Source organism: Vicia villosa, unplaced genomic scaffold (assembly GCF_029867415.1).
Source record: "Vicia villosa cultivar HV-30 ecotype Madison, WI unplaced genomic scaffold, Vvil1.0 ctg.000794F_1_1, whole genome shotgun sequence".
Classification (NCBI taxonomy): domain Eukaryota; kingdom Viridiplantae; phylum Streptophyta; class Magnoliopsida; order Fabales; family Fabaceae; genus Vicia; species Vicia villosa.
In genome coordinates, this window is record NW_026705351.1 from 312208 (window position 1) to 384296 (window position 72089).

Here is a 72089-nt window from a genome sequence, read left to right on the forward strand (position 1 = left end):
CTCTTCCCTCCCACCAGGGTCATGTCCTTATGAACATGGAATCCATATTGTTCACATCTATCATGTGACAAAAAAATTAATCATAATAGATCAAATTTAGTCACGAAAAGCGTATCCATACGTTCATTATCTCCACCTTGTTATTCGTTTAGTAGTGTTTTTTTATCACCCAAGCCTTATTTAAGACGATTCTTTCTTTACATACAACGTACTCAAACTTAACCATTTATAATCGGTTATCATTGCCGATAATCTCCAATTCTCATTTCAAATTCTAAAGTCTGGAGAGTCGCCCTTTTATAGTATGATATCAAATATTTTTCTCAACAATTTAACTTCGACCCAAAGAATGCACACGTCTTTAAAAACAACTACACACAATCTCCAAATAAACCTATTTTTTTCCGAGCTTAGAACCATTTTCTTCTCCAACCGAGAAAAGGAATTCGACTTTCATAACTCACGACGCAATTTTCTTCTTCGGCCATGTAAATTATTCATAACGACTATTTACAGAAAATTTTACTTTGTACCCCTACAATTATACCTATACCCCTACATGAAAAAAATTTGGACCGAAATACCCTTGTATAAATAATACATATTTTAAAAATTTTCACTTTTTCCTCACATTTCAGAAAAAATTTTGAAAGAACGAAAAATATATAAACCGGAACACTTTTCCAAAGTCTTCCGGTTTAGAAAAAAACACACCGGAACACTTAGAAAAAGAGTTCCGGTAGTTTTCAAGTTGTTTGAAGTTGCATACCGGAACACTTATTTAAAGTGTTCCGGTGGTTTATTTTTTTAAAATAATTCTAGACTTTTTCGCAACGGTTTAAAACCGTTTCCTAAAATGAATGGAAAATAAGTAAAACCGTTGCCTAAAGTATAGTTTTTAAAAAGTGTAACGTCAGGATTTAAAAATCACTTTAGGCAACATTTTTCTCTCTGTTGGTAAATAGCTTTATGCAACACTTTATAAGCGTTGCCTAAAGACCAGAATTTTTTTAAAAAAAATTTAACCACCGGAACACTTTAAATAAGTGTTCCGGAATGTAGCTACAACCATCATTTTAAACAACTACCGGAACTCTTTTTCCAAGTGTTCCGGTATGTTTTTTTTAAACCGGAAGACTTTGAAAAAGTGTTCCGGTTTATATATTTTTGGATGTTTTGAAATTTTTTTTTAATGTGAGAAAAAAGGGAAATTTTTTAAAATATGTATTATTTATAGGAGGATATTTTGGTCCAAATTTTTTCGTGTAGGGGTATTGGTATAATTGTAGGGGTATAAAGTAAAATTTTCCTATTTACACCCTAAGAAGTTTTATATGATCAACAGAGGCCCAATAGAATATAGTTCGATTATCAAACCGGCCCATTTACATACACAAATCCTCGCGCGCATGCAATCTCAAAATCTCAAAATCTCAAAATGCAAAAAAAGGAAAACATAAAGGCGCTGTTATTGGCGCTTAAAACCAAAAATCCCAAATAGAATTTTCCCTCCTTTCATTTCATTTCGCATCATATATATTCTTCAATATTTTTCCATTTCCTTCAATTCGCACAACATTTTGAAAGAAACGAGTAATCGAAAAATTAGGGTTTTATCACTCACAAAAAATCTCACGAAAATGACGAAGGGTACGAAAAGGGTTGACGCTGTTGATTCCGCTACAGTTCTCGTTCGTGCCAAAGATGGCAGTGCCTTCGCCAAATGGTTTGTTTGTTTTTCCCTTTCTCTTCCACTAGGTTTCATTTCTCTGAAGAAATTTCAACTAATTTATATTAATTTTTTTTTTGTTGTTGAAAATTTCAGTGATGAGTGTAAGAAGAATGTTCCTGTTGCACTCATTAGCATGCATGATTGTAGCCTTGAAGCCAAAATCAAAATGAATCTTGGTAATTATCGTTATTCAGAACTCTATTAGTGGTTTGGTTTGAAATTAGGTTTAATTTGAAGTCAAAATCAGTGGTTAATTTTTGATAAGATGTTTTGATTTTGTTTGTTTGTTTGTTTAGATTCTCATGTAGTTGAGCAAGCTGCTGCTGATGCCAAGAAACCTGAGAGGTGGATTTTTAACCTAACTTGGTTGTGTGAAGATTTGAATTTTGTTGAATTGGGTTCTAATTAGGGTTTGTTTTGGTTTTGTTTTCGGAAAATTTGTAGGAAGAAGCCTAGTGCTAAAGAACCAGCTGCAAAAAGGGCTAAGGGTGGGAAAGATAAGAAAGAGAAGAAGGTTAAGGATCCCAACATGCCCAAACGTCCTGCTACTGCTTTCTTTGTCTTTATGTAAGGGTTTGTTATGTTTATTCTATTTTATGGTGTTTTGGTTCCTATTTGTTTAGGGTTTTTATTGATGCTTTTTATTTGATGCAGGGATGATTTTAGAAAAACTTTTAAGGAAGCTAATCCTGATTCAAAGGATGTTAAGAGGGTAATGAAATTATTAGAATTGTGTGTCTGTAGTGTCTGGTTAAGGATTGATTATTGATTGAAGTGGTTTTTCATGGACACAATAGGTTGCTAAGGAAGGGGGTGAGAAGTGGAAGTCTTTGACTGATGAAGTAAGTTAATGTAAAATGTTAAGTTTTGGGTAAAGTGTTGCTGTGCTTTGATTATTCCTTGTTGTGATGTTGATTAAATGCTGTGATGCTTGTTGATGATTTAGGAGAAGAAGCCTTATTTGGATAGAGTTGCTGAGCTCAAGGCAGAATATGAGAAGGCTATGGAAGCCTATAATGCTGGTGAAAAAGAAGTATGTTACCTCTGAGTTTTTCAGTTTGTTTTATAATATGATCTTGTTTGGTTAGTATCTTTTCTTAAGCTGTTGATGTTTTTTCAGGATCAAGAAGGATCTGATAAGTCTGATAAGGAAGCCCCTGCTGCACAAGAGGTTGAAGAGTTAACTGATGAAGAGTAGTAGTAGATTTATGCTAATCATACCTGAATACAATGTTGAAAAAGCCATTTGCTCTAGTCTAGAATTGTATATTTTGGAATGTTTTTGGATTTAAATTTAGATTTTGATTGAATTAGAAGTTCCAGTGCAACATCTTATGTACTGTTATCTTGGAATATTACCAATGCTATGCTAGTTACTTTGTTTCTATGATTGCTGTGTTGCCTTTTATTTTTCAGGTAATTATGTTATTTTTCTATATGTTTTCAAATGATTATCTAAAGAAACACTTAGGTAAACCAAGGCCCACACAAGTTCTAGTGGTTGGTTTGCTGCATTATTTGACTGCCAACAAAATATAAAAACATGAATAAAAACACAAGTTGGACTATCTTTTACTTCAAATCTAAAGTATGATGTAAAAATGAATACATGGTTTATTCAAAACAATATTGAATTGGAAATTGAACTAAACAATAAGCATTGTGCTGCTCAACCTGGAATTGAAAGATTTAAATAAAGTTGGAGCCTATTCTATCTTGTGTAATAATGGTCATAAGGCATGAAAATGTCTATGATAATTTAGTCAGCATCTTGCTGACCTATTGTCCCTTATATCTTTCCCTTGCATGGCTGCAAAGGTTTGCCACATAAGCACAAATTATGGGCATAAGCAGCTTGTGGAAAGATGTTGAAAGGTCTAGTTTGTGGAATTTCTCCACACAACCTGTTTGCTCTGAAACTTGCATGCCTGAGATTAGTGATCTGTGATAAGCTACCTGGGATTTGTCCTGTTATTCCATTAATAGATACATCAAGCCATTGTAGGTTCTGCAACTGACCTATACTTGAAGGGATGTTTCCCATTATGTGATTTCTTGAAATGTCCAATCTCACAAGTTCTATCAAATTTGAAATAGAAACTGGGATTGAACCTGAGAGATTGTTGCTTCCCAAATTTAGCACCTTCAAACTTGACCCTTCTATGAATTCTGGAATGTGACCGGAGATGAAATTGTTTGAGACATCAATTACCTCCAAAGAGCTGCTTGTCATGTTATTTATGAATGTTGACAGCGAACCGATCAAAAGATTTGAATGCAAATCTATTGAAGACAACCCAGATGGCAATTTTATCTTAGAAATGTCAAACCTCAACTGGTTACTTGAGAGTTTGACATCTTGCAAACTGGACATATTTGTGAAGAAGTCTGAGATACCATCAACCAGAAAGTTATCTGACAGGTCTATAGAGCTCAAAGAGTCGGGTCTGACAAAACGCGGAAGATCGCCCTTCAATTTACACCCGGCTAAGTGTACATCTCTAAGTTGCTTGCTTCTGATCCAATCGGGAACACTTCCAAGGCTGAGATTATTATAAGACAGGTCTATGGACAAAAGGGAAGGAATACCCTTGATAGGAATTGCCGGTAAGGGATCCGAGAGTCCATTTCTCGACACATTAAGGTACCAAAGTTTCTGCAATTTCGATATGGATAGTGGAAAATGTCCTGTTAGCAGATTGCCACTAAGTTGAAGACTTGTCAGTGATTTCAGGTTTCCTATTTGATCTGGAATGTTTCCTGTGAGCTTGTTATAGCTCATAGACAAGTCTACCAGATTCACAAGGCTGAACAACGAAACCGGAATTTTCCCTGTTAGTAGGTTATAAGACAGGTCTAGATTAGTCAAGTTTCGAAACTCCCCAACAAAATCAGGGATAGGCCCTGATAACAAATTGTAACTGAGGTCAAGGTAATTCAAATTTCTAAGGCTTTTGAAACCGAGCGGAATAGAACCGGACAGAAAATTTCTCGCTACATTAACTTGAACAAGGTTTTTCAGATTCCCTATTGTTGGAGGGATCTGTCCTTTCAAATGGTTACCACTCAATGAAAGGGTTTCAAGCAAAGACAAAGAACCTAAGCTTGGAGGAATGCACCCTCCAAGCGAATTATCTTCAAGAACAAGATGTTTAAGGTTAGTCAAATTCGAGAAGCTAGAAGGAATTGGTCCTGTAATATGCTTCATTCCACTTATCATCATTACCTCTAAAAATTTCAAATTACCAAGTGCTGGAGAAAGAGTCCCCTTCATAAAACTCCCACTATCTCTAGCATCAGGACTTTGTATCTGCAACATGTTAACTCTACCAGTGGATGCATCACATTGAACTCCTTCCCACCCTCCGTCGCAGCAGTCGCGGCTTATCCACGACGATAAAGTATCTGTTGTGTCCTTCAGAATTCCTGCTTTAAAGGTGAGAAGAGAAGCTCTATCTTGTTCTGAACAAATTGGAGGTTTTGGTGAAGAAGCACTTTCTGAGAAGAAGAAGTTGCTGAGTAATGAAAATATCAGAACAAGGTTTAAAACCCATGTGAAAAACTGCATTTTGAGAAGTGGGTCTTGATCAAAATAAGTTTTTTTTTTCTCCTTCTCTGAAGCTGGGATCTGACAAGAGAAAGTTTGAGTTAGTAAAAGAACATAAAAAAAAGTAAATAATTAATTTAGTATAAGAAAAAGTGTAGAAAAAGTACCAATCCGACATTGATTTATTCTAAGGTAAGATATGATGATGATGAAGTTGTGTGTTGTCTGAAAATTATGATTCTGTTGGAAATTTTCTGCATGCAAGATAGTGATATGTGCAGTCTCTTATTTATAGTTAGAAAGGAAAGAAAGAAAAAAAAAACAAAGGATGTAAGAAAATGGATTAGTTTAAAGAAGTTCACATGGTGAAATTGAGACCGTTTGATGAATCACGAGGATCTTTGGTAATTCGAACGTTGGAGCGCACTAGATTCAAAAAATGTCAAGTGTTTTATAAAATTTAGGTTCTGTCTGTTATTTATACTGTCCACATGTTCCTTGTTTAGGAGTAAGAAAATGAATAGTAGTACTGTTTGGCTTGTAGAATCTTTACATCAAGTGTTTTCCATTCACTCTTTTATTATGCAATATTATATAAGGGCAACATTTTAATTATTAAAAAGAACAAAATGTTAAAATTATCAATTTTTTGACATTTGATATGTTAGTTCAATGGTATCACTATTATAATATACAGATAATGAGATGAAGAGTTAATGAAGTAACTCAAATTGTATTTATTAGTTAAGTTAAATGAGTATAAACAGTTGATTTAAAGTTCAATTTCAAACTATAATATTTATTTATATTTATATATTATTTTAAATAAATTAATGATACTTTTACATCATAATCGTTTTATAATCATAATTGGTCATAAAGTGACCGATAATATCATTTTAATTAATAAAACATATTAATATTTTTACTACCTAGTTAACTTCACATTACTATATACTATAATCTATAATATTTGAATTTATATTTTTCTTAGTTTATTTAATAATTTTTTTTGAAGAAATTAGTAGGATCAATTTTTGTAAGATAAAAGTAAAAAATAAAAGTAATTTAGAAATATCTTCAAAGGCAAGAAGAGAAAAATAAGTAAAAGGTAAAAACCAAGTCAAGTGGGATGCCCATGCTAAACCCATGTTTGGTAGGTTTCCACTTTAACTTTTGTAAATACTACATTTAAGAATGGGAAATAAGTTACTTGACAATTATAAAAGGGTTAAATAAGTTTTCATTTCATTTTCTATTTTCAAAGAAAATTACAAGAAAAATTAAAAGAATAATAAATATTTCCTTTTATTTGACAATTATAAATTTGTCCTTTTATATAAATATTTAAAAGAATAAATAAAGTGATACTTTTTAAACTATTAATAAATTGGAAAATATTTATTTGTAATAAGAAAAGGAAAAATATATACTTTTAAAACAAACTCAAGAATTATTTATATTATTGTCTAGTCATTTTCAACAGTAAATAAAATAGCATAAAAACAATAATCACTGTTTGTTTTTCTTAAAGCATGATGAATATCAACTTTGCCTCCTTAGTAAGTATGCTTAACTTGCTAATTACTTCCTTTACATCAGTACAAATTTTGTTTGCTTATATCATTTAAGAATAATTAAAAATGGGTCCCCTTTATTCTTACTTGTCCATTTAATCTGGAATTTGTCATGTCTTGATTACTCTTATTTTATTTTGGGAAAAAGTTCTATGCTTAATCTTGGTTAACATTTTTCTCCAAAATCTCTAAAATATTTAAAGAATTACATGTTTTATAATTGCAAATAAAAACCATACATATTTCGCATATAAGAAGGCAAAATATCAGGGTCGATCCAATTAATTCAGAGGTCAATTCTAATTTAAAAAATAGGTCTAAAACAATTAGAATTTATACCAAATTAAAGAAACCGATATACAATCATAAATTTTGAAAACAAATTATGATTTTATACCTATTTTTAAAAAAGAGGTGTAAAATAAATTTTGAAAACAAACTATAACTTTACACCTATTTATTTCAAAAGGTGTAATATGTATTGCTTTAGTAATTAAAAAATATAAGTGCCCCCAGAATTTGGGCCTAATGCTATAACACATGTTACACTTGCTAAAGTCCGACCCTGCAAAACATTAAACTATTCCTATATTAAACTTGTTTCTCTTTAGTATTTATCGAGAAAAAGATTAAGATTAACATGAATATCATCCAACATTACAAGAGAGAAATCAACATCACAATCTCTAAGATTTATGACATCACTATAAGAATTTACTTCATAAATTTCCTTCATGATGACTATGCATTTACTTTATGATTATATACATAGCTTCTTAACTCATTAATAAAATACTCAACTCAAAATTTTCATTGCTATCTTTTTCACACATTCTTATCCCTCTGAATATATTCTTTAAAATTCCATTTCACCCCATCAGACTGGTAAATAGAGAAAGATCGACCCAGGGTATTCTAGTGCTTGCAAGTGAATTCAATCATGATGGGTTATGGCAACTTTCTAGCACACCTACCGATTCTCGATGGAAATAATTGGGACAAATGGGTGACTCAAATGAAGGTGATTTTTCATGCACAAGATGTTTGTGATATGGTGGAAAATGGTTTGGAAACTTTTCTTGAGGATGTAAGTGTAGCAAAAAGGAAAGTATACAAAGAAGAGAAGAAAAGAGATTGCAATGATCTCTTCCTCATTCATCAAAGTGTGGATTCAAAGATGTTTGGAAAATATCTGGTGAAACTAGTTCCAAAGATGCATGGGATAAGTTGGAAAGATATTTTTGGTGGTAATGACAAAGTCAAGAAGGTGAGGTTGCAGTCATTAAGAAGGAAACTCGAGTTATTGGAGATAAATAATGATGATAAAATAGATGACTACATCTCAAGATTACTAACCCTTACAAGAGGAGTGCTAGCAACACTCTCTTTTCAACGATCTCTCCAACACTCACTTTCTTATTGGTTAGAACATGTGTGGGTCCCTCACTTTGGAAATGGATCCCACATAAAGTGGTAGGACCCGCCCATGTTTGAACCAATAAGAAGGTGAGTGTTGGAGAGAGTGTTGAAAAGAGAGTGTTGCTAGCATTTCTCACCCTTACAAATCAAATGAAGCAGTATGGTGAATCTCTTAGTGAATTGAAAATCATTGATAAAATCTTGAGAAACTTTCCTCCTTTGTTTGATCTTATAATGGTGACTATCGAAGAGACAAAGAACTTGGATAACATGAAGATTGGAGATTTACAAAACACTCTTGAAGCTCATGAAATGAAGGTAGCTGAAAGATAAACTGAAAAACAAGATGAACAAGCATTCCTAGCCAAATTCAAGAAACTAGAGGCAAGCAAGGAAAAATGTAAGAAAAACAGGGGAAATAATTAATACAAAGAAAGATAAAAGGTTGATGATAAGCTTGAAACAACATAAATGGTGGAGGGCCCGTCAAGAAATAAATCAAGAAGAGGATATTTGACAAAAAAAATATACAATGCTACAATTGTGAGAAGATGAGACATTATGCTGAAGAGTGTAAGCTAGATAAAGAAAAGAAGTCTGAGAATGGTGAATAAGAGGCCAAGGTAGCTTAAGAAAATTATAGCTCATACTCAAAGCCAATTATACTTATGGCTGCAATTGATGTTGAGGTCTAAAAATACCAAATTTGGTATCTTGATATTGGTTGCAACTGTCACGTAATAGGAAATAAAGAGTGGATGGTTTATTTTGATCAAGAAAGAAGACCAATATTAAATTAGTTGATAACAAATCTATCCTAGCAGAAGGTATGAGACATATGGCTATAAAAAGGAAATATGTGAAATCATCAATGATCAAGGATATGTTATTTGTCTCAAATATGCAATGTAATCTATTAAGTGTGTGACATCTAGTGCATAAGGGATATTCAATGTTCATGGAGAATTATTATGTAAAGTTGTTTAATTCAAAGAAGAGGCTTATAACGATGTTTTAGTTGTGAAGAAACGCGACTTTCAACGTATGCATTCAAAATTTAGATGTAAAGTGTTTTTTTTTGCAACATCACATGAAAAAAAAGCTGAGTTATGGAATAAGAGGTATGGTCATTTTAACTACAAAAACCTAATTCAACTTAATTCCAAAGGGATGGCGCTAGGAGTCCCTGAGGTACATACCCCTAGAAGCTCATGTACGATATGCTTTGTAGGTAAGCAACTTAAACTAGCTTTCAAGTCTTGTTTTCCTATGAGGGTCAAGGAAGTGCTAGGTGTAATTCACTTAGAAATTTATAGATCATTAGAAGAACTCAATCATGTTGGAAGCAAATACTTCATCGCATTTGTGGATGGATTTTCTAGGATGTTATGGTTATTTCTGATTAAGGCCAAAAGTGAAGCATTGGATGTTATCAAAAAATTCAAAGTGATGGTGGAAAGACAAAGTGGCAAGTTGGTGAAGATATTGAGAGCTGATGGAAAGACAATTGTGTTTCCAACACATTTAACTATCCCCACAAGGGAGTGAGCTTCGAAGTTCTTGATTATACCAATAAAAACAGCAGAGAAAACAATAAAAGAGCTAAACAAGTTCTGGCAACCAACAACCAGCGGAACAATATCCGCAACAATCCTAATACCATTAACACAATCCACTACAGCAAGGGCATCCGAATGGAACACCACCTTCGTAAGGCCCAAGTCTCCCGCAAGTTATAACTGCTCATTTAGACTATATATTATATAGCTTATCAACTTATTAATAAATTAATCAACTTAAAAATTGCTCTTTGCTATCTTTTTTACATATTTTTCTCTCTCTCACTCTCTTTTTAAAAATTCTATTTTCTCGAACATATTCAACATTCAAAGATTGAAATGGTAAGAGAATGCTAACTCCAATATTGCTAATCTAAAACTTAGAACAAGAATGTGTTAAAAGGCATCACAACAAAATTATGGCCCTTAATGATTCCGATGATCAATGAATTTATGATGAAAAGACTTTGAAGTAGCATGTGATAGATTTCTATCACCTACTTTACTCAATTAATTATTATATTTTTTTTACTATTTTGTAATCTTGCACTATTCAGAATTAACCGCATGACCGATCCTGTGTAAGTGCAGGAAGTGCTACAATAATGAGTTTCAAATTTTGGGAGGCTCTAATTTTTGAAAGGTCCAATTTTTTTCATAGATATTTTTTAAAATAAATAAATGTTATAATAAAAACCCAATATATAAAAAAATATTGCTATAAAAACTTAATACATATAAAAATTTAGATAGATTAAAACTAAAAAGATAATTATAGTTAAATATATTATTGATTAATACATAATTGTATTTTTTATGTGTCTTTGTTAACTATTACTCCTTCCGTTTTTTATTATAAGTCGTTTTAGACTTTTCACGCAGATTAAGAAAAATAATAATTGTTGTATGAAAATGATAAATTATGAAGGTTTTTACACAATTATCTTTCATTAAAGACATGTGAAAGATAAATTTATATAATTGAAAGGAGAGAGAATAATAAATATTTAAGGATATAATAGGAAAAATAGCATTAATTATTCATTGGAATTGTAAAACGACTTATATTTAAATACAATTTTTTTTCAAAACGACTTATAATAAAAAACGGAGGAAATATAATTGTATTTATTCTTAAAATTGGACTTATTTTTAAAATTAGAATGGGTGTCACATTTTGAGTCGGCCCTAATTAATAGACTGTCATGACAATTAAATATGATTGTTTAGTATGAGAAATTATAAGTTTTTAGTTAAATGATTTTTTTTTTCATTCTCTTTAAAAATCAATGGGTTCTTTAAAAATCAATGGCTTACAATGATAAATTCTATTGATAATTTTGTCCCTACTTATTTTGCTAATCCTAACAAAATCAACCAAGTTGTATTTTTTGTTTATCAAAATAAAAGAAAAAGCGTTTATCATTGGGATTTGATCTTTTCATAAAGAATTCAACCTTATGGTCCTTTATATAAACAATTGTGTACTACCTCAAACAACTCATATTGTCGGCTAAAAGAAGTATAACTCACATTGTCAAAATTGATCAATTTATAGAAAAGAAATCAACAATAACTTTATAGTTGTCATATAGTTTTGAAAACTCAATAAACAAACACCCATTAAAACAAAAAGCTCTAAGCCTCTCTTTCCGTTGGTATAGTAAAACTTTTGAGTAAATTTTGCTAATTTTCCGACAAATTTGAATATTTTGATAGTGATTGAATTATAGTTCTTGATTCTATATTATCTTTTAAAGAATATTTAAGATGAATCGTTCAAGTAAGTGTCCAAAATTTATATCTAAAATTGTGACAAAGATATCAATTCGTTAGATAGTTCAGTAGTGATTGACGCTGAATTTAGTAGAGAGAATTACAATTTGATCCCCACAATTGTGATTGAGAAGAAACTATAACCCCTCGATATCGAAACTGACCTTGTAAAATCTCTTGCAACTGTGATCAAGAAGAGACTGTAACCACTTGATAAACTAACTCAGTAAAATTGAGAAATTTATTTTAGATGAAAATTCTACTATTAAAGTCAATCTCTAAACTCTTGACCTACATTTAATTAAAAGTCAAATTGTGTAGTAAAATAAGGACCCAATATGAGATAAAGAAGAAAAAGTTTATTAGTGTGAGGGATTTGGGTCCCAAGTGAGAAGAAGTTGTAGTGGTGCGGGGCAAGTATTTGAAATTGAAAAGAAAAGTCTTGAACTTATTTCGGTTAATGAATGCTTAAAGATAAAAAAAAGAGTTAATGAATGCTCAATCACAGGATTAATTTGTTTTATTACCAGTCTAATCATATATCATAATCTTAAACAATCATTTTCAAGCATTGTAAGAGTTGGCTCGTTGGTCAATGGGAGAGTGGCGTTTGGTGAATGGATAGTGAATTCATGGCCATATATACAGTGGTGGGTCAAGCCTAGGTTGGAATAGAAGACGGTCCAATACGTGCATTTGGAAAAATCCATCATATTTTGAATAAAATACCGTTTGGAGATGTATCCTTGTATGTTATTTGGATGTATCCGAAAATACGTATCCGAATTATTCTATGTATACAATTGTTTTGTCATTATTCACTAAATTTAATATTTTTTTAGGCACGTGTTTTAGGTTATTTAAGTTCAACATAACTTAAGTCATTTTAACTTATGAATTAGAAGGAAAACACATATATTAATAGATTCAAACATAATAATCAATTATGAAAAAATTTAGCATTTAATTATGAAAAAAGTCATACAATAAATTGTTCTAAAAATATAAAGTGATACAATCAAACAAAAATCTACTAGGTATGTCTAACACACATTGCTTTCTCCACCGCCTATACTGCGAGATATTTTGTGCCTCGACAATCATGCCTTCTACAAGGGCCGATTGGGGAGTTCCATCCTCAAAAAAAGTCCTGCCTCTATACCTGATCTCCCCATCTCCAAAATGTATTGCCAGACCGCCGATATGTCCTTAGTGTGGTCATCCATAGTCTTAAGTACCTCTTGATTAACTGGTCTAGGTGGTCTTTCAAGAGCGTCTGGTGTCATGATAAGGTGTGACACCCTATAGAACCATGTCATGTATCCGTCAACATAAGCCCATCGAAAAGGAGCTGACACACTATGATACTCTTCTAGTACCAAGTGAATCTCGAAATACTCTAGTATCACATTAAGATCTCAATGACAAACATGGGAAAAGCAGATTCTGAGGGTTGTCTCAGAATAATATACAAATAGCCAAACTGTCGCATCACTCGCTCGAGCATATAAGGATACATAAGAGATGATCCAAATGCCAGTCATCCGGAGTATAAGGAAATGACATCCAGTAAATACGTCTCGCGGTGACCCTTGAATGGGCGTAGCATATGTCATATGGTTTATAGAAAGGTGGAAAGATGACGTCTCGGAATGCCACCTCTTTACAAAAGCCGTTTACATACCATGGTTTATGGTCATGTACACATCATAACAAAAACCGATAAGACTAGAATATCGATAACATCAACGGATCAAGCAGGAGTGGGCAGTTCCAACTAAAATATCTTCCTACCGTGGTTTACCGATTTTAAAGACGCTCATGTAAAAAAACATCACCATCAACATCGATTTAACTAGTTAAAAATTTATGTATTGCAAAAGAAAATAAATATACATCTCCTTCCCAGACATGTCTAGCAACATGATCTGCATAGAGATGAAGTAAAGAGGTGACAAAATAGGGCTCATGGATAACTTTCTAAAGGGGCATCGATAACAGGTTTCTCTTGAGCTTACGAGGCTTCAGGTTCTAGTGAATCATCTGAGGACTCATGGCCCCGGGAAGTAGATGCTTGAGAAAGGTGGCTACGAGAATATGAACTAGATGGTTGAGAACCTCGACATTGTGAACCATCAAACGAGTTATCATTGACTAGTGGCCTCGTTGGTTGCGACCCTCTCACATTGTATAGACGTGGTTTGGGACACACAATCAAGTCTAATTTTTCCAGGGTTATTTTCAGTCATTACACTTGCATTATAAACAGACATATGGAAAAAAAACATGTCAGTACAAATTCACAAAAATCCACAAAATCAACCAAATTTTAGCCCGAGACAAATTCGGAGATACATCTCCGAAAATAGCACTGAGAAAATCCGGAGATGCATCTCTGGACAAAGTTTTGATTCTCAGCCATGGCGAAAATGTCATTGTTGTCCTAACCCTCCAAACAAATATCAATGCATTTCTTTATATGCTACCTATTTCATTTCCAATACTATCTAATCTACCTTAACCAACTAATGTGGCTTAAACAACTAAATATAAATCAAAACATAAAAAGAGAAAGAATTTTGAATAACTTACCAAATCAAATGGATGAGAAAGAAAAGCTTGTATGTATGAGATGCTCGAAAGAAGTAGAAAGAACTCTAACAGTAGAAGCTTTAATGAATGAATGAGAACTTGAATGGATGTGAGTGCTCAATTTTTTTTGAGAACTTTTTAGAAAATGGAAAAGGATGAAGGGGGAAGGGTCTGACGCGAGGATATGAATCAAAAGCGTCTAAAGATGCATCTGTGGACCACCCACTACTTTTTTAATAAATAATGTTTACGGAGATGCATCTTCATACTTATCTTTTATGCATATAGAGATGCATCTTCAGATTTTTTTTTTTTGCATAATAGGTGCCTCATCAATTTGCTTTGAGGAACGACTTAAAAAAGTTGCGTATGGAGACACATCTCCAGACGCTACCGATAGTTGGGACTTTTCACGGTGGTGAGAGAACACATATAAGGGTGGAAAATAAATTTCTAAAGGGAGTTACTTTTCCCACTCTTAAGGGTGTTCCCCCACCACCGTGAAAAGTCAGAACTGCCTTTAGCATCCAAATATATATCTCCTGACGGACCTTTTTTATACACTCCTCAACGCAAATTGATGAGACACCCTATTTTGTTAAAATTTAATTCGAAGATGTTTTTCCTAAATATTCTAGAGACGCATGTAACACCCTTCTAAAACCCCACAGAATATCAAATAAAAATTCAGAGTAAAACATAAAAAGGGTATTACAACTTCAAAATATTTAAAACATTAAGCCATGTCATGCCTTATGAGGGACTTCAAAACATATTATTCAGTAATCATGTTAACACATCGGAAAATACTTCAAAACTGAATAACATAAAACGTCGGTATTCAACATCAAGAATTTACTGATTTAAAACCAACAAAACATCATTCTAACATAAGAATTAATCCGTCAGACAATACTAAAATAAACGTCCCCCAGTGTTACAAGACCAAAGCATGACACTGACACAACCGACTAAACGAAGCAACTCTATGAGTTATCCTCACCAAGCACAAACCGCTACTCCTTAATCTGAAAAATGTCAACAGTAAGGGTGAGACATATCACAATTAAACTATATTATAAGTTCATAATGACAATATATCATAAGCAGATTATTCACCCAACTGCAACATATTTAGATTTTTAGATTATCCATCAATAGTTACGAAAAATACAACCGATTACATCACCACGACATAACACTGGAAATCTTCTAATCATGTTATAACAACACAAATATAAATGCAATGACTTTATGCATACAATTATTATTCACCCGATCATCACATGTATTTCAGATACACAACAGTTAATCAAACACACATTCATATCAAACACATACGAATTATAACATTGGACAACTTCCATTCATGTTATAATTATGCACACAACCTAATGCAATGCAACTAATGCATGTGGTACCAATCATGGGACGAACCCATCTCACCGATCCACCACCATAAAGATTCGGTTACTTCTCTCACTAATTCCACACAATGTTAATTAGCTACCGCTGTCCCACCACCATAAGGGATACAACCCACAACATGATTATGAAATGCATGCATCAACCATAACACGCACATCATCAACATCCACCAACGATTCATAATCATTCATCCATAACACACAAATCATACTCATATCACAACCATTTGATATTCACCACAACATAATACATTTAACACAGAAACAATTTATCACCACAGCAATCACACAACCTTTATCAATCACAAATGACATATTGCATACAAGACAATCAATGTCATCCTTAACAACCACAAAAAACAACATCTACATTTGATAAACTTAAGCCTCATGTATACATTCAATTACCAAAAACATATGCAAATAAGAATTATCTATGCGATTCTGATATTTACGCACATCACCATAATTCAACATATTGAATTATCCACCACTTGTACAATATGCATTTATCAAGTAATAATCACAACAACGCATAGAATTTATCATTCATAAATTCCATGTATCACAATTAGCACATAGTACACAACACCAATACATATTGTTCTTAAATAACATTACTCCATGACATACACATATACAATTACATGTCATTTTCACAATCACATAATAATTAAATCACCTAGTGCTAATCAATTTATTTTCATCAAAAAGAGCATTTTGTTAGCTTCGTAACGCTTCGAACGGCACCCAAAACGGACTTACGGATCAACAATTATGAATTTTTTAAAGTTTAAAACAAAACTGCCAACACAGTGATGTAACGGGTTACATCATTCATGTAACCGGTTACATCAGTTCCAGTAGTGAAAATACCCCATTTTTCTTCGATGTAATCGGTTACCTCAACCATGTAACCGGTTACATCACCCAAAATTCCCAAAGAGTTGCGTTTTTCATCATTTTTCACATAGGTAACCGGTTACCTCAATCATATAACCGGTTACATCACTGAAGAAGTGTCAAAATCTGTATTTTTCTTCTGCTACGGGATTCTACCTTCAAACCCCCAAAAAACCATCTTTTACACACTAGAAAATCATTATAAGTCCTAATTCTTCAAGTTCAATACCAGCATTATGTAATTATTCAAATACACACATCAATTCTATCCATTGTACATAAATCATACATCATTCATGTCATCACAAACACATCCAATTTGCCCTATAGGTTCCAAAACCCCAAAAATTCTCAAAATCTAACACACATCCAATTTAGATACAAAACCTACATAATCAATCCTATCATCATTAAACTGATAATATGGGCTAAATGGATTAGTCACCCCTTACCTTAGCCAAGAACCTTGAATTGTTCTCTTGCTCCTCTTCTCCCCTTTCATGTTCCTTCTCTTTTCCTCTTTTGCTTCTCTTTTTTCCTTATTTTCACAATTTCTCTATTTTATATAAAAAAATAGGATAATTAGTTAGTAAGGCCTCTCCATTGGCACCTCCCCTTTTACTAACTACGTCACGGCCCAATAACAATAATTCCCATAATTCTTCCAAAATCCAATTTCAATTACTAAATAATCAAATAATTAATTTAACTTAATTAAATTAATTTATGAAATTACGGGGTGTTACAACGCATCTTTGTAAACTTCTTTTGTTTCACTTTTTCATAATTATTTAATGAGTTTCTATACGAGACATAATAACAATTGATTACATATTTAAAAAAAAATATAAAACACTAAAATTAATTAACATTAACAAGAACACCAAACTATGTCTCGATTTCCCAACATTGTTAATCCTTCCTCATCCAAACCGTCTCATCCTTAGAACTTTGTTCATTCTTAAAATTCCCATAACCATAACCATGTCGATGAGCATGATCATGGCCATGGCCATGCCAATCACCACCATTGCGATTATTCTCAAAGATTGAGATTGACCAAAACCACCATCGTTCACTTTTTTGAACTTCCTATTCTGTTCTTCATTCCCAGAGTTCACAAATAAAATTCTAAATTCCATGATCTCAACCTATTATTAAAGGTTAGGAACATGAACAATTAAAAAGTTTAGGGGTGAATTTTTTTTAGAAGTGCATCTTCGGACATATTTATTTAAGCAAAATAGGGGTGTATCACTTTCAAGCCTTTGTTTGTGTGATTTTAGAAAATGTAAACTACATATATTCAAATAAACTACATATAAAAGTGGAAAATATAGTCCCGTTAACCAACTAGTTAGTAGATATGGAAGAATATCCCATTGCGAGAATATGAATTCAAATCTATGAAGACCAATGCTACTATTCACTAACGAGAATCTATTTAAAGGCAGAGCAAAAACTCATACAAAAAATATGTTTGTATGCAGAATATTTGAATCCAAAGCTTTAAAGAATTACACTCCGAAGCATCAAACTTTCGGCAACAGATCAACCTTTTCGATTAGCTTTAGAAGTAGACTGAATATAAAAACTAATTTAATTAAAATTTAATTAATTCTAAAAACATAAAACTTAAATAATAATAAATTTAATCAATCTTTCTCGCTTAATAATATGGATTTAATGGAAATACATCGACAGTATAAAAACAATTTTACACTGCCAGTATTTTTAAGAGTTGTGATGTATTGACGTGTAAAATATTTTACAATGACAATGCGCTACCTTTAAGCTCTAATAATATTAATTAAATCAAACACATTAATTAACCGAGTCAATAGAATTTTTTTCAACAATTAAATAGATTTTTTTTAAATGATCACTTTATAAATATAAATATAAATAAACGCGACTTGACAATTCATATTTATTTATTTAAATTAATAAATATTAGTTCACCTCCCACACATCTGTCTATAAAATTATTATCAAATTTTGTTTAAAAGAATCTATATTATATTAAAACAATGGGTTTATCTTCATTATCCCTATCCATAAGGGCACTAGTTTTTCGGTTTGATTGAGACACTTAAAATTTCATTATCCACTTTGATGTTATATAAATAAAATAAAATAGCAATTATGTTTTCTCTTCAGTACTGGACATTATTCTTTTAATGTTAAATTAACCTTTTAGTAAAAAAAAAATGTTAAATTAACCTAGACACCATTGGTTCATTGAACTCTATATTGTTTTTACTACTATTTACTGCTTTTTTTTAGGTGAAATTACAACTATTTTGTATTTTGGTCTTTAGAAAAATATTCTTTGCGTGACCAGTGGCATAAAATTGGGTCAAAATCCTGCCGACTTACTATTCCTGCTTTCAAATGGCAAAGTTTGAAATCAAAGTCATAATTTCCAATTTAATAATAATTTATATCCACTTGTGTGATGAGAGTGGCAAAAAGGCAGTGTGCTTTAATAAACAAGTTTTGGTGGATATGTGAACTGTGTCTCTGCTGTATTCTCTACTTATCCCTTTCTGCCTCATGTTGGACAGTGACCTTTTTATTAATAAACTATCATTGTTTGCGCAAAGTGTTGGAAATTATGCTAGAATTCAACAAACAGAAAGTAAATTAAGAAAAACATTAATTGAAATTAATAGAAATAAAATAAATTATTATAATAAATGATAATATATGGTATGTTTTTCCGAGTTTGACAAAGGTCTAACAAATTTTTTGTTGTGGGATTAATTTCAAGAACAAAATATAATAAGTTTTTTTTCTTGATAAGAAACTCACAAGAGTAGAAAAGAGGAAAGATTGAAAAACATAATGAAATTTATTATAAACTGTTATTCTTTACATTTTTTTTTTAAAGAAGATTACAAGTGTTACAGAATAACAAATAACTTCTTTTACCCTAATTAGAATTTGCAGTATGCAATGATGAGAGACTAATATGTTATTTATAAGAAAACTAACACACTAAACTAATGAACATTTTCACATAAACCCATCACACAAGCTAACTTAAACAATTGGGCTTAACAATCATACCCAAATCGGCATGTTAACAATCCTAGCATACTTCGACTTTGACTACAACATGTGAACAGACTTCGACGACATGCTAAGATCGTGTCAAATTGTCGAACCAAGAAGCTAACTTTCGACCATACTAGAGTTCGATCCAATATCTCACAAATTTCCACTTTGGAACATACTCTATAATATCAATGTTTGAAAGTGGAAATTTGTGAGATATTGGATCGAACTCTAGTATGGTCGAAAGTTAGCTTCTTGGTTCGACAATTTGACACGATCTTAGCATGTCGTCGAAGTCTGTTCACATGTTGTAGTCAAAGTCGAAGTATGCTAGGATTGTTAACATGCCGATTTGGGTATGATTGTTAAGCCCAATTGTTTAAGTTAACTTGTGTGATGGGTTTATGTGAAAATGTTCATTAGTTTAGTGTGTTAGTTTTCTTATAAATAACATATTAGTCTCTCATCATTGCATACTGCAAATTCTAATTAGGGTAAAAGAAGTTATTTGTTATTCTGTAACACTTGTAATCTTCTTTAAAAAAAAAATGTAAAGAATAACAGTTTATAATAAATTTCATTATGTTTTTCAATCTTTCCTCTTTTCTACTCTTGTGAGTTTCTTATCAAGAAATAGCTTTCTTCATGCAGCTTTATCAATTGCATACAGTGGAAAAACTTGCAATTTGACAATGTCTTGGTGATCATATCAGCATCATTGTGATCTGTCGAAGCCATCAGCACTTGGACTTCTCCATGCTCGATTACCCCCTCTGAAGAAATGCTGCCTCACATCGACGTGCTTAGTTCGCTCATGATAGGCTGAATTCTTCGACAGGTGTATTGAACTTTGACAATCACATTTAACAGTGATAACTCGACCTTGAAGTTTAAGCTCTTTAGAAAAACCTTCAAGCTACAATGCTTCTTTCACAACTTCAATGAAGGTGATATTTTTCGCATCAGTGGTTGATAAGGCAACAACCTTCTGAATTGTCGATTTTCAACTAATTGTTGTGCCAAACATAGTGAACACATATCCAGAAATAAATTTCCTGGAATTCATATAACCTGCATAATCAGAGTCGACATACCCTTCGATTACTGATTTACTATCTTCACCGCAGGCTCCACCATAAATTAGGACTCTGTTCAGAGACCTATTTATGTACCTTAGAATCCACTTCAATGTTAGCCTTTCCAGGATTCTCCATGTACCTGCTTACAAGACTTACTGCATATGCTATATCGGGTCTAGTACAAACTATAATATACATTAAGAAGTCTACTATGTTAACAAATGAGATGCTATTCATATAAGCTCTTTCGACCTCAGTACTAAGACACTGATTTATACTCAGCTTGAAACGAGGTTTTGTTGGTGTCACAACAGGCTTTAAATTTTACATACCAAATTTGTTGAGAATCTTCTTCAAGTATGTTTCTTGAGATAAGCATAATCTCGACTGCTTTTTATCTCTTTAGATGTCAATCCCAAGAATCCTGGATGAAGCTCCCAGATCCTTCATGTCGAACTCCTTATTGAGTTTAGCATTCACCTTAATTACATCCTTAACATTGTTGCTTACTATGAGAATATCATCCACATAAAGCAACAAAATAAAAAATGAATTTCCAGTCAAAATTTGAAGTAAACACATTCTCCGAACTGAGTCATGAACTTGTCAAATATTCTATTCCACGGTCGAGGAGATTTTTTCAGTCCATATAAAGATGTATTTAGCTTTGCACACATAATCTTCCTTTCCCTTTCTGCATACCCTTCAAGTTGCCTCATTAGGATTGTTTCATTTTGATCACCATACAAGAAAGCAGTCTTCACATCCATCTGTTCAATTTCTAGGTCGAACTTCGCCACCATAATTAATAACATTTTGATGGATCTATGCTTTACAACAAGTGAGAACACATCATTGAAGTCGACACCTTCTTTCTGAATGAATCCCTTGTTATCAATCTTGCCTTGTATCTTCTCGACATTACTCATGCGATTCCTTCCTTAACCTGGCCCTTTGAGGTTTCTGGATCATCTCCCAAGTGTTATTATCATGAAGAGATTTCATTTCATCATTCATGGATTTCATCCATTCAGTCTTATTTAGACTCCTCATAACTTATTTATAGTCTCTAGGTTCTTCAACTAGAACCTCACTTGCAGATATTAAGGCATAAGTTATGAGATCTGCATACTTAAGTCTCTGAGGTGGCTTGATGACTCTTATCGGCCAATCTCTTGCCAATAGGTAGTTATTGACAGTTTCCTTAACTTCCTCAGTATCTTCAGCATCTTGTGCGTCTTCTTTGACTTCATATAGGATATGCAATTCAACATCGACATGCTCCACCTCAACAAGAATCTTTCCCTATTCCAGCTCTTTAGATATTTCTAGGCTTTGACCAACATCATCAGTTTCCTTGAAAGTCGTTTCAGCTTCATTGAAAACTACATCTCGAATTGTGATACACCTCATGTGATTTGGCTCTAGGCACCATAGCCTTTACACTTTGACTCCTTCAGGGTACCCCATGAACATGCATTCAAGCTCTAGGTTCGACTTTGTCTTGTCTAATGTGAGCATAGGCTATGCAGCCAAATAATCTAAGTTTGTTGAGATCTAGTGGATATCCTGACCAAACTTCTTCAGGAGTTTTCATATCTAACGCAGTCGAAGGACATCTGTTTATCAAATATGTTGCTGTCGAAACAGCCTCTGCCTAAAACACCTTATTTAACCTAGCACTAGTCATCATGCATCTAACTCTTTCCAAAATGGTCCGATTAAACCTTTCAGCCAAACCATTTTGTTGGGGAGTACCTGTAGTAGTTATGTGCCTTCCAATACCAGAGGCTGCACAAAAACAGTCAAACGACTCGTTGCAAAATTCAAGCCCATTGTCGATTCTCAACCTCTTGACCTTTCTGCCAGTCTAATTTTTGACCAGAGTCTTCCAACTTTTAAAGTTCTCAAAAGTTTCATCCTTAGTCTTCTGGACGAATACCAATAACTTTCTGAATAATCATCAACTATGGATAAAAAATACTTTGCTCCTGAATATGATGGACACCTTGCAGGCCCCTATAGATCAGCATGAATGTAATCATTGGATCCACGTGTTCTTTATTTGTCTTTATTGAACTTCACTCTTCAAGATTTTTCTGGTACACAAGGTTCATAAAATTTCAGCTTTTCGACTTTGTATCCACCAAGCAGATTTTGTTTCCCCAATTCGACCAGACCCCTTTCGCTGACATGACCCAATCTCATATGCCAAATTTCTGTTTTCGATAAAGGTTTCGTGTAATATCTACAAAACCAGTTACAACTTCAGCCTCAAGGATATACAAGACTTGTTTTTTCATGCCTCTTAAGACTTCCTTCGACACCTTTATGACTCTTAAGACGCTTTTCTCTCCTTAGAAAACATATCCTTTATTGTTGAATTCACCAAGAGAAATCAAATTTCTCTTCAAATCAGGAACATACTTGACTTCAGTCAATAACCTTATTGACTCATCATGAAGCTTGAAACTCACAGATCCACCACATGCAATCTTGCAAGCTTTGTTGTTTCCCAGCAATACAAATCCATCATCTTGATCAAATAGTTCCGCGAACAAGTCTTTTTTTGGAGTCATGTGCCAAGTGCACAACTTGAATCCATAATCCACTCTTTACTTGAAACCACGAGAACATCAGATGAGTCGAAATCATCTTGAACAATGGTTGTTTTGCCATTATTCTTACCTCAACGACCTTTCAGGCGTTCAGGGCACACTTTTCTCGTATGAACATCCTTCTTACATTGATAACATCGATTACCAGATGCATTACCATTATAAGACTTTTGCTGACTTTTACCCTTCTTCTTGTCGAATTTGTCACCTCTCTTTGTGAATTTTGCCTTAACCGACAAGCCTTCACCAGTCGAAGATGGCTTGTGCTCCTTTCGTTCGTTCAAATCCTTAGAATACAAGGCTGAATGAACTTCTTCAAAGGTCAGAGACTCTCTTCCATACAACAAAGTTTCTTTGAAGTGAGCATGTGATTTGGACAAAGCATATAACAACAGGGCTTGATCTTCATCATTGACCTTGACATCGATATTTTCAAGATCAAGAATCAGCTTGTTGAACATATCCAACTGCCTGACCAAGACTTTCTTTTCACTCATCTTGAATGAATATAGAGCTTGCTTTAGGTAGTGGCGATTTACCAACGATTTGGTCATGTACAAGCTTTGGAGTTTCGACCACAAGCTCGCCATCGCCGGCTCTTTCAAAACCTGTCGAAGAACCTTATCACCAAGTCTCAATAAGATGGCGTTGTGGGCTTTCACTACCATAGTCATTTTTTCCTTCTCCGTTAATGCAACATCCATGGTTGCGGCTCCTTTCAACGCTTCTAACCAACCCTACTGAACCAACAGGGCTTTCATCTTCAAGCGCCACAAATCGAAATCGTTCACTCTGGTGAACTTTTCAATCTCATACTTTGTTGACAACATTCTTCTCCACGCTCACCGCAACAATTTGTTGTGAAATCAATGCCAAGAATAAAATAAAATAGGTTTCTTTTCTTGGCAAGAAACCCACAAGCGTAGGAAGGAGGGAAGCAAGAAGAACACAATGAAATTGGTTATAAATTGTTATTCTTTACTTTCTCTTTGAAATAAAATTATAAGTTTTACAAAATAACAAAGAACCTTTCACACCATAATTAGGATTTGCAGTATGCAATAATGAGAGACTACTATGCTATTTATAAGAAAACTAACACGCTAGACTAATTGGTTTTTTCACACAAACTCATTACACAAGCTAACTTAGGAAACAAGCTAACTTAAATAATTGGACTTAACAAACAAGCCCAATTCGACATGCTAGCAATTCTAGCATACTTCGACTTCGACTATAGCATGTGAACAGATTTCGACGACATGCTAAGAGTTTATCAAATTGTTGAACCAAAAAGCTAACCTTCAACCATACTAGAGTTCGATTCAATATCTCATAACTTTCATTTCTAAACATCGAATAAGAGCACTCTAATTGTATGCTCTATTAAAAGGTAACTAAATGTCACATCCAAATATTTTTGTACACAATAATTTTATATAATAATTTTATGGAAATATAACGTATTTATAATTGATGATAACTAATTTATAATCACTTTAAACAATATTCAATTAACTAAAGCAAGTCTTAAATTATCTCTGAGTGACTCTAAAAATTCGAAGTGTTAATTAACAATTAATTTGAATGAAATCAATGAACAATGCATAAAATATTTGATTAATGAAAACTCTAATAAAAATACAAACCATTACCACATTAAATCCCAAACTATCATGGATACTCTCCTTTCCTCCTTTTCTCTTCTTCATTAAAAATAAGTGTAATAAAATTAATGGAATTAAAAAAAATTGATAAAAGAAAAAGAGAGCGAAAATATTATAGAGAGAGAGAGAGAGAAAACTGTGAAAAAAATAATTGAAAAAAATAAATTGAAAGAATTCCTCTAATACATAGTTGTTGAGACTAATATCTCCAATATAGTGTTGCATTTTTATGATTCATAGGTCAACATTGAGAGTTTGAGAATACTAACAATTACTTAAAAGAGATTTCTATCATCTCATATCAAAATGTCATTGAGTTGATAAAATTGTTTTTTTTTTTTAAATAATTGCAAAAAGGTTTTGCCACCAAAAGAAGTTACAAAGTTTAATCGTATTACTAAATTATTATTTTAAACATTTTACAATTATTTAAAATTGTGCAAAAAGCTTATTAACATGTAGATAAGACTACTCGAGTTTCGTTAGACAAACCTTATAGAATCAAGAAATGATAGAATTACACCTAAATATGACACATACACCGTATATATATATATATATATATATATATATATATATATATATATATATATATATATATATATATATATATATATATATATATATATATATATATATATATATATATATATATATATATATATATATATATATATATATATACCATTCCATCTACTTTTTTATTTTTTAATAATATATGTATGTATTGTAATTTGAGCCCCACTTGCATTGAAGTATAAATGATAGGGTGTAAAGTATACGGTGTCAAATTGCCAGTGTAAATATAACACAACTCTATAGAATTACATCTTATATGACACCTATATTATTATAAAATTTAACAACAAAATCATTTGAATATCTAAAGAAAAAATATTTTGGAGACAACTGATTTAATACTCCAATCTTACATAAAAGAGACGTCTCATCTCGAATTTTTTTTTTAAATAACCAGGTTTAATAAAAAAATTACAAAAAAAACCATGTTTTCGGGGTATATACCAAAATGTCTAGGTTTGGGACCTCAGGTAAGTGGATGCGCCAAATGAAATGGCGCATACTTATGGAACATGCCAAATGAATTGGCGCATGCATGGAAAAATTAGGGACAAAAATTTCATGTCATTCCAAATGGCGCATAAGGCCAATGAATAACACATAGGCGCCATTTCATCTGGCTCCTATGTGTTGGGTTATTTTTTATTTTTAAAAAACACCCTTTGTGTATTTTCGCGCACCGTTTTTGATTCCGGTCTATTAATTTCGGAAAAATGTCTGATAAATCGATTTTAGAAAATGCGTAGTAACCCTGAATAATGTTTGCGTTGTCGATTTCGGTTTTTCACTAAAGCACAATTTATTGATGAAAGACTGAGGAAAGGTTACAAGAGGTGGTAAGCGAAATTGATACATTGTCGTAAAAAAAATACAGAGTAGATTAAACTTGCGACGAGGTCGAGCCACGATTAGGACATCTTTTTCTATTGTGCCTCACCTGACGACAAATGCTGCATTTTCTTTCCATTTTGTCGTGGACGTCCATTTCGGTTCTAATCCGCGTATTATTGGGACGACCCTTTTTCTTTCGCCGCATTGCGTCGTTATGTCAAACTACCTCCCCATCATACTCAGGCCAGTAATCCTCCTTGACTACCACTGGAAACGCAGCACTGTAAACTCGGAGCAATGTCTGAGCCTTGTAAATTGGAGACAGTAGTGATTTTGCGTCGCGGTGCGCAAACGCACATGCAGCTATGACATGTGAGCAAGGCATACGAAAAGCTTGAAACCTTCCACAGTCGCACCAATCTTCGTCTAGAAGAACCCTATATTGTTGTCTTGGAAAACCCTCATTGTGGTCAATTGTTTCGCACACACTGAACGTGCGGTTGAATCGGTCGAAAGAAGTTACTTGATGAGTGTTTGCTTTTGCCGATTGCTGTTTGTTAGCTGAAGATTTCGTTTTGCAAATATATGGTTCTTCGAAGAATAAAAATTCGAAGAAGAGATGGTTACTGATGACCATCGTTTGAAGATAAGAAAATGGCTCCTGATGGCCATGCTTCGAGAGTGAAGATTTCTAAGTCACAACGGAGATGATGAACACTGAAGCTCATAGGAGTGCATGTCTTCGAAGACTTAGGCAAATTTCATGAAATATGTTAAAGTATTACTAATTAGCCTGTTTTCGTAGTGTTTTAATGTTAAATACACTGCCACGCGTCGAAGAAGGACTTAGGCGGGAAGATTTGAAATTCGAAGACGGTTTCGTAACTGTCTAACAACAGATGGCATCCCTGGAGTTCTTATGAGAAACGTGGCATTAGATTAGCGTAGGGCCGTTAAGGTCGAAATTAGTATAAATAGGAGTCTTAATGTTAGGATTCTGTGTGTTTATTTTGTACAAATCACTCACATATTACTCAAGTATCAAGCGTTAAAGAGAAAGAGTTCGCTGAGAAATGTACGTATGACACCACCATTTTAATACATGTGTATTCCCTTTTCGTTTTCAGATATCTTTTCAGTATTATTGCATTTCATTTACTTCTTGCCATTTACATTCTTGTACTGTTATTTTCATGTCATTTACTTTTGAAGTATTTAATATTTCTGCAATTTTAGATTCTTTGCACTTTAAACAGTTTTCGTTTCATGTCTTATTTTTACTTACCCTTTTGTTGAAGTTATACTTGCGTATAACAAAGTCACTATCAAGTTTACTTGTTTTATTCGAAGAAACTCTTATTGACAAAGATAAATCATAAATATGGTTCGAACGACCATTAATAACAATCTTTTTGACTATGTGTCCTAGGATCAATCTAGTCGATCCTGCGAGTAACCAAATCATATTTACTTATAGTTTGGAGGACTAGCGGTTGTTTACCGGAAATCACCGTAAACACTGTTGCATAAATTTCATGCAAATATCACTTAACAGTTGACCAGATTGTCTAACATCACCCCATTTCCTGCCTCTCGTTGAGAATAGCGAAGCCATCCTAAAGTAGGTTGCCTCCACTAGTGCTGTGATAGGAAGGTTACGAATGCCTTTGAAAACTCCATTAATTGATTCCACCAGATTTGTCGTCATATGGCCCCATCGCACGCCTTTGTCATAAGCCCTAGTCCATTTCTCCCTAGAAAGGTTATCTATCCAACTTCCTGCATCTGGATTTATCAGTACAATCTCACTCCGATAATGCTGGAATGTGGGTTGGGTTAATGCATAACCAACATTGACCAGGACCTTCCTGAGATGTCTGTCCTTGATCTCCCGCATAAAGTTCTGGGCGATGTGGCGAATACAATAGACGTGTTTTAGTGGCGGGTCATGCCATCCGTTTGCTTAATTATTATAAGCACTCTCAATGGAAGCGTGCCTATCAGAGATTAAACAGATGTCCGGCTGAGGAGCAACATGTTCTCGGAGGTTCCTTAGAAAGAAACTTCAAGCCGCGGCAGTTTCACCTTCAACAATTGCGAACGCCACTGGAAAAATGTTGCTGTTCCCGTCCTGTGCAACCGCCATAAGCATGATTCCTTTGTATTTGCCGTATAACCATGTTCCATCAATTTGAAGTATGGGTTTACAATGTGCAAACCCTCGTACGCAAGGTTTGAACACCCAAAAAAGCCGATGGAATATTCCGTTTCCTTGGACAAGGTTTCCATCTGGGGCATGCGCGGGAAGTGTCTCTAGAATAGTAACAGTGCCAGGTGCGTAACTTTGTAGCGCAGTAAGGTAGCGGGGAAGAATTTTTTATGACTCCTCCCAGTTGCCGTAGACTATCTCAATTGCCTTTGTTTTTGCAACCCACGCCTTTCTGTAAGATGTAGTGTAGTTGAAGGTTGTAACGATATGCGAGATAATATTTTTGACCTTCAAAGACGGATCAGAGCTTATGAGAGGCAAGATCTCCTGACAGATGAGATCGCCACTGAGTTTCGTATGATCTTGGGAAGTGTTAGGGTTAACACATGTGTGTTGTTGCGTAATCGACCCTATTTTCCACACATTACTTCTCTTCCTATAAGAAGCCAACAGTCTGAAGCCACACTCTGGATTTTTACAAGTGATTACATACCGTTCCAGGTTTGAACGATCTACTTCAAAATCAACATTGTGCGCCGTGTGCCATTATTTTATTGTTCTAAGACATGCCTCCTTAGAAGGAAACTTGTCTCCTTCCTTTAACTCATCGTCATTTTGGATGTACGGTGTGAAGAAGATGTCGAATGATGGTTCGTTACCTTGCAGGTTCAAGTTACTCATATGTGCTGGAGGTGCGTACACATGGGCTGGAGGCACCGGCATGTGTTTCTCGTCGTCGGATTCCTCATTGAGCATGTCGTCAAAATCAGTTTCCAGATCTTCTTCTTCCTCGTCTATGACATCAACCTCTTCTTACTCGTTGACTGGTGGGTCTATAACTTGCGATTGGACAACATGAGTTTCTTGTGTCTCAACCTGTATAGTAACGTACAGCTCGATGGAATCCAAGCCAGAGTATTTGTGGGTAGCAAACATATCTTGGAGGTCTTCGTCATTTGCAATCTCCATCTCATAAAACTTGACGGTGTTGTTGTCATTGAAAGAGGGACATTGGTAAAAAATGTTTGCAATAGGACCCATTGCAATCTTAGCGTGTAGTCGCTGAATGAAGGATGTAAAGGTGGTTCTTTTGCTTAACAAAAATGGAACAACTTGAGTGTTTCTCATCACAAAACCGGCTATTTCATGTGAGTAAGTCTCACCGTTTAGATGGGCATGTACAAGGTATTGGGGGAGATGAAGCCATTTTTTCGAGTTAGTGTTTGGGTGTTGTAATATCAGGTCAGAGTAGGCAATACTGTTTGTGTGTGTTGTAATGTTTAGAAAATATTGGTTGTCTTATATAGGGTAATTCTTACAGCTTTGCATTGACTCAAGACAGACGCACGCTGATCTAGGTCTGTCACAAGATTCCAACATGACGAGACTAGACAGACGCACGCTGATCTAGGTCTGTCAAAAGATTCCAACATGACGAGACTAGATAGACGCACGCTGATCTATGTCTGTCACAGGATTCCAAATTGACGAGACTATACAGACGCACGTTGATCTATGTCTGTCACAGGATTCCAAATTGACGAGACTAGACAGACGCACGCTGATCTATGTCTATCACAGGATTCCAAATTGAATGTAAAAGACAGACGCACGTTGATCTATGTCTATCACAAAATTTTAAAATATGTTACACTGTTCATTATATTTATATATTCTCAACATGATTTTAATACTTTAATTACTTGTTAATTTATAACAAAAGATTATAAACTTTCACTTTGAAGAGAAAAAAAACTGAAATATATATATATATATATATATATATATATATATATATATATATATATATATATATATATATATATATGTGTGTGTGTGTGTGTGTGTGTGTAATTTTATACATTTTTTATTTAATTAAAAAACGTTATCTTATATGTTAATTTAAGAATAATCATATTTTAAAATTATGTTCATTTTTTTTATTTGTTTGAAATTATAAATATTATCTATTTTTTAGTAATTATTCAATTATAAAATGTATTTTAAAATATGTCTGTCACAAGATCAACACACTGATCTATGTCTGTCACAGGATTCCAAATTGAATGTAAAAGATCAACACACAATGGTGAATGTCTGTTAGCTTAATTAATGTTCAGACAACCACAATTAACACAACAACCACATTAATTTTAATTAAATGATCCGGCGTTTGCAACACAACACAACTGGTAGAACACGATATTACATTGCAAAAAAGAAAATAACACAAAACAACTGGTAGTACACGAAATTACATTGCAACAAATAAAACAACACTTAATCTAAACTACTCAAGTATCACTGCAAGAACAAGTGGATTTTCAACGCATTGGTTAACTTCTCCACTGTGTGTCCAAAACATTAGATCCACGTCCACATCGTCTTTCACACGATCCCAATAATACATGTAGGTGCCTTCTGGGTTATTATCCGTCAACGTAATGTATGGACAACGATAATCTATCTGTTTAACTTTCCTGGTTGGACCATCCAGTTGATGAAACCCGGTGTTGATGGCTCTAACAATTCTCTTGAAATCCCAATGCGGGTTCAAGCAAACCCGCATGTGACTACCTTCCTCAAAAAAGATTACAGCCCAAACTGAATTCATTTTTAAGTGTTTGCAGTAAGAAGAAAAAAAGAGTTAATACTTCAACTCCACACACACACACCTCTATTTATAGAAGAGAGGACCACTTGTAGCAACTTTTGTTTTAGCGGGTAAATATGGAGGGAAATATTTTTGTTAATTATTTATAACTTAAATACTCATTGGCAACTTTGTAACGATAAAATATCATTTCATTGAAATATGCTAAGAGCATTTGATTGAACGGTACAGAAGTTACAGAAATGATAAAGAAACTGCGGCATCTAGGATATTACAACGGTTAAAACAGCGTCTTCTCTGTCCTCCATCATCCGAGTGCATTGGATGTTGTCTTCCATAGTCTCCCACCAACGCTGTCTTTCAAGAAAAACACCACCCCTTGTTCTAAGCCTCTTGATAGATCTGATTTCTTCGCCGGGACTGTACTCCCCGTCCAAAAACCTCAGGATGGTTCTCTTAAGTTGGTCCATGGAATGGATATTCCAAAACATAACCTGCATGGGAGGTTTGACGGGAGAGAAAATGACGTACCCGTTCCTTCGACGATAGTCCGGTCGATAGTCGAACCGCCTCACAGGTGATGGAGGCTCAGAGCTCCGGTGAGTGCTATCTGGCCTTATTCGAGATCTCATTTTTTCCGTGTGTGTAGTCTTATGCACACAAGAAACCCTAATTTATAGAGGGACGGACGCCTGGCTTACGGTCTATAGCACAACTAGGGTTTCCACTACAAGAAAAAACATAAACCCTAATTTTCAAAAAAAAAGGTTTGTACTAATGCGCCAAATGGAATGGCGCATATGTACTTTTCCTTAACTAGAATGCGCCAAATGGAATGGCGCATTAGTTGAAATTTTGAAATAAAATGCCATTTCATTTGGCGCATATGTATGATACATGTGGTCCCCACCTATTAACGTCTTAATAATTTCAGTCTTTCGCATGCGTCCGAAACGATTCCTGCAACCTAGCATGCGTCTGAAACGATTCTTGAAAAGATTCCTGAAACGATTCCTCCTAATACTGCATGCATGCAACCCTATCTGGCACCTAGTTCTGCTCTGCATGCATGTCACCGAAAGTTATGTTGCATGCATGCCAACCACTTATGCACAAGCAACACCTAGCAACTTTGAATGTGTTGACATGTCCAGCATGCAGCTTGTTACCGTTTAAGCCTCATCACTATATATACTACCATGGCCTCTGCATATTTCTCACCACCTTCACTCATCTACTATCACAAATCATTTTGCTTTCAAATTCCAGATTTCCAGTGCTCAACCATATCTCTCTTAACAATGGGTGATACACACCGAGGAACCCCCGAGAACATCGCATCCTATGTAAGTATTTTACTATTATGTTAATAACATGCACCTGTCTATGATGAAATAACTGAATACTTATGCATACATAATTATTTTCAGGACGCTAACCGTTTCCGGACTCGTAGTCACTCGATCATCGCTCCGGACGACCGCATAAGACCCTACTTGGACGTTGCTGGTTTCGGACCGATTAGCACCATCACTGAGGCTTCCATTGATTACAAATTTGTTCTGGCCTTGTTAGAACGCTGGAGGCCGGAGACACACTTTCCATCTTCCAACAGGGGAGTGCACCATCACCCTGGAGGATGTGTATATGTTACTAGGCCTTCCAATTGACGGTAAGGCAATTAATGGCTGTGTAATGCAGGCAAATTCCCTATGCTTTCAGGCATTGGGCATAGACTTGATAGAGGGACAAGTTGGTGCTAGGGGACAGAGTATTAACCTTAAGAGGTTAAGGTTATATTATGATAATTTTCGGTTGGATGATGCGTCTCCCCAAGAGACCATACTTCAGAAAACAAGGTGCTACCTTATCTTGCTAATTGGAAACGTTTTGTTTTCAAATAGTACTGGTAACACTGTTAATTTTATGTATCTTCGTTTATTAATGGATTTTACTAGAGTTGGTCTATATAGTTGGGGGTCTGCAGTGCTGGCTACGGTGTACCAATCCCTGTGCAAGAACTCAAGATACGATTCTTGCACATTCTATGGATGCGCTCTGTTGGTGCAGGTGTGGGGGTGGTGGAGGATGCCTATAATGGCCCCGATTAACAGAGCCAGTTGGACCTTTCCGTATGCAATGAGATAAGTTTTTTATATACCATATTTTTCATGCAAAATTAGTGAATTAAGATATACTCTAACTAAAACATTTAATTTGCGTTTTAGATTTTGCATGAAAAAAATGGACTTCACAAAAAATCCGCGGTCAAATATCAATGTACCGCCAACTCATTGATCACTTAGGACCCGAACAAGTATTATCTCTAATCTTTTTCTCTTTTATAAGTATATTTTTTATAAATATTTTCCCGAAATAATGTATAACTCTTATGCATGCAGTTTATATGGAGACCGTATCTCAATTGCGACCATGAGCCTAGAGCTGCAGATGCAGCCATTTGGACTACAACATGTTGTCTGATCCGATACAACATCATCGAAATGCATCATAGTGACCGGGTCAAGCTGCAGTTCGGAATGCGTCAAGGTATACCCGACCCTCCAGTTGACTTGGGAGTGTGACACCTTAGACGGGTCAACCATCAGTGGAATCACCAAAACTGGAAGGATTTCGCACCCGTGTGGCGCCAGATGTGGAAGGACCGTCGCCAATATCTCCTCAACTTCCCCGTCAGTGATTATGAGATAAAACCGTCCGCCGAGTACATGAGTTGGTACCGTACGGTTACCACCCCTAACTTGTTTATTGCAGATCCGTTTTACTTAATAGACCCCCGTGCTCACAACTACATCCTACCCCAACAACAACCTGAAGAGGAACAACAACAACAACTACAACAACAACAACGACAACAACAATGGCAACAACTACAACAACGACAACTCCAGCAGCAACAACTACTACGAGAACCAGAACAAAATCAGTACACCGACCAACAACAAAATCTGTTCCTTACTCCGTCCCGTTCTGCTCGCAACTACCGGCAACCAAATCTGTTCCAATCAAAGTCTCAACCTTTTCAAGAAGATGAAGACCAACACCATTCCGCTAGCCAATATCGGAACCAATCACAACCATTTGGGTTTTCAGCGTTTGCAGGGTCCGCAAGGTTGTTCGGCCAAAACCTTACGCCCGGTTCGTCAAGCCTACATCTAAGTCCCGACGATGGTCCTCAAGATGAATCCTCTCACCGTGGCACCCCTTCTGGCTATGCAACACCGTCGAACCAATTTGGCTTTAATCAAGGTAGTCCTAGTGCTGCTGGGTGCAACCAACCTGAAGTCGTTCCCCTACCCACTCCCCCACCACAATTTAACCCTTATGAGGGCTTGGGTAACCGACCTTACCACAGTCGGTTTCCGGAAAATTATGGTGGCGTGGACGAATTCATAGACAGCGACCAACAAAACAACCCACTTCCAGGCCCAGTGACACAGACCCAGCAAGAAGCACGAAGGGGTAGGGGTAGGGGTGGTGCTAGGCTTCGCGGTGGCATCAACGATCGCGGTAGACGTGTGATAACAAGACCGTCGTGCGGAACAGATGGCTATCTTGGTGATGGACGCCATTAAGCATTTTGTTGTGTTTTCTTTAGTCAATTGTTGTCGATGTATCGTTTCTTTAATCAATTGTAACCGATGTATTGTTACTTCCGGTTTTTATATATAAGTCGTTGTTTCGTTTTCGATTACCAAGTGCCAATTTATGTTTTCTACATTAAATTATAAAAACTAAAAATAAAATTTGAAAAAAAAAATATATATATAAGCACTTACCTAATAAAAAAATTGAAAAAAAAAAAGAAAAAAAAAACCCTAAGACTAATGCGCCAAATGGTTTGGCAATTAGGAAAATATCATGACCTAATGCGCCATTCCATTTGGCGCAAACTCTTTGAAATTTAGGGTTAGCCAAATGGTTTGGCGCATGCACCCTATTTCAATACCTATGCGCCATTTCATTTGGCGCATCCACTTATCTGGGGTCCCAAACCTAGACATTTTGGTAAATACCCCGAAAACATGGTTTTTTTTGTAATTTTTTTATTAAACCTGGTTATTTAAATTTTTTTTTCTCTTATCTCCTTCTAAAATAATTGAATCAATATTTCTCTCTTATAAGAGAGAAATATCATATATTCATCAAAAACCGTATGATATCAAATGTATAATCACATCTCTTATATGTTTAACATTCTATCTATTTATAGATTATGCGAGACTTAACCACTCACGCTTGAATTTAATAATCTCTTCCACAAAAATCATAAAAGGGAAATAAATCATATATCCACCTAAAAGAAGTTTAAAACATTAGGTATATAAGTAATGTCTCTTATAAATCAAACATTTTACACATGTATACGCATTGTGAAACCTAATCATTCATCTTAAATTCAACAATCTCCCCGACAAATTTTTTTTTTTGATAAGCCAAGATGGTATATTAAAAGAGCACAAGGGGTTCTAACCCATGATTACAAAAGAGAGGGATCAAAATCACTCTCACAATCTACAGAAAACCAAAACTACACAACTACTCACTAGACATTCAAAAACATAAACTCGGATTGGCACACCAATCACCCCAAATAATAGAATCTCTAACACTATAGGAAGTGAGAAACGATTCCCAAGAGATAAATTTTATCAACCCAATCAAATCAAAATTACTCACTAAGACTCTATTAAAAATCACCGACAAATATGAATCCAACAGGATTCAATGTCTACAAGATCATGCAAACAAAACAAATGATATAACAATAAAACTCTGATTTTTTTATTTTCTTTAATAAAAAAAAGAAAATATAAATTTTAAAAAATAACTCAAACTCAACTAAGTCGATGACAATCACATGTGTGATATTAAATTTTCGCAATAATCCACTTCACAAAACTTCATACTTCTTGAGGCACATACCAACAAATTACCTTTTTTTTTTTTACTTAAACAAAATAGTAATAATTACTAAAAATTTACTTATAATCTTGAGTAACATGGATCTCGAATCCTAGTGACAGGTAGACTAACAATTTTGATTTCTACCATTTACTTTTATTTATTTTTATAAGATTTAATAATACTTTTTTTAATGAGACAGTAGTCTTTATTTATTTATTTATTTGGAATTTAAATATGTTTTGTCCGCAAGTGATGGAAAAATTGAAGATTGTCTGGACTCAGGCTGCGCAGATTGCGCCATGAACGACACTGGTCCATGTGGGAAGAAATTTGGATTTTACAAACTGAGCAAAAAACTTTAAGAACATGGTCCCAAATTTCTCAAAAGCAAACATTATAGTCCAAACCACTGTTTGATATTAAAGGGTCCTACGTGACATTTGCCATCACTGATTTACAATGTTGGTTAAGAAATGACGTATGAAAAATCTTTTATGAGACAGACACAATGAGACTAGTTGCAGCCAGGGAACATGGATGTGTTTTTTCAAAAAATAGAAGGCCTAACGTGTTTCATTTTCAAATGCTTGCATCAAACTATATGATACCGTTGGTGTAGTCTATTCACGTGAAGTTTTCTCTTTATTTTTGTGGTTTCATTTATTTTATTTTGGCTCCTATAAAGTTTTTTGGACATTGAATTGGTCTCATATTACACGAATACTTTTGATTTTGAATAAACATGATAGTAAGATTTATTACTATTTGTCACGAAGTCTTTATTCACAGCATGACCATACACAAAGTGTGTTTGTTGAAAAGTCAAACCGGTTTACATCAAGACATTGCATCGATTCTACATTACATAAAAAGCTTTTGGCTTTATTTTTTTATATTAATTTTAAAATGATTTTACGCAATAATATTGCAATAAAAAATTGCATTCAAATAGGACCACAGTTGAAAAAATAAACAGAAAAAGGACCAGACATATCCGAAGGCCTGACAATTATAAAATCGGTGCTCTTTTTCTTATAAAATGTTGAAAGTGAAAGATTTCCAACATATCATCTTATCAACACTATTTTTTGTTTTTCTTATTTTTATAAATAATGATATAGAAAGCAAAAAAAAAAATATATTTTTATAAAAAAAGTTTTCAGACTAAATAGAAAATTATGCAGTTTTACACTCTATTCCATACAATTTGAAGTTCTTACATAAATTTTAGAGCTTTTTAAATGGGAAATAGCCTGCTACACTGTTATCTATTTGTGATGCCAAATTAGGAAATTGCTCAATTGTGTAAATAAAAGAATAGCATTATATTATGCATTTTAGACAAACCCTAAACCTAAACCTTATTATGTTTCACCAGCATGGTCACTTAGAACATAATTCAGATATACATATTCCAATAAATTTATTCCAATAATTCAGAGCATAAGTCTCGGCCTTGATAAATTTATTTGAACTTATCTATTCCAATAAATTTTATAAAATTATTTGGAAGACTTAATCAAACCAGCTTATGATATTTTTCATAATTTTTTTAAAACTTATTTTTTAAAACAACTTTATAAGCGGCAAATAAGCTTATTCAGAAGTTTTTATTTTGATAAGCACTAGTGAGGTAAGCAGCAAATAAGCTTAATACCCTCGCTAAAGTCCCAAAATATGTTTGTCGTTCCAATAGCCTGACGCCCTCACTGACTAAAGTAAAAAACTTGTGCGCCTCTAATTCTGACAAATTTTATGTTAAACAGATTCAAACATTTTTTAAGATTTATTTATTTTATTCATATTATATTAAGATCTAACAAGCACAAAGTGTGATCCTTTATTGCCACATACTCATCAAATAAGATGCATTGCTAACAGGTTTGTTTGCAAACAAGGCAATTTCAGATTTTCTTCATGAAAGTCCAGAATTGATTGAAATGTGATTCTCCATACAATCTATCCAAGATTAACTCGGGTATATGCTGCTGGTCTCAATTAAGCCATAGATTAACTAATCACTCCATCTCTTCACTGCTTCCGCGCCTCGAGTATCTCGGGACTAAAGCTGATTAGTCATGTTTAGAGTCTTTAGGAAGAATGTATAAGTGAAGGCATCTTCCTGAAGCTTCTCAAATCTACATTCATACACAAAAAAGTATGAGTAAAACACACCAAATATTAATCAAGCTTTTAAAACAAACAGCAGTGTTATACTTTACCTTCCCGATTTTGAAAAATGTCCAGCACCAAGCTCACATTTAAACAACAGTAAGTTATCATCAGTTTTCAAATCCCTTAGTTTTGCCACATACTTTGCAGGTTCAGAATACAAAACACGTGGATCTACACAAGGTACGAGCAGAGATGATAAGGCGTAAAATAAAAAATATAACTTTCCACAAATTATTAATAATCATTAAAAAATTAGAATGCTTTGGCATTACAAATTGAAACAGTAGTAATGTGAAATGATCATATATGCTTACCATTTAAACCTGCAGTAACAAGAATGTGTGGGTAATTTTGTGCTTTCACCTGCATAGGAGAAGTAGAAAAACAAAAACAAAGCATGATACCTAAAAATCATTCCGTAATGGAGAGGAGAAAAAGTATGCTCGGACAAAAAATAAATAGGCGGTGAAGGTTACAAGCCATTAAGTGAAGTCTATTTTCTTACATTATCAACTGGAGAATATGATTTCATGTAGAAGTAGAATTCCTCCTTCCTAGGATCACCCCATTCCTGCAGTAACATAAGCAAATCACCTCAATGGAATTCAAGAACTTTGATAGCACATGTGCATTAAACGAGACATTTGCTTGTTTGTTTTCACAGTGAAAATATCTTTAATGCATCAAATTGGAAGCAACTATTAGTAATTTCCTGGAAGCCATATTAGAATTGTTTTGGGAAATGAAAAATGGAAGCTGACCGCAGATCCAAATCAGTTAGTACCCAAATTATATGATACAGCAGCAAAAGATTTGGTTTATTTTTTTCCTAATCAATTTGGTAGGGCAAATATAATACGGCAGTAACATGTAACGGATGTAGCTGGTATTTCTTCTAAACTGAAAATCATCAGCAGCGTTGACAGTGAATGAGGCCACCAGTGTCATGAGAGAAAAAAATAAGGGAGGTTATTGATCAACTAAAAGTAGAAGGGTGGTGCGACATAATACTATATCTATCAGTCAGAAACTGAAACATTTATAGTTGCTACCATCCAATTAACTTGTAATGAAATATTTTTATAAGACCGTATGTAATGGCAGACTAAGAGAAAGAAAATTACCTCCCATTCAGAAGTAGTGAGAGGAATAGTTGGATCAAGCATTGTTGTCACAACATCAACAAAAGGTACTCCAGCAACAGCAGCCTTGAATAAATCAGGTCTCATATTAAGAACTCCACCAATTAGCAAACCCCCAGCACTTCTTCCATTGATGCAAAGTCTTTCCTTGGAACAGAATTTTTTTTCAATTAAATGTTCAGCACATGCAATAAAATCGGTGAAAGTGTTCTTTTTCTTCAACAGCTTCCCATTCTCATACCACTGCCTCCCCATTTCACCACCTCCACGTATATGAGCTATAACATATATAAAACCTCGATCTAGCAATGAAAGCCTTGATGACTTGAAACTGGGATCTATGCATATCTGTTGACAAGTTAACGTCACTAAGTTATAAATTCAAGAAGAAACAGGGGACGAGTTCAAGGTATAAAGTATAAACACCAGATTCACGAATGGAAATGCTACTTAGACTCCAAAACCTTTATAACCAGGCTGACTAACAAATAGTGCCAATTGCCATATACAATAAAGGGAACATAAATATATAAATAACCAGCTTTGTTTGTTTAATAATTAATGGCAAAAAGGAGTCAGAAACTTATCCTGAAACAGTAAAAAAAGTCCAAGAGTATCTTGCACACAACAAAACAGGATAGGAAAGAGAAAGCTAATGTAAAAAGATCAATTAAATTAAGAATTCAAGTGATAAACATTGATGCACCGCATTGGCCAGTACAATATCAAAGCATAGAATTCAAAATTGGCATATTGTTATGTGCAATTTAATTCAGATAAACAGCTCCTCTTATTTACCTCATAGGACCCGTAGCCATAAAGTAGTAACGGATCTGATCCATCAAGCTTCACAAGATCTTTTCGGTAAACAAGTGACATGGGAATCATAGTTCCGTCCAAAGCGCGTGCCCACTGCCTTTCAGTGACATAATGTGTTGCATCAAAACCTCCAAGAACCTGAAAGCAATAGGAGACAACTAATACTTTTATAGAGAATAATCGAACAAAACTCAAGGAAATGTGCAAAATCTATCATCATCATCATTATAATTATTATATGGGAAATGCTATCGAGTGCCCTAAGGAAACTCTTTAAGGGAAAAAAATAGCAAGTTATATTTAACTTTTAAATAAATAAATTATTTATTTAGAATCCTTAAAGAGTGCCCTAAGAGCACTCTGGGCACTCTTTAGCAAGACCCTCATTATATTAAATTACTCCAGAAGTTCTTATAGTTTTACTAATTTTTAAACAAGTCTTTAGAATTGAATTTCATAAGACCTGATGCAAAATTAAAAAGCTTGGAGTTTAACTGCCAATTGAACTTACAGAGTCAATCTTCTTCAAAACTGAAACACCAGACTTCATATCATAGTCATACACAGAGGGAGGCGTCTTCAACGAGCTATATGAAAATCGCAAGATATTTGACGAAAACTCTGATGTCGAAGAATCCACTGAGTATACTGGATCGATAAAACTAACAACCTGGCCATTTTCAAGACTCCTTAGTGGTTCACCAATAGATGGAAGGTGGTAAACTGTTATTTTTGGTAAACCATTTTCTCTCTCATATGCAACAAGATGATCGTTAAAAAGTTGTATCTCCTGAATCTTCACACTAAAGAAAATTCAATGTAAGTTTAGGTGATAGACAAAGACACACACTCCAAGATTTTCTATTCTTTACATTTTTATTCATGTTAACGCTTTTGGAATTAATTAAGGATGTTGAATGATGATATATAAAAATAATGCAACAAGTTCACTGTATAAACTGCATGATGTAGAAGAAACTTTTAATCCTCAAAGGTAATTGTATGGCTTTTGAAAATGGAAGTTATAATCTGTATAAGAGCTATTTATAAAGTTCTAGTAACCCAACATTTTCGGAAAACAGTTCATTAATACTGTTGTATATCCTTTAACACACAACCTAGTGACCCCACATTCAAAAGTCAAGCACAGTCATTATAATTTACTCAATATTCTGCTTAAAATAAAGGAAACAGCTAAGCAGTGATACAAAATTTGTGTTACCTTTCTCTGTGGGGAATAAGAACTGTAGTTGAGGAGGTGTTGTTGACAGCACAAGCTACAACCTCTGAATTGAAAAATTGATCACTTCTCCTCTTAATAAAGAAATGATCTCCACGATGGCTGACAGTAGTGTCAATACCATCCACTCGCGGTGTCAGAACTTTAAGACCTTCTTCAGGTTTGGAAACATCAAGATAAAAATTGAACCTTGTAATTTTACTTTCCGATCCAACAAACAAATATTTTTTGCTCTCGGAAGCTTCAAGGTCAAGAGAAAAAGTATCATCCTTTTCCTCGTACAGACAAATATCTTTTGATTGTTCTGTTCCCAGCACATGAAGCCATGCCTGTATCACTTAAGATGTTAGCATAACAAGAGTTGCAAGAGAAATAAGATATTCCATATCCAACGAAACAATCTAAAACTTAAATAGGCATAAGGTAAATGATAATAGTTTAGAAGTGAGGCGAAAAACAAAAGGAATTTGGTTATGACATACAAAATTAATTGTCAAATGAAACCTTGGATATTTTCAAATATCTAGATACCATGATGAAGCAAAACCTGAGGTGCATTTATTTCAACTTCAGGGAAAAAAAGAAATTTAACGATATCACTTGTTGGAGCCTTTTTTCTTTTCTTTTCTGAAGCTGATATTTTGTGGCTTATGAGAAAAGCATTAAAACAATTTAGTTTAAGATTTTTGCTTATTTCTGAAAAGACTTCCTAATAATGGTAAAACTTGTTGAGCATTTTTTAATTAAGATGCAATTTTTCCTTAAAAAAGCCCAATCTGATAATCAGTCAGAACTTGTTTTGTGTCCAGCTATAAATTAAGCAGAAAACATCCAGTTTCAGTTGCAGATTGAATAATCACAAATCCTGTCTTCCAGTTTTCATCGTCTTTATCTGGCTAATTTATCTTCTAATTCAATTCGACCAGTTTCATTTCTAAAGAAATTTAAAATTGAAAACATTGCCCAAGAGCTTTGGACATGTGGGAAGTTGATAGGATCCTTAATAGACTGTTTGGACTTATGAAAAAGAAAAAGAAATACAATAAAAGCTATAGTTAAAAGAGTTGATAAGACAGAGGATACAAGATAACCTAATAATTAGAGGAAAAGCAAAATCAGGATAGACTCTTGGTGAAATCATGAAAAGCTTGGGTTGTTGTTATTGTTTTTAAATAAGAAGGTCCAATTAGATCCAAACAGTTACATATTGTGCCGAAAGAAAAATTCCTCACCTTGTAAGGCCTAAGAATGTTATCCATTGTTATGTAAACTAGAGCACCATCACCAGCCCATTCAAGGTTTGATGTTACATTAACAAGAGGCTCTCCAATTGTAGCTTGAGTCTCAATATCCATGACATAAACAGTATATATTTCATCTCCTTTGGTGTCTTCTGCATATGCTACCAATTTGCTATTTGGGCTAACCTGAAAAGAAATGAATTTGGAAGTCAGCATACAAAGCAGAAGAAAGCACAACAAAAATACCATGATAATGATATGATCTAACCTTAAAAGAACCAATACTGTAGTATTCATGTTGTTGTGCCTTGATATTCTCATCCAAAATAACATGCTCTGGAGGAGCATCAGGTCCTGTAGGCATGGTGTCATGAACAGACGGAACCTTTTGGTTATCGGATATGAGGCGTCTACAACGTTGAACATACTCCTTCCCTTCCAAAGTTTTTGTATAATAGTAATAAGGCCCTTTCCGTACAGGCGCAGACACATCCTCCTCCTTTATCCTTCCCCTTATCTCAGCAAAAAGCTTATCTTCAATTTCCTTAGTTCCTAGAAAATTAAAAATACATATAACACTATCAGAGTAACTTGAATTAACCTCCTTCAAACTACAAAAGCTTCCTTTTGTGTGAGTAGATATAGCATTAGTAGGTATAGCTTTAGGATCCTACGAAGCACGAACACCGGAAACACGTCACCGACACTGACACGTCGACACAGGTAATAATTTTAAAAAATGAATAAATTAAATGTAATCAAAAGTATTGGTGTCACAAAACACCGACACTGACACATTTTTCGGTCCTACGAAGTTAGGATTTCCTAATCGGAACTCAGCTGCCTTCTTTTTACAATATCCAAAGATATCAAAGATAGGGCTTAGCGTGTGTTTAGATTGGCGGTGGACAGAATTGAGTTTGGTAGAATTTATTTTAAAATAATTGAGTTTAGCATAATTGATTGGTTTATGTTTGGATACATTTATGTAAAAGTGAGTTGAACAACAAACTTCAGTGTAAAAATCACGTTTAAACTCGGAAGCTACAAATTCTAGATTCAAGTAGAATCAAATCTGGAGGTAGAATCAATTCAACTTTAAAAAATCAAATTCCTCAAAATCACTACAGAATCAATTATTCACCTCTAGAATTGCTTATTTCTAAGTCAAACCAAACACGCCTTAGTGTTTATTTAACAATGCCACATTGCATGATGTAATTCGAAATCCAGAGTCATTTCAAACCAGTTCAGTTCATAAAACCAAAACTGGTTACTGTTAGATTCTACTCTTCTAGAAGCTAAACCAGTTCGGTTCAGGGTTTTGAAACCAAACCGGTGCATTGAACTAACAAAACCAAGATCTAACCATAACAAGCAAACAGGGCCGTCTTTGAGGGCGTGCAAAGCGGGCTACCGCACAGGGCCTCAAAATTTCTAAGGTTAAATTATAGCTAAATAGGGCCTCATAAAATATTTGGTAGGTTAAAACATGAGTACATAAGGCCTCTATTAGTTTTTTATGGTTAAACGGTGACTATTCTACACAGGGCCTCCAAAAACTTGAGACGGCCTTGCAAGCAAAGAAACAGTGAAAGCGATAGAAGATAAGATAATGAGATAGAATTGTACCAGACATGACGGAATCGGCGTAAGCATTCTCCTGACGGAGATAATCAAGCACATCGGGATCGGAGCGGGAATCATCTCGGAGCCAGTAGTAGTTATCGATCCTCACGTCATTGAAAAGCTCCATCACGTGCTCTACCTTCTTCGCCACCGGAGGAGGAAGCGGAGAGTGAGACTGTGAGAGTGACTGCGGAGGCGAAGTCATCGGACGGCGGTGGTTGTAGTGGCGAGAGTGGGCGGCGGAAGGGAGAGAAAGAGTGGAGGAGAAGAGAACGGAGAAGGTTAGAGGAATGCAGAAAAAACGGCCAACGTTTAAGCGAAGATTTTGATGTAGCATTTTATTATTTATTAGTAGTATATTTATTTTATTGATTTCAAATAGTTAGTCCACTTTACTTTCTAAAATTTATTTATTTTTCCTAAAAAATTATGACAAAGAATTTGAGATTTTTTCTGTAATCATGAAGAAGGAGAAAAGAAGAGTGGTTTCTTTGGGTACGCCACTCAACTCTGTGGGTTGTGCCACCGTGGCTGCAGTCTAGTTAAGTATGGGGTGAACGGGCAAATTCTCGCGTGTATATATAATAAGGAAGTGGATTTTCTTAGATAATTTATATATTGTTTTAAAATATGAATGGACTAGATTCGTCAAAATATCATTGTCTTAAATAATCATTTCATCAAATTTATCTCTAAATGATCAGTGTCTCAAATTTTATAGAAAAAAAGCTTACTACTTCAAAATTAGTCTTTATAAAAAACACATCCACATCTAAATACAAATTACATGTATTATATGTGTCTATGTGATAACGAAGACTAAGAGGCCAATTAACATTTCGATCTCTAGACAATTCCTTAGACATGATTACTTATATTGTCTTCAATATGTATGTGATAATAAATGGATGATCGAATATCAATTTATGGATAAATTGTTGAAATAAATTATAAGTATTGATTAGGTATTAATTTGTAACAAATGGGAGAATTCAAATTTCAATATCTAACACTGTTATTGTACCAACACTCTATAGTAACTATCCTCATTAAGAACAACTACTATTTAAATAGAATCATCATTATCTGTCTTTTTGGAACAATTCCTATGAAGTGGTTGATTTATGACTAGTGAAAGCATCTTACCCTTGACTTGTCAAACCTCTTTGATTTGAACATTTCTTTGCACTTATTTTTTTGCTCTTGAGACACTCAAACTTTCATCACTGTCGTCAATCTTCAAATCTTTCACCTTTAAAAATTCTTTGGATCTCGCAGCCATTTGAACTTTATTCAAAGCAATAGTATCTTCCTTACTATAAAGAATATCATCCTTAAAGTGCTCAAAGAATCTAGGTAATGAGCTCAACAATAATATAGTCGTGTCCTCATCTTTAATTTTCATCTCAATATTCTCATTATCATTGATAATCTTGTGAAACTCTATAAACTACTCCACTGCGGATTTATTCTATATCATTTGAAATAAGTAGAGTTGTTGTTTCAGACACAACATGTGAGTCAAAGACTTGGTCATATACAATGACTCGAGTTTTTCTCACATTGAAGTTGTAGTCTTCTCCATGGTGACTCTTCTTTTAGAAATTTATCTCTAAAGCACAAGATAATGGTGCTTTTGGTCTTATCCACCATCTCGGTCTTCTCTACTTCTTTTAGACATGCAGGCATTGAGGTCTTATGCTTCAATACATTTCTCGTGAGTTAAGATTGCTTGCGTATTCACTTTCCAAGATTCAAAATTTTTGTTTTTACAACCTCTAGATCTGTCAATTAGAACTCATGATGCTCACTTGTAAACAAAATCCATTTGCACCTCAGTGGACACCACTTGTTGGAAATTGAAAGGTTCATTCAAACCAAGAAATTTAATGTGTGAAGAAAAGTACAATGACAACCAAAATAATTGGTCTTTAGAATATATAAGTTTTTATACAATAAGATATCAATATTTAACTTGGCAAAGAAGATAAAGTAAAGACAATAAACACAATAACTTGTTACAAAAAATTACAAGAAAATAGTCATCAAAGTTTCTAAGAAAAAAAATTCTATTTTCTATTCAAGTGTTTCTCAATCTCTTTCATGCTCTATATATGAATCACATAAGCTCAAGATATTTAAAAGTGTTTCTTCCATTAGATGATTATAAAGGTTTCCCTTAACTCTTGTCTCTCTAAATTTTCCCTTACTCAAAAAATTTAGTCAAAATTGGATAACTTTACAAAATGATATATTAATTACTCAAGGTTAAAATATAGTCAAAATCAGATAACTTTACAAAATAATAGTATATTGTAAAAATAATTTTTATGAAAAAGTATTTAAAATATTTAAATAATTTTTTTAATTTTGATATAAAAAAGTCATAAAAAAGATAACATATCTAAAATAAAATGTTATATGAAAACTATTTGAACTAGTTTTCATTTGAATTTTTTAACAAAAAATTATAATATGTAAAATTATTTATAAAAAACTATAAAAATACACATAATCGTAATACTCTTAATTGTTAAAATATACTAATAATAAATATATATTTATAATTTTATATAAAATTATTTTTTTGAAAAATTAAAAATATTTTTCTCTCTAAAGTCTTAAATATTTTCAAAATATTGAGATAATTTAATATTTTTGAAGACATATAAATTTAAAATTACATAAAAATGGGTGTGTGGTGTAGTTTAATTCATATTTGTTAGTTGTACTAAATTAATGTGAATCGTTGGTCTATAGACTATAGTTAAACTTCTACCATTATTTTTTTTATAATGTATTAAAATAAATAAATTGTAGATACTTATAAATTAATATATTTTTTAAAAAAATTACATAAATATAATTATTATAAATAATATCATCTAATACAAAATAATTAAGAAAAATAATTTTTATATTTATATTCAATAAATAACATTTTGTTTCAAAATTATCATCCAACTATTAAGCAGATGAAACTATTAACATATAGAAATATTTGATATTTAATAAAAAAATTATAATTTTATTTTAAAATTTGAAACGAAACTTATATAAATAAATAATTTTCTTTTTACAAAAATCTTATATATACAGAGATTTTTAAAATATATATCCTACAAATTATTGTATCATGATAGAGGACAAATAATATAAATATAAATAAAAACTAATTTGTCAAATTAAATTTGGACTATATTTATTCTATGATTTGTGTGATTGTGGTTGTTAAGAAATAAATGAGTTCCACCAATCTATCCTGCTAAATATAGCTGTTCAATTACTCCCAATATATTCTTTTGACAAACAATATATTCTTTCTTCAAAGCTATATTTTAACATAATCTATTAAAGTATAGAGTTTTAGTACCATTTGTAGTCTTTATTAGATCAATTTATTTATCCAAACAAGTATGTGACTCCATGGAATACGACTAAGCTACTTCCAAATCTGTGTAGACTTTAGGAAATTAAGTGAACTGCGTTTCGTATTAAGATCCAATAAATTATTCATTTCATTTTTGTCTTATTAATAATGGAAAAATCTAAAATTTGATCGCTAAATTTCATCATTAATTAAACAGAAAAAATTACTATAATATTTTTTTAAGAGTTAAGAGATCAATATAAATTCTTTTAAAATTAAATGATGAAAATGAAAATCAAGATTAAGATATAACACTAAAAAGTGTATTAAACCTAGATTTTATGAAAGGATTTTTTTTTGAAAATAATCTTATTGAAACAATTACAAAAATACGAATTTTGGGCTTCACGATAAATTTAGAGTATTATTCATTACACTCCATACCTTACTCGCATATCCTAGCAAAATTTTAAAAATATTCTTAGAATTTAGATTTTGAATAATCAACAGGAAAAGTTATCATAAATAAAAAAGAAAGAATTAAATACACAAGGGGAACGACAAAGCCTAATCCTAAGGATATCCTTCTTATCAAACAAGTAATCTCTATTGATATCTTGATAAACATAATTAAACCAAGAGATAGGCTCTGTTTGGTAAAACTAGCTGATAGCTGATAGCTGATAGCTTTTAGCTGGTAGCTGGTAGCTTTTAGCTGGTAGCTGGTAGCTTATAGCTGGTAGCTGATAGCTGATAAGCTAATGTGAGTGTTTGGTAAATTAGCTGTTTCATTAGCTGATAAATACAAAATGACATTAATGGCATTTTAATTAATGAGGGTAATAATATATTTTAGTTAAAATAATAAGGGTATTAATGGAAGAAAAACTCACAAGCTAAAAGCTACAAGCTCAAAAGCTACTTCAATTAGCTTTTGAAAAAAAAGCTAAAAGCTAGTAAAAAAGCTACAAGCTAAAAGCTAAAATAGAGTTACCAAACAGAGCTTTTTTATTAATATGAGCTGAAAAGCTAAAAGCTAAAAGCTCTTTTTTTTGTCTTACCAAACAGACTCATAGTCTTGCACTTTAAACCAATGCTTGCCAAAGAATCTGCACAAAAATTGACTTCTATAAAGATATGTGTGATCATGAAATCAATATTTATCTTGTAATCCAAACACAAAAGCCAATGAGACTGAAGCTTTCAAGGCACCAAAGCATGATTTTTAAAGACATTCACTACGTAAATACAGTCCGATTCTAACCAAAGTTTAGCAATTTTTTTGCCATTTCTAAAACCATTATCGCAGCCAAGAATTCACCTTTTTTCGAAGTTTCGCATCCTAAGAAAGCAGAAAAGCTTAGAATGTGATAAGCAGAATGGTCACAAAATATGCCCCCGCACGCAGAAGCCCGCGGATTACCAACAGCAACACCATCAATATTACATTTTATCTATCCAGAAATAGGAGGAGACCAAAGAACCTCCAAAGTTGACAAAAACTTTTTAGGATTTATGGTTATGTCAAACCTTTTGAGAAAACATAAGTTGGAAATTGAGAAATTCGAGTGCATAAATACACAAAAATCTCTCTTTGAAACAAGTCAAATAATATGTCCAGATTTTGAAATCCATATTAACAACATATGAAAATTGAAATTTGGATGCACCTCAATAGACCAACCCCAAATAATCTTATTTGATTAAAATTTTAAAAACATCATTGGCGGGCTTGTTTGTTTTAGCTTTAAATATTGATTTTTTTGTTTGTATTTTTAAAAATGAATTTTATAAAACGGTTTTTCAAAATATTACAAGTTTTTTTAATATTAGTTTTTTCAAAATTAAAAGACTAATTTTGCCATCCTATAACATTAACATACATTATTGAAAATCAAAACATAGTCAAATTGTAATTTTTGCAAAAAGTAGTATTTCAAAATGATTTTTATGAAAAGCTATTAGAAATAGCTTTAAAATTAAGTGGTTTTTTGAAATTTTGATATCCAAAAAAAAAAATCGATAATATATCTAAAATAACATTTTAAGAATAACTATTCAAAATAAATTTTCATTTAAAGTTTTTATAAAAAATATTTATAAATTTTTTTACAAAAAATTATATAACACTATAAAAATTATTTTAAAAAAAATCTAAACAAATAGATCCTAAATGAAGTGAATAAATCAATTGTCATCATTTTAGTTCGTTTTTTTTATAACAGTTGAATGTAATAACCGAACCAAATCAATCTAAACTACTCATTTTTTATTGATTGAAATTTGTTCTCACTAAAGCCTAATCAAATTAGCTCATTATTTCCTAAAACTTGTTAAGAGCATTATTTCCTATAACTTGTTAAGAGCATCAATATCGACTAAAAATTTGAGTGGCTTCACGATTTTCAATGACACTATGTCATAGTGTCTTATATATTTGAATTAAAATGACAGTGGCCAAAGTTTTAATAACTACTAGTAACAAACTCGTGCATACGCACGAGTTCTGGTTGTTTTCATTATACATTTATTTTAAATAGAACGTCAAAAAAGAAAAAATATTTAAATTTTTTCGTATATATAAAATATTTAAATAATTTTTTTTACTTTCGTATATCATTTTTGGATCATAAATATCATCTTTCGTATATAAAAATATTTAAATTAATAATAGATTTTTTTCACGTATATGAATATTATTTATGTTTAGGTATCATTTAAAAAAAATATTTGGATAAATAATAAATTTTCGTATGTAAAAATATTTAAATCAATAATAGATTTTTTTCCCGTATACAATTTTTGAATCAAAATTTATTGGATCACAAATACCATTTTTCATATATAAAAATATTTAGATCATTAATAGATTTTTCTCATATACAAATATTATTTATGTTTAGGTATCTTTTACAAAAATATCCGAATCAATTGTAAATTTTCGTATATAAAAATATTTAGATTAATAATAGTTTTTTTTCCTGTATACCTTTTTTGTAATAATAGTTTTTTTTCCTGTAACGTTTTATTAATAAGTATTTATATGAATTACATATATAAGAAAATTTAAAAAAAAAATGGATTATACCATATTATATTTTGGTAATGTAAGAATATTCCAATTATTTTAAGATAATTTAGATTAAATATTAAATAAATATTTTTTATCTATTAGTTTGAAATCAAAATTAATCATCAGAAATTCTTATTAGAAGGAGTTAAGTATTTTTTTTCTTGTATTAAGTCATAATATTAAATATAATTATTTTCTTTTAATTTATGATATTTTTTTAAGATAAATTTATAAAAAATCATACTTAATTTATTAAATCCATTTTTATAGGACCAAAATGATCTTGTGGTTTTTGTGTATTCACCTATTGTTATTGTCCATGTAAAATATTCATTTATAAAAAATTATTGCCTTCCGATTTTTTATTATCATTGAATAAATATTTTTCTTATTATCATTCAATTAATATTTTCATATTCTCATTCAATTATTGTCTTTTTTTCATTTTTCATATTCTCATTCAATACCAAAAGACAATTGCAATTTTTGGAAAAAAACAAATAATTAAGAATGTTAATTATATAGCCGTAAAAAGATTCTGTGGATTAATGTCATTATTGATATAGACCCTAAGAATTGTTTAGAGATTAATGAGATAATTAGGGTATGAAAAATGACCTTAAATATGCTATTGATTTTCTTATATAGATAGTAGATAATTTGATGATCTTATATATTAAAAATTAATATATATAATAACACCCTAAATTTTTAAAGCAATATTTAGAAGATAATACTCATTCTATACTCATATAATATAACAAAATATTTAATAAAAATAAAAAATAAACAAAATATATATCTCTCTCAATGGAATGCTCTGTAATTAAACTTTTCCACTTTCTATTTCTCATATATTTTTTTTCTTTTTCAAAAAAAATAAAGTAAGAGTAATGTAGAAAAATGAAAAGTTAACAGTTTAGAAAAATAAAGTGGAAAAATTAAAACCTTTCACTTTATTTATTAAAAAAACTAAATCTTAATAATTAAAACTAACAACTCTTAATTAACAATAATAGTTAATAAAAATAATCTTAATTATTTTTATATTGAATTTTTCAAATCAAGTAAGAAATGACATTTCACCATTTAATTAAAAATTAAAGAAAAATAAATAAAAAAAGTAACCATGAGGAAGGAAAGAGAATGCACTGATGTAAATTTTGTGTGCAGCAACGTAAAAATAACTTTTTATCTCCAAAAACACTTATAAAAAGTGCTTATTTCAATCCAAAATCATTTTTTCTTTCTCTGATTTATGTCTTCTCTATTGTAATAAAATCAAGTAAACACCATACTCTCTTTCTTATCTCATTAAATCAACTCCATGTTTCTTTGTGGTCGTTAATATCCTTGATGCAGTCAAATTTTCCACTCTTTGTCACTGCAAAAAAATACATTAATGAATTAAAGGTAAGGAAACTGAATGCAGATGATGGTGCAAATCACAAATCTATTATAAAGCAAAACTTTTATCTTCACGTATCTGAATTTAAAATCCCGAAACAAACAAAAATTATATTAGAGAATCAGAAATTAAAATTGAAAATCAAATTCGTAGATATGCAGAATAGTAAGATCTGAAGTTAAGCAGAGCAACTGAATGATGGCAGAGCAGTGAATGAGGAGCAAAGGAAGAGAATAAAAAATTAAGAATGCAAAGAATGAAGAAGGTGGAAATGAATAACAGAGAATGAAAGAAGAAAAGGTGATGCAAAGAGATAGATGGAGGGACTCATACAATGGTTCAACAATTCCCAATACACTAAACCGTAAAAGCAATAAAAATACTGTTGTGTATGGAATAAAGCAAATGGATTTAGGGTTGAACTTGTGGATGAGAGATGCATTATGTAGTTATTATAGGATTCAAGAGGCAAACCAAATTGAATGAGAGGAATGGAAAAGGTATGCAAATTTGAAATTATGCAGACTTCACCTGGCTTTATGTCTGCATGACCCAATGAAAATGCACCGATGCAATAAAAAAAACGTGTTCCAATAAAGAAGTTTTGCATTAAATTGGATGTTGGAATGTAATCATGATTAAATGTAAAATGACGCTCAGGGGTATGTAAAACCATGTTTAATTGATTGTGATTAGGGTAATTAAGGGAATTTGGTGGTAATTGATTTTTATATATTAAAATAGATGGCTTAGCCCACTTTTTGATTTTATCCAATAAAGTATTGAGTTGGAGTATATTTTAAAATTAGTGGATCCCATTTAAAATTTTAAGCTAGTGGTATGAATGTTTGAATATAGTGAAGTGGTTTAAATAATTGAAAAGTGTGAAAAAATATAATTAATTAAGTGGAGTCCATTTATATCCCCCAATTTGGATGGCATGGATGTAGATTCTCTAATATCCTATCTTACATGGTAAGACTTTTAACATGTTCTTGAAATCTTAGTTGCATGTAACTTGTTCCAATATGTGAGTATTTTTACATTGTAAGTTTGATCAAACCAAATTCAACAACTTTGAGATTCAAATGTGAGTATTTTTCTCTTCACAAAACAAATACTAGTTTTTTACATTGTTTGTATTTTTAAAAATGAATTTTATAAAACGGTTTTTCAAAATATTACAAGTTTTTTTAATATTAGTTTTTTCAAAATTAAAAGACTAATTTTGTCATCCTATAACATTAACATACATTATTGAAAATCAAAACATAGTCAAATTGTAATTTTTGCAAAAAGTTGTATTTCAAAATGATTTTTATGAAAAGCTATTAGAAATAGCTTTAAAATTAAGAGTTTTTTAAAATTTTGATATCCAGAAAAAAAAACAATAATATATCTAAAATAACATTTTAAGAATAACTATTCAAAACAAATTTTTATTTAAAGTTTTTATAAAAAAAAAATTTATAAATTTTTTTTACAAAAAATTATATAACACTAAAAAATTATTTTTAAAAAAAATCTAAACAAATAGATCCTAAATGAAATGAATAAATTAATTGTCATCATTTTAGTTCGTTTTTTTATTAGTTGGATGTAATAACCGAACCAAATCAATCTAAACGAATAATTTTTTATTGATTCAAATTTATTCTCTCTAAAGCCTAATCAAATCAACTCATTATATCTTATAACTTGTTAAGAGCATCAATATCGAATAATTTTTTATTGATTCAAATTTATTCTCTCTAAAGCCTAATCAAACCAACTCATTATATCCTATAAGTTGTTAAGAGCATCAATATCGACTAAAAATTTGAGTGGCTTCACGATTTTCAATGACACTATGTCATAGTGTCTGGCCAAAGTTTTACTAATAACTATGGTTTAGCCCACTTTTTGATTTTATCCAATAAAATATTGAGTTGGAGTATATTTTAAAATTAGTGGAACCCAATTTAAATTTAGAATTTTAAGTTAGTAGTAAGAATGTTTGAATATAGTGAAGTGGTTTAAATAATTGAAAAGTGTGAAAAAATATAATTAATTAAATAGAGTTCATTTATACCACTAATTTGGATGACAAAGGATGTAGATTCTCTAACATCGTATCTTACATGGTAAGACTTTTAACATGTTCTCGAAATCAACCTTAGTTGCATGTAACTTGTTCCAATATGTGAGTATTTTTACATTGTAAGTTTGATCAAACCAAATTCAACAACTTTGAGATTCAAATGTGAGTATTTTTCTCTTCACAAAACAAATACTAGTACTTATCAAGAAATCAATTCCCATGTATCCATAAACAAGTGCTATTAAGTTCTTTCGAAGCAAAATTCATATAATCTAACAATATTGAAGTGATGACAGAGCTTGAATGAAGGTTCATGTTTTTCCTAACAAGAAAATACAATTTAGAGATTCAAACACTACATGCTGGTTCCTCTGACAGTCACCACCATCAACCTTAGACAGAACCGAACCGTCTTGTTACACGGTGAAGACATTACTCATAAGCCACCATGAATATTAAGTGAGTCATGTATTGAACTGACAAATGGTAGGCAAAGATTTCGTCTTCCAAATCTTCCACAATCCATTTTTCCCTATCCAACAAGTCAAGCTTAAAGCACATCCCCTGTGACGGCTTCTACGTTCACACATCAAACAACCTGTAGTAGGAATTTTCTTGCAGTTATTTTATCATATTATACGCAATCAATGAAGGTAAGCGCTATGCATTCATTCCCTTGCATAGCTTACAATGACGATTCGTTAAATGGAAGTACTTCAGCAAAATGGCTTGGTAGAAACTTCGAGCTCTTCAATTTTTCAAGAAACTCAATTACTAATAGTAAAAGAAGGAATATTTTCTTGGAGATCTGGAACGTTTGTCAAACACGGCGGTTTGGCTCCTCGATAGTAATAGAAGGCCATGACTTTAGACCACTCATCTGCATTGCGAATTGCTGAGAATCCACATAATGGAAATTAGTCAGTCACATGGAGAGAACACAAATAAATGAAAAAGATGAATTTCTTTTATTGATTGTTTTTTCGGTAACTTAGATAAACACCTTTATCACGGAATAAAATCTTCCCCGCTCTAGTAAAGATAACTTCTGGGAAAGCCGATACTTTAAGTGCTGCAACTAGTTCAGTCTCAACAACAGCATCGAGCGCCACACACTTTCATAAGATACATAATAAGATATCAGACAAAGAAAATCGTCGATGAAATAAAACAGATGAAACAAAAGGAATGATACTTTACTAATTACTTACTCTTGGTGACGGTAATCCACAGTTCCATATGATATGCACAGCCTTCACTAGTTCATCTCTAATTTTTTCATTCTCCTTTGGCCTAAACAAAAATGTGAAAAAGTTAGTTAGGATTGTTTTGGACTTGCTTGATTGCAAACATGATATAGAATACTCCAACTTCAAAAGCGTAACAGCAACGTCATCAAGAATTATAGTCGGATGCCGAGGCTATCTGCACATTAGGTTGAAAGTTAAGAGTGGTCTCTCATGTTAGTTATGAGCGTTCTCTCATGTTCTTAGTATTTTTTTCATGAAATTCATATATACATTAATGGTGGATTTTTTTTTTAAAGCACAAATAGATTAAATAAAAATGAACGAGATTACAAAATACTGGGGGCAAAAACCCGACTTATTCACACCACATCAAAAAGTAGTAAACAATCCAAATTAATTACAACTACAAATTAGTGGTCTAAAAGAAAGAAGTAAAAACACGCACGACGCTGGCACTACCTAGCGAACCTGCGTACAGGGACAAAACTAGATAGAAAATAGGTGTTGTGTGAGTCTTCATAAATTTAGCTAATGGCGAATGAACATACGCCAACACTAACCGATTCACATACCAACAACTCCCAGCGAGAAATCACAACAAGCATAAAAGCTCTTTCAAGCCAAACAAACCTAAATCGTAGCGAGAAACGCATCACGTGCACAATCCAGCAAAGCCACGTAGAGGCGCCAAATCAAATTGCAAAAAGTGTGAAAAGTAAAATGACAAACACCGAACTCAAATTTCGAAGACAGCGAAAAAAACCCGGTTGTCAACACGATAACGAATTCATTAACCAACAACTTATTGACAAATTGCAGCCAGCAATAACGACCATTTCTGGTCAAATGGGCCGAGACACCGAAACCAAAAATGAGGAAGAAAATATCAACTCCATTTCTACGCATCCAAACAGTTAACAAAAGACAACGCAAACCGAAAGAACAATTCAGCGAGCAGAGTAACAGCCAAATCAAACACTGCAAAACCAGATCAGAAACGAAACCAAAACAGAAAACCAGATCTAAAACGAAACAGAAACAGAAACCCAGAGATCTAACCCAGAAAAACGAGCTTCTTCAATGTCTATCCAGAAACTTCCGCCGGCGTTAGTTGAAAAACAACACCAGCAACGACAACCAGTCTACCCAAAAGTCACCAAAACCAACCGCCGACGAGAAGAAGCACAAAAAACAGAGGAGAAACACCATTGTCGGACTGGACCTTGTCAAATAGACCGGCACAGAACCGGTAGCTCATGTTCTTAGTATCTGAATCATAATATAAATACATAACATAACCATCTCTTTCTCTCAAACCACGTCTCTTATTCTCTCTAAAACAATCCGAAATCCAAAAAAAAAAATACTCACTTCGCATGCATAAAGTATGAAAACCAAATCAACAACTTACTCGAGCAACTATAGGGCTAAAGTACAGAATGTAGAAGAGTATAACAAGCTAGCAAAGACTAATTGTAGAAGTAGAACAAACCTTCTATACCGATTGTGCACGAGAATAATCAAGGGACTAATGTCTTTAAACACAGTTTCCTCCCATTCCGCAGCCTTTATGTCTTTGATAGGACGAATGTAATTGTCATCTTGCCACACTACTTCCTTATCATCATCAACATCATCGTTGTCATCACCATCATCATCATCTTCCTTCTTTTTATTTTGAATAGTAATCTTATCGAAAAACTGGCCGAGACTAAATCCCCAACCATCAGCATCTTGAGGCCAATTAGGATCCTCCTCTTCCACAACAAGTTGGTAATCATTAATAAGCTTTTGCATTTTCTTCTTCTTTTCATCGGTATCTTCAACCTCTTGAATATCAGGTTTCTTATCCATAACCTGTCTGATTTTCCTCCTCCATTCCTGTCTCTCTTCAAGACTCATAGCATAAGGGTCATTTTGTTTCGAGGAAGACGACACATCGTCTTCGTCATCATCATCATCACTGTCACTGTCACTATATGGTTCTCGCCCTCTTCTTTTCGAATTAGTACCATCCGATTTGAGTGCTTGAAGTCTCGTAATTCTGGAATAACCAACCTGTTTCAGGGAAATAGAGAGAAATTCAACATGATATATATGTAAAAAAGTAAACTTTAGATTAAAATGATGAAATTGAAGTACTTGCCTGCAAAGAGGGTTTTGAGAAAAGGGTGAAATTGAAGGTTTTGCTGGGCAAGGTGAAGTTTGTTTGTTTGATTGGTGAAATGAAAGAAGATAAGGGTAAAGTGAGTGTCATTTCTTCAAGCACAGAAATGAAAGTGTCATCAATTGTTAAAAATAACAATAACAATAATAATGATTTGAAAGTGTGAAAGTAAAACAAAAAAAAACATAATTTGAGAATGGAAAAGGACATAGGAGCTATGTTAAGATGTTTCATTACCTTTCAGTTTCTGTTTTGGTCGGAGAAGTGCTTCCCCGCCGGTTTCTTTTTTCTCTTTAGAGAGATAGTAGTACCCAAAGACTAGAGGGATAGAGGGTTTTTGGGTTTATCTTAGTGCAAATCATATTTTAGAATACAATTATCTAGAAAGACTCATTTTGATTTTTGACACATTTAAATGCATTTTTAATTTTTAATTTGATGATTTTTAATTGACTTAATTGGAATTTTGATCTCCTATTTTAAATGGTTTTTTAGTTTTTTTTTTTTTTTTTATAGATGTGGCATTTGAAAAGTATGTATGACTTGGCCAAGAGTATCTGGTGTCACGTCAATAAAAATATTTAAAATTTTAGAAATTAATTATTTTATTTTCTTAAGTTTTTTTTATTTATATTTTTAATAATTTAATTTCTAATCATTTAATTTTTTATAAATTTAATTAGAAATTAATTATTACCAATTTAAAAAATATAGACGTAGGCCTAAAGTCCATATCAGTAAAACTAACTTGTAGCTAATAGCTGATAGCTGCTAAGTTAACATGGGTGTTTGGTAAATTAGTTGTTTTATTAGCTGATATATATAAAATAACATAAAAGGACATTTTAATTAATAAGGGTAATAATATATTTTGTTAAAATAATAAGGGTATAAATGGAAGAAAAAATCACTGACTAAAAGCTACAAACTCAAAAGCTATTTCAAATAGTTTTTGAAAGAAAAGTAAAAAACTATTAAAAAAGCTACAAACTAAAAGTTAAAAGAGAGTTACAAAACAGAATTTTTTCATTAATGTGAGCTGAAAAATTAAAAGTTAAATTTTTTTTTTTTAGGTCTTGCCAAACAGACCCTCGGTAACAACCCAACAATCTAAGTTACAGTATAACCCAACAATCAACAATCTAAGTTACAATATAAATAATGTCAAAAAGTTATTTAAATATTGGTATTTCTTTTTTTTTTTAATGAATGAAAATATTGGTATTTCATGTTGAAAATTCGATATGAGACTTATTGGCACAATGTTGGGTCCCAAACGTTTTCCAGCATAGTGTCATATATTAAGAAATTTGTAGGCACATGAACAAAATGGGTAGGTGGATAATCCTTTTCAATATTTATTTCTTCAAATACCCCTTCAGCAATTATAAGCACAATGCTATTAAACTTCTAAATTGTTGTAAGCAAAGATACAAAATATATTCATCAAATGGATTATTTATGCTTGGTACCTAGAGATTTAATACGGAGAGTATTCTAATATCTTAGAGGCCAGAAGAGGTATAAGGCAAGGGGATCCAATCTCCCCTTTGCTCTTTGTGATTATGATGGAGTATATGAATAGGGTCATGTCCAAGATGACAAAGAATCCAAATTTCAATTACCATAACAAATGTGAGAAGTTGGGCATTACTCATCTGGCTTTTGCAAATGATGTGCTTTTGTTTAGTAGAGGTGATTGTAAATCCATTGAGATGCTGCTTGAAGCCTTCAAAACATCTTCTGATTCAACTGGGCTTATTGTAAACCCTAAGAAATGTAAGGTTTTTTATGGAGGGATGGATACTGACACTAAACAAATGGTGAAGCATCTAACAGGTTATGAAGAGGGTCAGCTTCCAATCAGGTACTTAGGCATTCCTTTGTCCAGCAAAAAGCTGAATATTAATCACTACATGCCCATGATTGATAGGATTGTTAGTAGAATTTGACATTGGTCTGCTAATCTCCCAAGCATAGCTGGCAGGATTCAATTGGTAAAAAGTATAGTTGTGGCCATTGCTCAATATTGGATGTTCAGCCTTGTAACTCGGTTTTTTTGGCGAACTGACTCCTTTTCATTTTTATTTTAATTTTATTTTTGCAAGAGTCGCCACCGACTTTTATTTTATCCAAATAGGATAGGCATAAAAGAACAGGAAAGACCTTTTAACAGATTTTGGGTTCGGGGGGTTGGTTATACAAAGGGAAGGTTTTAAGCACCCTTTGTATCCATGGTTATCCATGGGCTCTTAATTTTGCTTAGATCACTTTTGTCTTGTTTGATTTTGTTTGCTTGAAAAGTGGGTGTGGGTGTGTGTTGGAAAAAAATGAAAAGTATTTGAACTTTTGATTTGAAAAACCTTGTAATGATCCTTGGCGGATGCCTACAAAGTTTTATCTTTTGAATTTTGTTTTTGTGAAAACAGTGATTGAAAGTTTGATTTAAAACAGCTTTGAAATTGATTTGAAAATAGAAGAAGTGAAGATGGACACTAGGTCATATAAGTCTCTGAAGAGTTTCACTGGGAATAATGCCCTTCAAATACCAGGTGAAAGTTTTTGAAAATAGATGAGAAGTTTTGAAAATACGTTTTTTTGAAAATGAGAGGTGTTGGGTCTTATACTCAGGGAGAGGTCCAATTGAAATTGATTTTGTTTTAATTGAAAAGCAACAAGAGGGAATTACGCTAGAGGTGCAAGTGTGCGAAGTGTGTTGTATTCAGATATTTATATCCTGAGTTAGTAAACTAGAGATTCAATTATTATCTTATCACCTAATTACTAACAATTAAATATGTACAGGAAATTAAATCCTACGCTATTACATCGCTTTGGGAGATTTACATGATTATCGGTGCGAAAAGTAAATGCGAGAAAATTGAATCTATGCTATTACATTGATTTGCAACCTATACATTTGTCTAAGAATGTAAATTGCAATAGGTAAATAAACATGTTTTTTGATTTTCTTAAAGGTATAATTAGGTTAAGAGAAAGTAAGATAACAAAATCCTAAATCTAAAACAAATTAAACCTAATTCATTTTTTTATTTTTTTTATGTTTTTAATTAAATTAAAAGTCTAATTAATATAATTAAAAGTCCAAATGATAGAAATAAAATCAAGCCTAATTAATAAGTCAGGATAATAAGTCTAAAATGATTAGTCCATTAAACCTAATAAACTAACATATATATATATATATATATATATATATATATATATATATATATATATATATATATATATATATATATATATATTTTTTTTTTGTGATTTTTGGAATTGATTTTAAGTTAATTAAAAGTTAATTAAACAAATAATTATACAAATAATTAACCTTAACAAGAAAAATATTCTTTTTTTATGTCAAAAATTAAATTATAAAAATATAAACCTAAATCTAAAAGGAAAATATTTTTTGGAGTTTTTTTTATTGGTTGAAAATAATTAAAAAGCAATATTTACATAATTACTAATTAATTAAGCAAAATAAAGTAATTATGAAGAAAAATAAAATATTTTTATGTCAAAAATTAAAATAATATTTTATCAACTTAAAACTGAAATTAAAATTTTTTTTTTTTGGTTTTTTTAAGTATTTTTAATTAATTTTTCAAAGAAAATAAAAAGAAATTAAAGATATTAAAAACAGTGATCCTGTGTGGTTAAACAGTGATCTGAGGGCTGAGAAGAGCCAGCACATGGCATGAGCGTGGGTCATAATGCACTGAATCCAAGGTCTTTGTCCCAGTCAGCGTGGGGACCGCTACTATTCATCATCTTCAACCTTTTTCCTGCGGATTTTGCTGCAGATTTTCTTGCGGATTTTCCTGCGGATTTCTGGATCCTTTAAAAACCTACAAAAATGAAAGGAGCAAAAAAGGGGGACCACCCAGATCTACATAAAATCACGCTCTGAGTTCAATGGTGGCGTTAGTTTTGTCATTAGAGCAACATAGCTATGGATTCGAAGTTTGGTCATGGTTATGTTCTAACATGGTGTTCTTTGTTCTGGACATTAAAGCTTCATGTTAACGTTCAAACCTTCTTTAAATAACTTCAAGAACATGTTAGCATCAATAGATTTCATTAAAACATAAACATAATAAAAATATGAGAAATTGAAAATATGCATAAATATGGAGTTTTGAATTTATGAACTCCAAACACTACTACATGTTACAAGCTACATGATTCTTACTCTATGATATCCCAAGAGTGGAATAGAGTGATTGGATTTGATGGAAAGTGGCTATTTGAATGAGCCTTGATTTTTACAAGTTTCTTGAATTTTTTGGTTATGGAGGATATACTTAAACTATGGCTTTTTTTCTTCTCCTCCCTCTTGAATGAAGAAAATGAAGCTTTATTTATAGGCAAATGATTTGATATGGAAGCCTTGCAAGTTGAGATTGCAATGAGTGATTTTGGAAAAGAAGATAAAATGGAATATTTTTTCAATGAGTGCATTTGCTTAACCATGGATAAAACACTCAAGTATTATTGTCTCCAATATTGCAATCTTATCTTAGATGCTTTGAATAGGTCATTGCTTGCATCACATGATCATCTTGGATAATATCTTTGAATTATCTCACTTTAATTAAATTTTAAATGAATAAAATTCAATAAAAATGAAATAAAATGTCATGAACCATGGATAGGTCTTGAATTCCCTTAGCCATATGAGAATCAAGATTGAATCACAAAAGAATTGGCCTTTTTTGAAAAAGAATCAAGTTTTGGTCATTACTTGCTTCATGCATTTTTTCCAAAAAAAGGTCAACTTCATCAAGGCATATCTCCCTCAATTTTGATCCTATGAAAGTGTTCTTGTACTTTTTGGAAATCCCAAGATGTCCTCTACAAGCCACTTTGGAAGCTTTTTTGCATTTGGAGAAGTTATCTTGATGATATGGGCTTTGAAAAAAACTGCTTTTTGCTGACTTTGAAAATGACCTGTAATGTTTTGGCTCATATCTCTTATGCGGAAGCATTTCTTGACCTTGGGCCTAACATCAAAGTTGTAGAGAATTGAATTTCCTTCAAAATTATCTTTTTTGGAATTTTTATAATGAATCAGGATAGAGTTATGGGTGGTCAAAGTTTAGTTGACTTTTAAGTCAAAAAACCCTAATTTTGCAATTTTGAGTTTTGTTGATTTCTGAACTTTTCTTGATGAATTATGATCAATACTTGATCAAATGATGAATATTAATTCAAATAATTGATGTTGACTAAAAATTTTGATTTTTGACTGCAGTTGACTTTTTTCAGATGAACTGCAGTTTTGCGATCTTTCAATGAATCAATGTCTTCTCCTCAATTGAATGACATGAATGGACTATAATGTTGATTTGAAGGCCTTTGAATCATATTGTGAGTCTTGGAATCATCTCCTGATTAAAAGTCAATCCTTTGATGAAATTAGGTCAAAACCCTAATTTGGCGCTTCTGGCGATCTTGAGAGTTGTCTGCCTTAAACTGAGCCATCCTTGGACTTGAATATTGATTGAAGGAACCTTTGAGTCTTGAGAGAATGTTGAACCTCTTGTGGGCCTCAAAACCCTAATTTCTTCAACTTTCTCTTGACCATTCTCCTGTCTTTTTAACACACAAGTTACAAACTTTTTTTCTTTCTTTTTTTTTGTTAGTAAATAAAAATATGCATGATGATAAATGATAATGATAATGATCATAATACTTAGAAAAATGATGGGATCTTAGAGGTAAAAAATTAGGGTATGACAAGCCTTCCTCTACCTGATTGTATCATCAAGAAGCTGGATACCATTTGCAGGTCCTTCATTTGGTCAGGAGGGCTTCTCCAAGCAAAAAAAGCCATGTGGCTTGGAAGAAGGTATGCAGGCCTGTAAAACAAGGGGGATTAAATATCCTGAATTTTTAAAATCTGGAATAATGTTGCTTTATTGAAATGCCTTTGGAACATTTGTATGAAATTGGATAACTTGTGGGTCAAATGGATTCGCACTTACAATCTAAAAGGTTGTGATGCTATGTCTGAGTTGCATTCTAATAACTGTACCTTAGAGCTGTCAAAATGGGCTAGTCCATATGGGCCAGCCCGTCAGGCCCGAAAAATTATAGCGCTTGGGCCTTAAAATTAGAGCCCATATTTTTCAGGGTCTTTTTAGCCCAGCCCTAAAAAGCCCGCTACCCATTAGGGCTAGCCCATATGGACCGTGGATATCCCATTAGGCCCGCATAATTATAAAATTTAAAAAATATATATAAATATTTATATTATTTACTCCAAAATATCATATTGATTTTTCTCTCCTCACTAAATTTTATCTCTATTCTATTTGATCTTTCACTTTTAAATATAATACATTAATATAATCAACATTTTTTTTTGAGAGAATATAATCAACATTCTTAGATTGTATTATATTAGTTTTCTGTTATTTTAAATATTTAAGTATTATTTTATACAATTTGGACATATATTGTATTTAAAAACACGTTATAATATTAATAAGAGATAATTTAGTACTTAAAAATGTATTATGTCTAAAATACTATAATTTTTATTTTATTTATAGTAAATATTATGGAGTTTTTATTTTAATTTTTTTCAATTAAAAAAGCCCAATTAGGGGCGGGTAGTCCGAAACCCATCTAGGGTCGGGCTTGGGTAGTAATTCTCGAGCTAATATTAAATCGGATCTTTTTGGCCCAGCGCTAAAAAGCCCAGGGCCCGCCAGGGCCGGCTCGTTTAGGGCCGGGTAGCCCATTTTGACAGCTCTACTATACCTGGATCCTTAAGCATATAATGGCTAGAAAAGTAGACATTGACAATATTCAGCAACTCTGGAACTGCATGGTTATGAAGAAAAGGTTCAAAATGATGCAGGTTTACAATGTGTTGATCGAAGACAGCAACAGGGTTGACTGGTATCATATGATGTATCATAACATTGCAAGACCTAGAGCTAAAGTCATAATGTGGCTTGTATGTTAAGACATGCTGCCAACAAAGACAAGGCTGAAGAAGTTTGGATTGCTGCAACATACAAACTGTGAGCTTTGTGATGAGGATGATGAAACCATGGAACACTTGATGTTTAACTACAAAGGGGCTGTCAACATTTGGTCCCCTGTTCTGAATTGGATGGATATCAATGAGGATTGTAGAATTGAATTCAATTAGATCAAAAGGAAAACTAGTGGGAAAGGTTGGAAAATGGGATTACTTAAAGCTACAGTAGCTGAAGTTTTTTACGGAATATGGATGCATAGGAATAGTAAGATTTTTGGGGAAGTGGGTGGCTACAGAGACCAACAGGCTGTTATCATAAATATTATAGATGCTATTGTCTATAGAGGGTGGATGAAACCCAAATATAGGAATCATATAGTTAACATACTGATGTAAATAGATGTCCAATTTATGTGGCTGTTTTAAGCTTGTGCTTGTAATTGTTCACTTTGGAATAAATAAAATCTTTTATTTCAAAAAAAGATACAAAATATCCTCCAGATGAAGCACCTAAAGCCACAAGAAGAAATTTCTCAAGCTTTCTCTCACTAACCCGTCATTCTAGAATATCTTTAACTATCAACAATCAACTACCAACTATCTAGCCATTATTACAAGATACCACCATTCTACTTAATATACTCTTTCCTTTTTCAAAATTTACAAAGCAAAAAGGTCAATAGTGTCTCTTCATAATCAACCAAATATTCCAACCTTTTCCTCAAATCTCCTATCGCCACCTGTATTGTCCATTTGTTTAAACAATGTCCCACTTTATCTAATCATTTCCTTCTCTCTCAGAACAACTCTCTCTCTCTCTCTCTCTCTCTCTCTCTCTCTCTCTCTCTCTCTCTCTTTCTCAAAATACAAAACAATTCTCTCTCTCCCTCTCTCCATTTTCTCTCTTCTCCTCTCTCTTTGCCTCGAAACCCTAGCATCAGAGAAGACGAAGAAGCAAACTCATAAATTCCATAAACTCTACCTGAAGGATAGAAAAACACTTAGAAAGGGGGGTTTGAATAAGTGTAGCTTTACAACTTGTAAGATAAAAACATTTTGCACAATGATTTTTATCCTGGTTCGTTGTTAACTAAACTACTCCAGTCCACCCCCTTGGAGTGATTTACCTCACCCGAGGATTTAATCCACTAATCACACAAGATTACAATGGTTTTCCACTTAGACAACTTCTAAGTCTTCTAGAGTATACTGATCACAACCTGATCACTCTAGGAACAAACTGCTTAGATACCCTCTAAGACTTTCTAGAGTATTCTGATCAACAACCTGATCACTCTAGTTCTTACAAATTAATGTAAACAAATTCTTTTAAGAGTTACAATGCTTCTTATAAAGCTATTATCACAATTGTGATTTTCTCTTAAGTTTAAGCTTAATCTCACTAATATATTACAACAGCAAAGTAGTGAGGTTGAAGATGAAGTTTGAGAGCTTTTTGAATTTGACAGCGTTTCTGTATATTTGCGCAAGTGTTGTATTCAGCTTCTCATCAGAACTTCTATTTATAGGCGTTTGAGAATATGACCGTTGGGAGCATTTAATGCTTTGCGTAATCCGTACAGCATTGCATTTAATGTTTCACTCTTTTGTCAACTACCTCGAGCCTTGCTTTCGCTGTGTCTACTGACGTTGCCTTTAATAGCTACTAACGTTCCTTTTGTCAGTCACCGTAGCCTGCCATCTTGTACTTGCTTTTGATCTGATGTTTGTGTAAACAACGTTTGAATATCATCAGAGTCAAACAGCTTGGTGCAGAGCATCTTTTTGTCTTCTGACCTTGAAGTGCTTCTTAGCGTGATACCATGAGAACTTCAGTGCTTCTGCTTCTGATCTCAAGTCCTTCTGATGCTTCCATAGACCATGTTCTGATTCTGCTTGACCATCTTCTGATGTCTTGCCAGACCATGTTCTGATGTTGCATGTTGAACCTTCTGAGTCAGTGCTTCTTGCGCTGATTTTGTGCATACTCTTTATATAATTCCTGAAATGGAAATTGAATAGTATTAGAGTACCACATTATCTCATACAAAATTCATATACATTGTTATCATCAAAACTAAGAATATTGATCAGAACAAATCTTGTTCTAACAATCTCCCCCTTTTTGATGTTGACAAAAACATATATAAATGATATGAATTTGCAATCAGAATATCAGACGGCTAAAGACAATTACACAGTTATAGCATAAGCATATAAACATAGTGTGTGAATATGTCTCCCCCTGAGATTAACAATCTCCCCCTGAGATAAATAATCTCCCCCTGAAATAAATACTGGAAGAAACTTATAAATAAAGGACTTCCCTGAGTATTTTCCATTTCAGTTGAGACGATCACATATGCTTAGATCTTCATAACATTCATAGCTTCTGCTTCTTGCTTCCATAGGACAGCTTCAGAGCTTGAATTTTTTCTTGGATCATTGCATACTAGATTGTATCAGAACATTGTTGAATGTACCAGAGCATCATCAGAGCATCTCTACATCCTGAAATGTTACAGAACAAACTACACGACAAAAGTCAGAGCATGAATGAATCAGAACATAAAATATGTATCAGAACATATAATATGTACCAGAGCATAACAATAATGTTTCAGAGCATATTTAAAACAAAAACATGCATCAGAACATATAAGGAATAAGAATGAGTTAGAGCATATTCTATCATCAGAATATCATAACATTCTTCCTTCTTGCTTCTGATCTTGAAGTTTCACAGCACTCAGCTTGCTTCAATTTCCATGAGCATGTTTCTATACAGAATTGCTTTTCCCCATGTCTTTGCTTCTCATGTTGAGCTTTTAAGATTGTCTTCAATCCTTCAAAACACTTAAAGACACAGAACTTGCAAATTCTTGTTAGAAATGTGGAGACTTCTTCCCAACAACTGAAAATATAAATCAGATCATTTATCACATTTTCTCCCCCTTTTTGTCATAACATCAAAAACACAAAAGATTCAGATGAAAAATATAACAATACGAGAGAAAAGAAAATAATTTTCAGTGATAGCAAAAGAGAATTATCAGAAGGTACAAGGAAGATGCATAGAAGATAGATGCAAGAAATAAAGAAACAACTAAGACACAAAGGACTAAGACGACCCTAGCTTAGACATAATCTTGGCCAGCATGTCATGAATCCCAACATTGCTCTCAGTATGCCTCTCCATGAAAGAGCGGAACTCAGCATTGATGTCTTCTTGCTTGTCCATTCGAGAAGCTAGCTCAACTTGGTTCTTCTGAATAACCTCTAGAGTCTTCACCAGAAGAGAGGGTTCACCAGAAGAAGCTTCCCAACTTCTGTTCAGAGGGACAACAATCTCAATTGCAGCTTCCATTGTCAGATCATCATCATGATTTTCCTCAACAGGAATAGTCTCAGCAGGATGATCTTCAGTATCAGCTTCTCCCATATAAGCATCTTCTTCATACTCAGGAGCATGAAGATCAGAATCTCCATTCTCAAGAGCTTGAAGAATGGCAGCAAGATTCCTTGGAGCAGAAGGACCTTCAACTTCTAGAGGATCAACAACTTCTGGAATGACCAAATTGGGGTCCTCCTTAGAAGGATTTTCCCTCAGAAAGTCAAACAATGACTTGAAGTCTCCAGTCAGAACTGGATACTTAGGTCTCCAGACCACAATCTCCCTGCAAGGATTGGCTTCCATCTCCGCAGAAACTCGTGCTTCTGCAAGTTCATCAATGAATTCCTTTTCTTCAAGACAATATCTTCCCCCAAGACGACTGAACCAAAAATCTTCATAGGGCCTCAAAATTCCACAAGGTCGTGGAGCAAGTTCTACACAAATTTCCTGGAGTTCTTGAAAACAAGCATCTGCTTTTATTCTGAAGAGTCTCCAAAATCTTCGCATAGCAACATCATTTAATCCAACATGATGAGCTATTCTGAGAGTGTCAAAGATTCTTCTAAGATTCCTCTTTACCATTTCATAGATTACACCAGTAGGGTATGCTCGGCGAGAATTTATTTTGGTTATGGGAGAATTTGGTTTTGGGACAGAATAGGGTTGAGGCTCTCTATCAAGACAGAAGGATGATTCTGCTTCATTCTCAGAATCTAACACTACCAGCTCAGCTTCAAGACGAGGCTTGGGTGTGTAATTGCAGTCACGGAGCAATTGCTCATGTGATGCAGAATCTGGGAGATCTGATACAGAAGGATTATTTTGAGAGGTGGAAGGAATGGGTTCATAGTTTGCATGAGGTGGTGGTTGAGAAGAGGATATATTTGTGTGAGGTGGAAAGAGAGTTTGAAGGGGTAGAATATCAAGAACAGGGTTTTCAAGGACCTGGTCAGAAGTAACATTGGTTTTGGATGGAGAGGGAGGAACGGAAACATTTTTGATGGGTGAATGAGGAGGGGTAAGAGAATTGGTTAAAGGAGAAAAAGGAGGTGTGAGAACATGGATGTTTATGGGTGATTCTGATGGGGCTGTTTCTGGTTGATTTACTGGTTCAGGGGTTTGAGCAATAACTATTGGTGCAACTTTTGAACATAAAGCAGGAACAAACACGGGTTCAGAAAGATGTATACCTTTAGACACATTCTGAATCGCTTCAAACACAGCCTCAAGATTTCTCTGCTTCTTGCTTTTCTTCTGCTCTTCCACAATCTTTGCCTTTCCAAGAGAAATTTCTCTTCTTCTGGCAGATTCCAGTCTCTCCTTCTCATTATCAACAACCTTCTGACCTTCAACTACTTGAGTTGTTGGTCCTTGAATAATTTCTTCTTGCTGATTCACAGCTTCTTCTTCTTCATCCGAATCTTCAATGATCAATTTTCTTTTTCTTGTCTTCTTGTTTTCAACAGCCTTTCCAACTTCCACATTCTTATTTTTCATCTTTCTTTTCTTCTTCTTCTTCTTCTTCTCAGCAGTCTCTTTTTCACTATCTTTATTTTCAACTAAAACTTCCTGAACATCTTCAGCAATAACTTCTTCTTGAGCAGCTTTCTCAACAACAATAGTAGCAGCAACTACACTTTGGACTACCTTCTCCTGGTTAACAGAAGGATGATAAAATTTTCGCTTTGTCCTTCTTTCCTTCTTGACAACAGCATCAGGTGCAGCTTCTGAAACATCTTCTGAAGCGGTAGGCTTGGAAGTGGAGACTTTCTTGCGACCACCTTTAGCAGGAGCATATTTGTCTTTTTCTTCCTTGAGTGAGTTCAGATATTTAGTTCTGACTCCTGGCAGCTCACTTCTGAAGAAGGATTCAAAGTCAGCAAGAATATGATCTCTTCTGCTTCTTGCTCCAGGAAGAGGTTGAGGGGTTTGTCTGATAGCTTTAATAACATTCATCTTTCTCAAGGTGAGAGCATTCAAGCAGCTTCCAGTATCAACAACAAGATCTTTGATAATTCCTTGAGCTTCCAAGTCCTCAACAATCTTGGAATGAACCAAAAGGTTTGTAATAATTCTTCCAAAAGGAATAATAGTACACTTCTTTGTTCTGAAGGCATTTCTGGAATCCCTCACAGCAGTCCACATGTGGTTGAAGATTATGTAGATAACATCAACCTTCTTCTGAGTGGCAATGCAATACAGAATGTATTTTTGCTCATTGTTGACAAAATCTGCAGAATGGGTTGATTTCCTGTGATAGAAACACCCTAGAAGAATCTTGGTCCAGATTTTGTAGAGATCCTTCAGGCCCTTGACACGATTGGTTTTCTTCACGTCTGTATAGAGAGTAGCCAACACCTCATCCCAATCAGCCCTTAGATCAATTTCATGAGCACCCTCAGGGTTTCTTAGATCAAACATCATTCTCAGGATGTTTTCAGTAACGACCACAAACTTCCCATGAATAAAAGACAAAATAGATTTAGGAGCAACAACAGCGTGCACCCAAAATTCTTTTACAAGATCTGGGTAAACCGGTCCACAGAACTCAGCAAATAATGAAGTCCATCCTTGAAAAATGATATCTTCTTTAAGAAGAAACTCATGTTCTTCAAGACTATCAAAGTCTACCATAAGTTCACATATAACTTCCAACTCCTTTTTGGGAATAGAGCAAGAGATCACAGGAATAATCTGTTGTTCTTCTTCTTGAAGATGAAGAGGAACAGAGGAACCAGCGTTGAGAGATGATGATGCAGCCATTGAAACAGTACTGAGATTGCAAGAAATATTTCTGGGTTTGCGCTTAGGGTTAGAGAAAAGGGCAAAGAGGTTGCAAAAATGCATGCACAAAGAGAGAGAGAGAGAAAGGGAGCGAAAAAGTAAAACGTTATATAAACTTATGAGAATGAACAGTTATAGAATCAATTGAAATCAAATGCATTAAATGATGAGTGACGTTAGGTGAGAGAACGTGGTAATTGAAATGATTTAACACAGTTACCTAGGGCGGCGTCCCATCAGTTACTCACGCTTTTACCAACCGTGCAAACACGTGTTCACCATCAGAGGACACTTGATGCCAGCTGTGTTGCATTGCATTTGCTTCTGATGATGAATAGAGCTTTTCATCTTCTGATTCTGATCACTGATTCTGACTACCATTCTTTAGAAATGATCTAGTTCTGATAGGATCATCTTTCTTTCCAAGAATCATATCTTCTGAATGAGCTGAGGTGAGTCTAGAAGATCTTCTGACTGTTGGCTCTTCAGAAATTCTGAGATTCTTTAAAGATGCAGCAACTTGGTCTTCTGATTCTTTGCTTCTGAGATTTTCAGCTTCTGAAACATCAATATCTATATCTGCAAAATTCTCAAACTGCTTTGGCTTTTCAAGACCAAGCTTATCATCAAATCTGATATTGATTGATTCTTCTACAACCAATGTTTCAGTGTTGTATACTCTGTAGCCTTTAGAGCGTTCAGAATATCCAAGAAGGAAACATTTTTGTGCCTTAGAATCAAACTTACCACGATGATCTTTAGTATTCAGAATATAACAAACACATCTAAGAGGATGAAAATAAGAAATGTTGGGCTTTCTGTTCTTCCACAATTCATAAGGAGTCTTATTTAGAATAGGTCTTATAGAGATTCTATTCTGAATATAACATGCAGTTTTTATTGCTTCTTCCCAGAAATGCTTAGCCATATTGGTTTCATTGATCATGGTTCTGGCCATTTCTGGTAGAGTCTTATTCTTTCGCTCTACAACTCCATTTTGCTGTGAAGTTCTAGGGCAAGAGAAATCATGGGCAATACCATTTTCTTTGAATAACTCCTCAAAGAATCTGTTCTCAAATTCACCACCATGATCACTTCTGACCTTTATGATTTTGCACTCCTTTTCAGATTGAATCTGAGTGCAGAATTCAAAGAACACTGAATGAGATTCATCCTTGTGTTTTAAGAAC

General features: G+C 33.1%; 5 protein-coding genes across 5 annotated transcripts; 2 read left to right on the plus strand and 3 right to left on the minus strand.

The window, feature by feature from the left end:
• The first annotated feature begins 1485 nt into the window (after window positions 1-1485).
• Window positions 1486-3119, plus strand: LOC131631247 (high mobility group B protein 7-like). The gene is made up of 8 exons (XM_058902043.1): window positions 1486-1726; window positions 1826-1908; window positions 2029-2077; window positions 2177-2299; window positions 2387-2444; window positions 2530-2574; window positions 2679-2765; window positions 2853-3119. The coding sequence occupies exons 1-8, from the start codon at window positions 1641-1643 to the stop codon at window positions 2928-2930; spliced, it is 609 nt and encodes a 202-aa protein (XP_058758026.1). The 5' UTR covers window positions 1486-1640; the 3' UTR covers window positions 2931-3119.
• Window positions 3120-3253: 134 nt separating this feature from the next.
• LOC131631246 (LRR receptor-like serine/threonine-protein kinase FLS2) lies at window positions 3254-5702 on the minus strand. The gene is made up of 2 exons (XM_058902042.1): window positions 5447-5702; window positions 3254-5360 (listed from the first exon to the last, which is right to left on the minus strand). Exon 2 carries the CDS (start codon window positions 5298-5300, stop codon window positions 3522-3524), a length of 1779 nt encoding a protein of 592 aa, XP_058758025.1. The 5' UTR covers window positions 5301-5360; window positions 5447-5702; the 3' UTR covers window positions 3254-3521.
• A 32191-nt stretch (window positions 5703-37893) lies between these two features.
• LOC131631248 (uncharacterized) lies at window positions 37894-44917 on the minus strand. Its single transcript, XM_058902044.1, has 11 exons — window positions 44368-44917; window positions 43004-43287; window positions 42727-42921; window positions 41477-41823; window positions 40766-41057; window positions 40234-40392; window positions 39418-39783; window positions 38799-38864; window positions 38608-38656; window positions 38341-38464; window positions 37894-38256 (listed from the first exon to the last, which is right to left on the minus strand). Exons 1-11 carry the CDS (start codon window positions 44699-44701, stop codon window positions 38181-38183), a joined length of 2292 nt encoding a protein of 763 aa, XP_058758027.1. The 5' UTR covers window positions 44702-44917; the 3' UTR covers window positions 37894-38180.
• A 9600-nt stretch (window positions 44918-54517) lies between these two features.
• LOC131631249 (thioredoxin-like fold domain-containing protein MRL7L, chloroplastic) lies at window positions 54518-58081 on the minus strand. Its single transcript, XM_058902045.1, has 6 exons — window positions 57950-58081; window positions 57692-57804; window positions 57038-57603; window positions 55507-55588; window positions 55299-55410; window positions 54518-55190 (listed from the first exon to the last, which is right to left on the minus strand). The coding sequence occupies exons 2-6, from the start codon at window positions 57800-57802 to the stop codon at window positions 55063-55065; spliced, it is 999 nt and encodes a 332-aa protein (XP_058758028.1). The 5' UTR covers window positions 57803-57804; window positions 57950-58081; the 3' UTR covers window positions 54518-55062.
• A 1229-nt stretch (window positions 58082-59310) lies between these two features.
• On the plus strand, window positions 59311-59664 carry LOC131631232 (uncharacterized). Its single transcript, XM_058902021.1, has one exon. The coding sequence runs from the start codon at window positions 59311-59313 to the stop codon at window positions 59662-59664; it is 354 nt and encodes a 117-aa protein (XP_058758004.1).
• The last annotated feature ends 12425 nt before the right edge of the window (window positions 59665-72089 follow it).

What these genes read in the sequence shown, in the direction of transcription:
- LOC131631247 (XM_058902043.1), top strand. Translation starts at nt 1,641, where the DNA reads ATGACGAAGGGTACGAAAAGGGTTGACGCTGTTGATTCCGCTACAGTT. An exon ending in ATTCAAAGGATGTTAAGAGG is followed by an intron (nt 2,445 to 2,529) that starts GTAATGAAATTA and finishes TGGACACAATAG; the next exon opens with GTTGCTAAGGAAGGGGGTGA. An exon ending in ATAATGCTGGTGAAAAAGAA is followed by an intron (nt 2,766 to 2,852) that starts GTATGTTACCTC and finishes ATGTTTTTTCAG; the next exon opens with GATCAAGAAGGATCTGATAA.
- LOC131631246 (XM_058902042.1), bottom strand. Translation starts at nt 5,300, where the DNA reads ATGCAGTTTTTCACATGGGTTTTAAACCTTGTTCTGATATTTTCATTA.
- LOC131631248 (XM_058902044.1), bottom strand. Translation starts at nt 44,701, where the DNA reads ATGCTACATCAAAATCTTCGCTTAAACGTTGGCCGTTTTTTCTGCATT. An exon ending in ACAGTATTGGTTCTTTTAAG is followed by an intron (nt 42,922 to 43,003) that starts GTTAGATCATAT and finishes ATTTCTTTTCAG; the next exon opens with GTTAGCCCAAATAGCAAATT. An exon ending in TGTTACTGCAGGTTTAAATG is followed by an intron (nt 38,465 to 38,607) that starts GTAAGCATATAT and finishes TACCTTGTGTAG; the next exon opens with ATCCACGTGTTTTGTATTCT.
- LOC131631249 (XM_058902045.1), bottom strand. Translation starts at nt 57,802, where the DNA reads ATGACACTCACTTTACCCTTATCTTCTTTCATTTCACCAATCAAACAA. An exon ending in GTGGATTACCGTCACCAAGA is followed by an intron (nt 55,411 to 55,506) that starts GTAAGTAATTAG and finishes ATCTTATGAAAG; the next exon opens with TGTGTGGCGCTCGATGCTGT. An exon ending in GATTTTATTCCGTGATAAAG is followed by an intron (nt 55,191 to 55,298) that starts GTGTTTATCTAA and finishes GTGGATTCTCAG; the next exon opens with CAATTCGCAATGCAGATGAG.
- LOC131631232 (XM_058902021.1), top strand. Translation starts at nt 59,311, where the DNA reads ATGACAAAGAATCCAAATTTCAATTACCATAACAAATGTGAGAAGTTG.